Source organism: Pteropus vampyrus, unplaced genomic scaffold (assembly GCF_000151845.1).
Source record: "Pteropus vampyrus isolate Shadow unplaced genomic scaffold, Pvam_2.0 Scaffold236, whole genome shotgun sequence".
NCBI classification, from domain to species: domain Eukaryota; kingdom Metazoa; phylum Chordata; class Mammalia; order Chiroptera; family Pteropodidae; genus Pteropus; species Pteropus vampyrus.
Window position 1 is genome coordinate 2419597 of NW_011889017.1, and position 53092 is coordinate 2472688.

At 38.2% G+C, this 53092-nt stretch overlaps 1 protein-coding gene and 2 pseudogenes across 2 annotated transcripts; 1 reads left to right on the plus strand and 2 right to left on the minus strand.

Moving 5' to 3' along the window:
- Nucleotides 1-18193: 18193 nt before the first annotated feature.
- ANKRD10 (ankyrin repeat domain 10) lies at nucleotides 18194-50287 on the minus strand. Of its 2 annotated transcripts, none has more exons than XM_011373938.2 (6): nucleotides 49934-50287; nucleotides 45797-45949; nucleotides 41816-41907; nucleotides 31474-31709; nucleotides 23130-23225; nucleotides 18194-19831 (listed from the first exon to the last, which is right to left on the minus strand). In XM_011373938.2, exons 1-6 carry the CDS (start codon nucleotides 50141-50143, stop codon nucleotides 19338-19340), a joined length of 1281 nt encoding a protein of 426 aa, XP_011372240.1. In that variant the 5' UTR covers nucleotides 50144-50287; the 3' UTR covers nucleotides 18194-19337. The 2 variants fall into 2 exon arrangements, with proteins under 2 accessions (XP_011372240.1, XP_011372241.1); XM_011373939.2 differs by having other exon boundaries at nucleotides 18194-19813; nucleotides 49934-50285.
- Nucleotides 24428-24546, minus strand: LOC111728899 (annotated as a pseudogene).
- LOC111728905 lies at nucleotides 24950-25068 on the plus strand (annotated as a pseudogene).
- Nucleotides 50288-53092: the final 2805 nt, after the last annotated feature.

Here is a 53092-nt window from a genome sequence, read left to right on the forward strand (position 1 = left end):
TTTTCATTGAATTATAACACATATACAGTAAAGTGCACAAGTCAATATTGTATAGCTTGAAGAACAATCACAAAATGAACATACCATCATTCTTCTCTAGTAATAGAACATGACCCCCAAAACACGCATGTGCTCCCTCCTAATCACTCAGATTAGATTAAAAAGAAAAAAATAAAACTGAAGTATAATATTTTTATGAGACAGACAAAAAAATTTTAAACATGAAAAAAAGAGCAGGCAAATGCAAAATAATAGAAAAGCTGGCAAAGTGGAATTTTGGGCCCAAAGGAGAGAGAACAAGAAATAGATGGCACCTTCCAATTTGGATAGATGGAGAAGGGTTCAGGGACAGGACTGTTTACAAAGATGGAGCAGTGTCTTGAGCACCCACAGGTGGCAGGACTGCTCTTTCTCCAAGGTTTGAAAAAGTGGAGGATGTAGAGTTACCAGCGCCCAGAGGGAGAGAGTCAGTGGAAAAGGTTACTGTGAGAAGAGTCGACCAGCGGCAAACCCAGAGGAAAGGAGCTGGGAGTAAGGCGGGGCCTCCACCCTCCAAGCTGCTGGGCCTTCCACACATCGAGACCAACCCTCGGCCAGGGCACAGGAGTCTGAGGAGGCGGTCCACAATAGGCCAGCCTTCTAGGGCAGGGAGCAGGGCACAGGGTCTGGAGGGACCCATGTAGTATCCAGGCTTTGGCTGGACAAAGGGATTTGGTACAAAGTTAAAAAGGATAGTCCACTGAAAAAGATAAGTACCAAACCACATACATAAGGCAAAAACCTCAAATACAAGGATAATTTGTTAAAATCCTAGTCCAGCGAAAAGCTTTAATACTCCTCTCTCATAATCTGACAGTCAAAAGGGAAATGAGTAAGTATTCAGGATTCAAATAAGAATTAATGTGTGTGTGTGTGTGTGTGTTGTGTGTAAGAGAGATACAATCTTTCTTATGACAGTAGAAATTTCCCCAAATTTCATCATGTTCTTGATACCAAAGAAATTGTTTATTAGTTGTGAAGAAGGACACTTCTTAGAGAACATATTGATCTAGAAATTGGTAATAAGAAGCCAATACATTTATCTACTTGAAAATTTGAAAAATCCTTTTAAAAATGATTCTCAAGTCAAAAAGCAAATAACTTATAAGTGGCTAGTTATATAGAAATCTATAAAATGACTGTATTTCATCTTAAAACCTTTGCAATTAAGTTAAAAGTCATAATCAGAGGAAAATTTATAGCTTTACCCATAACTACGTTTATTGTCAAGCAAGAAAGTTTGACATGAACAAGTTAAACATTCAATATAAGAAACCAGAAAAAGCACAAGCAAAAGAGAATAAGGATAAAATTAAGAGTGATACAATTAATAAAGTAGAAGAAACAAAAAATTGAACTAATAAACAATACCAAAAGCTGGTTATTTAAAAATTTTATTTAGGAAAGACAAGCTCCTGGCAAGCCTGACTTTTAGGAGAAATGAGAATGAATATAGACAATTGAATTTTGGAACAAGAAAGGAAATGCAAAGACAGACATGAAGGAGACGAAAAGAATTGTAAAAATTATCTACACAACTTTTTGCCAATACATTTGAAAATTTAAATGAAATTAATGGCTTTGCAGGTAAATTCACCCGCAAAATGAGAGTCTGAACAGACTTACAACCACATAATCCTGTGAAGAGAATAGCAGACTCTCCACTAAAAAAAGGTAAAAAGCTACTAAGCCAGAGGATTTTTAAAGTGATTTTACCAAATATCCAGGGAACATGTCATTCCTGTTTATACAAACTGTTCTAAAACAGAGAAAAATATAAACAAACTACCGATCATTTTATAAAACCTTCATAAAAAACCTAGTAAAGATGCCCCTCCCCATGTACACACGGTTACAGACATTCCTTCCTTATAAGTATAGATGCAAACATACCAAGTAAAAATCTTAACACACTGAACCATGCGATATGTTAAAATAAACACTGTATTCAAGTGGGGTTTATTCTAAGAATGTGGGGAAGCTTCATCATTAAGAAATTCAACAACACAACTCATTATATCCAACACACAAAAGAAGAAAAATCATATGATTCTATCATGTGATAGGACAAAACGCACCTGATAAAATTCAACAGATTTCCTAACCACAGACTTGGTATGAATAGAAATACAAAAGAATTTTAAAAGTATAATGAAAAGTATTTTCCAGAAACCAACAACAAATATGATCTTAAATGATGAAATACTAAAGGCGTTAGAGGCAGAAACAATTTCAAAATGTCCATTATATAATATTGCTTCAGACATTTCAAAGCAATAAAGCAAGAAACTTAAGTATATAATAAATATTGCCAAAGAAAAGCTAAATGAGCATTTTATTTTTTCTTCAAATGGCTCACATTAAACTTCATTTTTTACATCTTTATTGGGGTATAATTGGTATGTAAAAAACTGCACATAATTAATGTATACAATTTGGTAAGTTTGGACATATGTATACATTAGTGTTACCATCATCACAATCAATTGGATAAAGATGTGGTATGCATATACAATGGAATATTACTCAGCTATAGGAAGAGAGGAAACACTGCCATTTGCAACAACATGAATAGATCTTTAGATAATAATGCTAAGCAAAATAAGCCAGACAGAAAAAGTTGAAAACCACTTGATATCACTTATATGTGGGATATGTACCTAAAAGCAACAGACAAACAGAGACTCATGGACATGGACAGTGGACTAGTGGTTACCAGAGGGAAAGGAGGGAGAGGAGAGGTAGATAAGGGGACAAAGGGTCAAATATGTGGTGACGGAAAGAAATCTAACCATGGACGGTGAACACACAATGCAATATATTTATGACATAGTGTCAAGAAAAAAAATTAACCTCACTATACCTCTTTTTCTGAGATTTTTTTTTCAATCACCCAAGCTTGCAGTTATTTGTATTTTTAGACATTATCAAATTATATTATGATCATGGATCTCTCCCACCTGATTGTGAAATGTGAGCAGGAACTGAGCACAAGGCTGTTTGTCACCTCAGAACGGTTCAGAGTAAGCATTTAGATGTTTAAGAATGAAAGCACTAAATGCATAAAAAAACCTTAAAATTTTTTAACTGAAGAATAAGCAGAGCATCTATTATCAATACTTTTACTAAATCAATAAATATGCTAAATGACTTGGGCTTAAAATAATAAAAATCTGAGATGGCAACATGGTTTTAATTTCAGTGTATACACACACACACACACACACACACACACACACACACACACACACACATCGTTTTTCAGACAAGTTGCTTTGGGGAAAATGAAACTGAGCTTTATGTAGCCTTATAGCACCAAATACTTTAGTGACCATGTTTGGTAAAATCTTTCCTACCTTATACAAATATTTCATGAACCAAATCTGTACTCCATTACCAATTAAATTAAGAGTTAGTAGGAACAGAAAAATAACTGCCTTTTTGAATAACAGGATTGCCTGAAATTCACATGCTCTCCCTTTGTGATCCCCACGATGTTTCCAGGTGCCATTTGGTTTCTGTGCTTCCACTGTGGAGTTCTGAGACTTCAGTGAACAGTGAAAGGTGGCCGTCTTGCAGGGCAGAAACAGCAAAAAGAAACTCCGAGGGTAGCATGTGGCTCTTAGGGACAATATGTGTGAACTGCCAATTGCAATTTCCCTCCTTCCCTACCTCCTGCCCCCTCACTTTCTCTTTCTTTCTAACACCAATTAGCAAACTCCTATCAACATTCCTGAATCTTCCAATCACTCGGTTTCTGCAGTGATGCATGCCCAGACTCTATCCTTTAAAAAAAAAAAAAAATTATGGTCAAACTGTTGTTTAAATTCAGTTGAAAATATTTTGTCCCATAAAAAAATATTGAAACTTTAAGAAATTGATTCTGGAAACTGTATGTGATGTCTTGGGGCAGCTGTAGCAGCCCATTTATCACTCTATGTTATCTAATCTCATTTTGATCAAATCTGGTAAGTATTAGTGACAGTTCTTTCCTTTTTTAAAAAAATTGCATATCTTTATTCGGTATGCAGATTGATCAATTGAGTTTTCTTATCACTTTAAGGATACAGTCCTCATTTTGGCAGAAACACATTCTGTCAATTCCATAAATAAAATAAGCTCCAGAGAAAATTTTCCATTCTTTATAAGGTACAGAAATGAAAAGAAGGGTAGGAGGAGCATAGCTGATGACTTCTTATATGACAACGTATGTAACTTCAGCAAATCTGATGGTTCAATTTTAATTGCATTTAAAATTCTTTTAAAATGCAATTCAACTTCTTTTCCATGAGCTGTCTTTCTCAAGGTGAAATGAATTATTCTCTTTCCGGTTACAAAAACAGCCACTAATACTTTAAGTATCGCCGTTTCAACTTTAAATATCCATACACATTCAAAGAGGCAACTTAATTAAAGCTGGTTTCCAAGATTGATAGCTGAAGCAGTTTGAATGAAATGATGAAATTAAAGGCAAACTGGATCATGGTGGGCATTTGGGGTAAATCAGAGAATGCAGTGTCCCCAAGGCTTTCTTGGTACCATCATTAATCATGAGAGCGACACCCCCACTGGTGGGTCTTGTCTTTGACTCTACTCCTGGAGGCAAAATTACTCTTGGTTCCATCTGGTCCTGAACTTCCTATGTAATGTTAATTTTTCTGTCATCTTGTTTCCCCTCTCTCTGTGCCAGTTTTCATCTCTTTGAAAGAGATTTCTTTTATGACTTGGCTATATGTTTTTTTCATTAGACAGATGAGCTCTTATTGTGTTTGGGTAAGAATGAGAAAATCGTAGCTTCTTTTAAGAATTAAATATTGGTGATATACACATTATCTGTGTCACTTAATTTTCAACAACAAACATCAACCAAGTGCATGATAGGACACTGCGCTACAGGTATCTAAGAAAGAAGAATTAATAATCGCCCTCGTAGAGAATCTACAAGCACAAAACTAGCCTTTGCTTACCACAGTCTTCTATAATTTTCACCAAAATTACCTCCCCCACCTCTGTTCCCAGCCCCTCCCACACACACCTGCATTTTAAAAAAGTGAGTGTGCCAGAATTTAAATGCCGTCTTCCTTTGGGAGATGTGGGGAACCAGAGCTTGCCACCCCCAAATATGCTTTTTGGAATATTATGTTAAGCTAGTTTTTTTTAAAGAAACAAAAGACGCAGAAAGAAACTGTGAACTCCCCCTTAACGGCCTAAAAGAATTTAGTTAGAGGACCTGCTCCAGGGAGGGAGCTATCATCACAGATAACTATAGTTTAATATGAACTAGTGTGATAGACAGGGAGGAACCTAGCAAGGCCCATCTGATCAAAGTCCTCTGTGTCCCATTGTTCGAGATGGCCCAGCAAACATTTATTTGCCAAACATTTGCTTTTCCATCTTTATGTGAATTGTCCTCTTGCCCTTTGAAGTTCCAAAGTGCAACTGGTCCCCACCTCCAACCCCACTTTCTCCGTAGGTGGCATGTAAGCCTCAACTGCCCCATCTGTCCTCAGGTCTTATATTCTTATGAAACCCCTCCATGTACATACATAATAAATTTGGTCACTTTCTCCTGTTAATCTGTCTCATGATAATTTGATTTTTAGTTCAGCCAGAAGAATTTATAAGGTAGGAGGAAGATTATTTTTTTTCCCACCCCACAGGAAATAATACCAAATATGGAAAAAGCCATAAACTCAAAGATATAAATAGCTTTATTTATTTATGCAGTACAATGGGATTATCTGTCCTCCTTCCCTTTCTGAGGCAGGGCACATACCCACCCCTCTTTACTAAGGATCCAAATCATACTAAAAAAGTATAATAAAATGGGGTATTTTGAAAAAAGAGAAAAGCAACAGAGACTTCCTAGCATAACATCACACTGGAGATGATATAATGGTTTTGAGAACATCTCACCCTGGTGGAAAGTATGTTTTCCTTCTCTCCTTCCTATACAGGGATTTGAAGCCTCATTTTTCGGGAGGAAAGAAAAGGGTGGAATGAGAGTCTCAGTTAGGAATGAGGCGGACAGGGAAAGACCCTCTGCCTCCCACCTTGTATCTCACCAGCAGCTCAGGCTGGGGCTGCCTGGCCTGAGGCAACCCAACAACAGTTCTGGCAAGGCACTTTTTGTCAGAGCTGATCTCTGGGGGACTTGGGTTACCACCTACACCCAAGGCAGTGAGAGACTTCTTTTTAACTTGGTAGGATTTGGACTTGCTTTGGAACAATGGAACTATTATTAGAGTCACCTGTGACAAAAAATAGGGGTTACCTAGAGAATGCCAAAGCCAGCCAGCATTTGTGTTGAGTTTCCTCCAATGACGTGTTTGAACCATGCTTTCTCTCCTTATCCTATCAGGGGACCTACCATTTCTGTGTATCTCATTGAGTGTTTTTCTATCTATCTATCTATCTATCTATCTATCTATCTATCTATCTATCATCTATCTTCATCATCATCATCATCATCTATCTATCACTGTTTTTGAGGCAGTACAACTTTCCAGCCCCCGTCGCCCTGCAGAGAGTGTCTATTTTCCACACCTGACAATGCCACATATTAGGAAACTTCCAAACAAGTACCTAATAAATTTGGATGTTTAACAAATTCACGCATGCACCTGGTAACCAGGTAAAGCACACAGACCCTCCCAACCTTAGTTCCACTTTCCAGAAAACGACTTATAATCATTGCTGCTTTTCACTTCCATAAAAATTATGGTTTGCTTTTATCTCTATCTCTTGATCTGTCAATGTCAGACATTCTCTCTTGACTTTTAGCGATAACAGATGAGGATTTTCTTCATTCCTATTACTCTACTGTTCCTTCTTCTGCCAGACGTAGATAATTATACTATTAAGTTTTCTTCTTCTATTAATCATTTGTGGTAGAAACCATTAGTGGTTTCTCAATATCCATTCTCCATCTCCTTCTTAGAAGAAACCAGCGTGTAGCTGTCACCTGGCTGGAGCTCTGGATGCCACCTGGCTGGGAGGATGGCACATGGCCAGGCAATGAGGTAGACTGGGGGCCTGGGTCCAGTGACACCATGGAGCAGTCATGCTCAGCCTGGGCCATCTACTCTCAGATTCGTTTTACATGAGAGAGAAACAAAAGTCTATTTTAAATCACTCTTATTTGGGAGTTTTCCGTTGCATGCACCCAAATCTAATCCTAAATAACGTATTGTTATTATAACTTTGAACAATATGCTTAGGGTTCTATTACTCTCTGCTGTGTTCCTCATTCCGAAGAGGATATCGTCACTCTTCACACACTGTCCTCTGCTCTTCCTCTCAGTCACCCACAGCCCGCTCTCTGCAGCTCCATCCCCTTCCCCGGTCATACTAACATGCCTTTCTTCTTTACAACTGCTGTTAAGTATTTTAGGCTTTGTCTGAAAGCTGAGTCCAAAAATATGCAAACTCTGTGGCCCCCACCAGGTAAGAAACTCAGTGTTTCTTCTCACTGTACCCCACACCCAACACTCATTATGAGATAATCTGAGATTTTGGTTGCACACACACACACACCAATACATCATATTTATACAAACAAGAATGATATGGACCACGTTGGGTGTTACTTGTTTCTTCACTCTTACTGTTGCTATTATGGATTTTAAGTTACGGTGACCAACTCACTCCAGTTTGTCCAGGAATTTCCTCATTTTAGCATTAAAAGTCCTGTGTCCTGGGACCCCCTCAAACCAAGCAAAGCTGGACGGTTGATCAGCCCAGCAAAACACATGCTACAGGAATTCTTTCAGAAACCATGAGCGGGTAACAAACATTCCTAGTCGTGACCCCTTTTTTTTCAAAATTAGCTTGGTTGGTAATAGGATTCTAAGTTAAACAGCACTTTTCTTTCAATACCTCAGAGTAATTCTTCATTAGTGTGAGTGCTCTTTACCCTACTGGAGAGTGTCCCTGGCTGCCTGTGGAGTGACAGGATTCCCGAGGCGGATTCCCACACCTCTCACTCCTCTACCTGAGGGTGACTTCCGCGCCTGGGGTAAGTCCTGCAAATGTTGCCCATTTTTACAGAATCCATTTAAAATCATTATTTAGAATAATTATTTACCTTCACAGAAAAGTTACAAAAATAGTATAGAGTTCTCACATAACACCCTTATCGTTAACTTCTTACGGCATGGCACAGCTGTGATAATTAAGGACCCAATATTGATATATGTCATAATGAAGTCTATACTTTATTTAGATTTCCTTAATTTTTAGCTAATGTCCTTTTCCCGTTCTAGGTACCCTGTTACATTACTCACCATGTCTGCCTAGGCTCTTGGCTGTAAGTTTTTCAGACTATCATTGTTTTGACAACCTCGATGACCCCATTCCCATTAGTGCATCTGCTGCTGCTTGGTAACCTGGCACTTCCTCCTATTAGTCCAATGATATCGTGACCCTTTTGTGTCACCTAAACCACAAAATCTGAGCGAAAACTGCGAAGATCCTTAGCAAGCTTGGCAGCCGCCAGACTTAGGTAAATCTTAGGTAGAAAATGTTTTCCCTGGATCATGATGAAGTAAAACACCCTTGTTCTTGTCTATCTCCACCACATATTCCTCTGCCTCTCCTCCTGTGAGTAGAGACCCTGTTGGGAGCTAATGCTGATACAACCCCTCCGGCTCTAAGACCATGCAGTTTTGTGTTGCTCAGATGGTTCTACTTTCTCCTTCCTTTTTCTTTCTTCTTCCTGCTGCTGCTCTTGGCTGGAGCTTCAGGGAGTGATGGCTGCACATCTCCCTGTGGGCCCCTGAGAGCAGTCATTAATCCAGGTTCATGAGCCCCTGACCCAGGACAGATCAGAAAGGTTGTCCTCCAACAGAGAGGCCTCCCAGGCCCTCATCAAATGCTACAGAGTGGTTTTTACACAAACATTATACTTGGCAGATGTCGCCTCAACAAATCTGCATCTTGGTTCAAATCGAAATTCCATCTGAAACTAAAAGCCCCTTGTTTGAGCCTGACGGGCTGGAAGGCTCTGAGGGGATTTCACATTTCTAGACAGTCAGCTTCTAACCTAGGTGAGAATGACCTCGCTCAGTGTGTGGGTCAGGACCCACCAGGAGACAGAAATCACGCCAATTACTTGAACAGAAAAAGTTAACACAAAGAATGTTCACTAGGTAGGAGCTGTCAGCAAGATCGACCGGCAGCACTCTGATGAAGGTGCTGGTCAGGTCTCCCTCGGGTGGTCATCAACCTGGTGTTTTTCCTTCCTTTATATCGCTGCTGCAAGGGTTTGCTGCTGCTTGGGTGGCTAATGTTTATTTGCCTCATACTCTAAAATGAGAGTCTTATTTGAATGTGTCCGTGCAATTTCCACTCTATTTGGCTGACCCCGAGCTTTGCCACTTTTGCCCCTTACGAGGATTTTCCCTCTACGTGGAAAATGCTACATCAATTCCCTTTGCTCTAAGATCTTGCCATTGTTGTACCCAGATGCTCACAGGGGGTAGAGATTGCAAATGGGTGTCATTACTGGCATGTAGATTAACATTTTTGTTCTTTTTATGTAACCTACCGGAGCATACTTCAATAGATGTAATTTTAATCCTGTGTTCCCTGCCTCTGGGCAGAGGATTCCATCCTGCCTGGAATGAAAACGGTCTTGTTCTGTCAGAGGCCTTTTGCACTTCCCCACGTCTATCTCTTCCGGAGAGAATTTCAAAACTATCGAAATAAGGAAATAATGTCATCGTTATGTATTGGAGACTTAATGTGCTATTTTATATAGTGGTTCATGTTGTTTTGCTTGCAAAATTGGCTTAGATTATCTTGAATTATTTGAACTGTCAGAAAACCGTACCAGCAAAATGATGGTAATGACATTTTTTTTTAGCAGAAAGGGGAATGGAACAGACTCACCGATGCATCTGAGTTGCAATTTTCGTAGCTGTTTCTAAAAACATTTTAATAGAATTCACTGGTGAAAGCATTGTGGCAGTCATAAACGGTAAAACAGAAAAACCTAAATTGTTTTCCAACTGCATCAGAATCCTAAAGTTCAGGGAGGTGCCAGAGGGCTGGGGTCGTAGAAAGCTGGGGCGGATGGAGATAAACCAAGTAGAGTTGTTCTAATCTAATCTTTCATATTTTGTCCTTAAAATGTTTTTATTTAACTGTATTTGTTTCAAATCTTCCTTAAAAAAAAAAAGCAATAAAATGAAAAAAACGAATGTCTCCTTTGTGCCCTCCCCCCATCCACTCCCCTCCCTCCCTGAGATGACCTTTCCTGAAGGTAGTGGACATCTGGAGGGGAGAGGGGATTTTTTCCTTTCTTCCCTTCTAGATTCTTTGGTTGGCCTAATAATTAAATTGACACAAGACAGATTTATAGGAGAAAAATTAATTTAATTTTGTACATACAGAACTCATAGAAATATGAAACTAAAAGAAGTGACCAAAGCAGGCAGCTTCTACACCTTTTAAACAAAGAAACAATTATTTTTGAGGAATTGACAAAGGGGTTTGGGCTTGGGGTAGGAAATCACTGAAGAAGTGACAAAGCTTGTTTAAACAGCCTTTTCGGTCCTAAATTCCCTATCTCTGGTGATAAAGGTGTCTTTTACCCTCTAGGTGCAGGGGGTGGGAGAGGGGGACCCTTCAGATGGGGAATTTCCTGCTTTCAGGGAGATGAAGTTGAGTCAGAATGTCCTTATACTTGGCTGTTTCTTAAGTAACTTTAATTCAAAATATGCCAAAGTGGCTGGAATATTTTGGGGTGGCCTGTCCCAAACCCTATCACATCACAATCCCATTCACGTGGTTCTAGACTTTTACTACATCTGTAAATATATCCAAGCAATAGTGTTGTTATATATTTTTTAATTCGCATACAAAGATTTGTGCTGTCATACCATTCTGTAACTTGGTTCTTTTACTCAACATCATGTTTGGATGGCCATCCCTAATAATTCTTGAAGACCTAGTTCCTGTCTATTAACTGCTATATAGCATTACATGTCATGATCACATAATAATTTATGAATCCAGCCCCCACTGGTTGGACATTTACTTTGAATGTGATTCTTTGCTGCTACGAAGGTCCTGGTATGTGCCTGTGGTGGGCAGTCTCTGGGACGGCCCAGTGATCCAACTCCTTATGTTCGTGCTCTTGCATCATTCCTCCCACTTCAACATGGGCTCGATTTATCGACTCACTTCTAGTGATCAGAAGGCAGCAGAGGTGATGAGATGTCACTTCCGAGACTAGGTTACGCAGACTGGCTTCTGATGTGGGTGTCCCCTCTCATGTTCTCATGTGCCTGTTTAGAGGAAAGCCAGCTGCCATAGTATGAGGTGCCCTATGGAGAGGCACACATGGCAAGGAACTGAGGGAGGCCCTGGCCAACAGCCAGTAAAGAACTGAGACCATCGGTCCAACAACCCTCGAGGAACTGAATCCCAACTGTGTGGTACCAACTGTGAGAGTGAGCTTGGAGACGAAGCCCCCACCCCCAGTAGTACTCGTGGATGAGGCTGCAGCCTCAGTAGACAGCTAGGCTGCACTGACATTCCTGATGTACAGAAACTGAGAGATAATGAATATTGTTTCAAGGCTCTAAGTTTGGGGACAATTTGTTACAAGCAATCGATAACCAACACGACGTCACAGTGTAAATTGCGAGCATCTCTCCAAAGCACTACCAGAAGTACTGTTATGCATGTCTTCTGTTTTATTATAAGTGTCAAGAAGCTACATGTGAACATATTGGATTAGAAACAAACCAAGTAGTTGACTCAATTATAACTCATACCAGTAATTTTTTGTTTGTGTTTGGCGTAAGTTAATATAACTAATATCACTCCCAGCATTCTTCTATACCCCTTCTTGTTTTATTATTTTGTACATGGTTGCTGGACTCAGGCTCTACACTTTGATTAAATAATCGAGTACTGGCAGTGGTTATGCTCTATAGAGTTGCTGTCAGCCCATAACCAAATGCTGAGCTATTGCTTCCAGGGGAGGTACAGGGTGGGGTTCCTGCAAACCTCTGGTCACATCTTCACCAAGAGAACAACTCATAACTTTGTTTTATGTGTGTTTCTGTTTAAAGACATCTGATTTAATATATATTATTGATTCGTTAACATTTGACTCAGGGTAAGCAGCACTATAACTCATGGTTGAATGAGCTCTACAAGGCACCTCGCAGCCATCCTGCACGTAGGAATCCCAGACATTAATTCAGCACCATACTGTGGGCCATTTAAACAGCGAAATCACCAATAAAAAGCACAAAAAATGTGACACTAAATATACCATTAAAAGGACACTCGTTGAAGGAAGAGAGTTGGAACAAGAAGGCAGAGCATCACCTTGTTCACCCTCAGCTGGGGATGAGTGGGGGGAGATCAAACTTTTCACCACTCAGCACATGTCTATGAATAACCGCAAAAAATGCCATGAGTGTAGATTTTAGAGTTACAAATAAGTTTCGTGAGTAAATAAACTCACAAATATGAAATCTGCAGATAATGAGGATCAATTGTACACATATCTACATGATTCTATGTTCTATATAAGACTGTGCCTCAATGAAGTCCCTTTCCAACTTGTTTTAACATTTTTTCTTTCCGGCATGTCCTCCAGAGTGGATACTGTACCATTTGTCGACTTATGGTTTCTCAGATCAAAAGTTACCCTTCAGCATTGCTCTGTGATAACGGAGCATCAAGCATTTCTCCCTCACTGTGGACGTGACAGCAAGCTTTGGCAGTGGAGGGTGCTGGGGACACTCAGCAGGAGGGAGTCTCCTGGTTAGGAGGCACTGTTCTGCACTTTTTTGTCCCTGTTGCACATTCATTAGCGGTGTGTGGGGGTGCATGAGGGGGTGAGATATCAGAGCTGCTCTGACCCATAGTCAGCCCCTCAGTGACATTGCGGCCCTTGCCAGGATCTGGTGCCATCTTGCTGTGACCTTCCCATACCGACTCCAGGTCCTTCAGGCCGCACTGGCGGCAGTGCCCTGAGCACTCTGTGTGTCCCCACCAGACTCAGCTTGCCTTTATTGTGGGAACTTCCTTCCTGCTTGCCGGGTCTGTGGAGCCGCCCTGGTCCAGGCACTCAGTGGGCTGTGACCACAGCACCCCCTCGAACTGCAGCCTAGGCAAGTGACCCCTTTCCAAAATCATGCTGATTCCTCTTCCTCAGTCCCGGCTATCCTATTGTAATTATCCTATCATAGTTTAGAATTTATATATATATATACACATACACACACATATATATGTATGTGTGTATGTGTGTGTGTGTGTGTGTGTGTGTATATATATATATATATAATGTGTGTGTGTATATATATATATATGTGTGTGTGCGTGTGTATGTGTATATATATATAATGCATGTGTGCGTGCTCACACACATACACACACACACACGTTAAACTGCCCTCTAAATTACTGTGTGGTTTCTGTCTGCCAATGGGTCCCAGAGGGAAACAGAAGTCTCAAGGATGCCATTTCTCCTTTCTCTGCCTGAGCCTGTGCCCTCCCAGCCACCTTCAAGCCTCTTTACCCATTTCAGCCTCAGCAGCTTCTCTTTCTTAATCTCATTCTCACCTCTAAAACCACCATTTAAATCTTGAATTCCTAACTTCAGGATTAGCTACCAAACAGCTATTCTAAGTTTTTAAGACCCATATTTTTAAGAACTAATTAAATCTTAGTTCTCCACCCTATAAAACCAGAGAGATTTGTGCAGAGATGCTCACTCCTGCATTGTAAGAGAAAAAAATAAGACACCCTAAACATCCCACTTGTCTGAGTCGAATTCATTTGTGTGAATTTGAGGGAAAGCAGTATGCAACCCCAAAACACATTTTTGGGATATTAATTATTTTAAGTTGGTTATTTTTAAGAAACAAAGGACTCAGGAAGAACTTTTGACCTCTCGGCTCACTGCCTAAAAGAATTTAGATGGAGGACCTGCTCCAGGAAGGGAGCTATCATCACAGATAACTGGTTTAATATGAACTAGTGTGATAGGGAGGAACCTAGCAAAGCCCATTTGATCAAAGTTCTCTGTGTCCCATTGTTCGAGATGGCCCAGCAAACATTTATTTACCAAATATTTGCTTTCATGTGAATTGCCTTCCCCCCCTTTGAAATTCCTACCCCACCCCCCACCCCCACACCCCTGCCCTTCTCTTTGGCTCAGGATGGCATGTAAGCCTTAATTGCCGTATTGGTTCTGGGGTCCCATATTCTTATGGAATCCTCAGATGTACATAGTAATAGATTTGGTTATTTTCTCTGATTAATCTGTCTCAAGTCAATTTGATTATTAGATCAAACGATAGAACTCAGAAGAGTAGAAGGAAAATTACTTTTCCTTCCCCAACACATCATTCTGTTGCTTAATCGACTGGTCATTTTGGTGCATCATTAAGAGGAAGTCTGGCAAACACGCATCTTTAAGACTTAATTTTTTCCACTTCTTCTCAATGACTGTCCCTCCCCGTCAGACCCCAATTCCAATGTCATTCACCTCTGCATGCCCCTTTCTGCCCTCGCCTCCACTGGGCCCTCTAGAACCCTGACCAGGCATTAGCAAAATGGCTTGTCCACTCCAGTTCTCCTCATGCTTCGTCCTTCCTCTCTCCGAGGCCACTCTCCCTAGGGTGGGATCTCTCAAGTTTTCAGAGGTACCAGGGTTCTTTCATACCAGCCTGGAGGGGTAGTGGTGCCCTCTTGGCCCCGTACTTCTTCTAGATCATTCTTGCTCCCTTAACACCCTGGGCCCTTCCCCTCCTCTCTTGAGAGTTTGTGTTCTTGGCTCACTCTCACTCTGTATGTTACCAGGCTCATAACTTGGGGCTGTTGCTGTTCATGAAGTGATTCAGTTCCTTGAGTCCCTCCACTCTATTGTCTGTCTCCTCATTCCCCTGGCCACATTGCCTTGACTAGCCACACACCCCTCATGACCCTCACTACAAACACGTCCCAGCCTTCGCCCCCCGCTTCTCAGCCCACTCACTCTCCCACCAACATTCAACACCCAGAAACACTGTCTGCAGAACCCGCCAGGCTTCTGTTCCCTCCAATCCCCCTTGCATTCCCCTCGAGCCAGCTTAAATCTATGCCCTATCCCAGTCACTCTAACAATCCCCTGGGCTTGGTTGGATTAAGTCCAACTGCGTGTTATCAAGGCTTCTGTTGAGTACCACTTTAGTTGCAGTTACTAATGTTAAGTGATGCTGGCACCTCCCAGAAATCACGCTACTTGTTTAGTCCATTTACTCTCACTCTCCAAAACAGCTCTCTCCCCTTTCCACTGCCTCTCACACACCAACTCTTCTCCCATATGCCCGCTGAGCTGGTGGCTTACTATTCCCCTGGGGAAATAGAAGTGATCTAGAGAGAACTTCCACATGCTCAAACCCTCACCCTCCGCACCAGCACTCTGTCCCTCTAATGGAGGCGAGAGCTGCTCCTTCCCCGTCCTCAGGGAGCCCACCTCTCACCTGCATGCCCTTCTCCCTTCTTTCTATCTTCCCATCTTCAAACTCTCTTGATGACATGTTCCCCTTTCTTTCTATCGCTTATGTCTTGGCTCTCCTTTTCAGGAAAACATTTCAAAATGTTTTTGTTTCTGTCTCCAATTAGTCTCCTCCTATTTGCTGTTGTCTTCATTAAAAAAAAAAAATAATAATAATCTAGAGAAAATCTGATACTCAACAAACACACTTCTAGAGTTCCAGAATTTATCACTTAGTTGCTGAGAAGGGATTGTTGCAAACATTCAAGCAGTTCTTAACTGTGATGTGCACACCCCTGGGGGCCTCGGGGACATTTCAGGGGATGCAAGTTACAACTGTATTACCAAGATGTGATTTGCCTTCCTCTTGTGATGACACTTGCACTGATGGTTCAAAAGCAGTGGTCTAAGTCTTACAATTGTCCTGGTTACCATTCTATTCCTCACTGCTGTACACTCGGTTTAAAAAAAAGCCAATTTTATTTAATAATGTCCTTGAGTACATATTCTGTGTGATGAGGTGGAAAGTATGCATAAAGGGTTTCTGTTGCATACATCAAAGTACAATGGTTGTCTCCAGGAAAAGCACTTGTCTGGCCACTTGTCTTATGACATAACTAGTTTTCTGGAAACATTTTTATTTCAAAGAATGATTGACAAACTATGGTTAAGACTTGGGTGTTTGGCAGACATGATTTAAAAAAATTAACCAAGTGAGCCACTTCGAGGAAAACTGATAGTACTCGTGGCCATTGATAGAACTGGAGCTTTCAAGCAAAAATTAGAATGTTGTGAAACTTGCATTCACTACTATGTGCTTGGCAGCTTCTGATTTTCATGAGATTGTTAGTGATGCGTGATTTTTTAATATTAAATAATGAAATGTTTCAACATTTGGAATATCTGCAGAGCTCACTTAAAGAATATTTTCCAAACAGCCAATGCATGATGTTAGAAAATCATGCATGGGATAGAGGTCCATTCACAGTGTAAGATAAACAGATTTAATGTAACTTAGTAAAAAAAAAAAAACAAACTGATGCTGGTTTCTGATTCAATATTGCAATTAATCTTTAAGAAACTACCACTGTAGTTTTGGTGTTATATCAAATATCCACAATTAACTGCAAAGGCTATTAAAATATTCCTCCCTTTCTCAATTACATTATCTGTATGAAGCCAGATTTTCTTTACGTACCTCAAAACACTTATTTAGGCCTTCTTTCAGGAATGTTTTAGCTTTCAGTGTAGTGGTCCTGAACACCTTATAAGATATATTCTTAAGTATTTTATGGTTTGGGTGTTACTTTAAATAGACTTTTTACTTCATTTTCCAACTGTCTGCCACTAGTATTTAAGAATAGAAGCAACTAATAAGGTCTTCAGACCAAAAAAGTTAAGAATCAGTGAACTACTGTAATAGTTGAACATGAGCTTAATTTTGGTGAATTAAGCCTAACAAAATATAAGCTTATTCTTAATCAACATTAAAATGTCCACAATGTTGTAAAGAACATTCTTTTTCTTAGTAAAGTCCTAGTTTTTCCCCCAAAGTTGACAAAATAATGAATCTTCATGTACCTCACATCATTAGCTCACACCCAATCTTGTTGGAGCTTTGTCTCCACTAACTTTCCTTTATTATTTTGATACAAATTCCAAGCATGATATAATTCCATCATAACAAGTTCCTTATATATCTCTAAATAAGTACTAGTGTCCATGACTCTGAACAACAGGAAGACACTGTATCAATCACCCACTGAAGTGTGGATGGTGCCCTATTATAGATTCTACCAATGTTTTTTACCTCCAAAAGCAGTCATATTCTGTCCAATTCTCAAGACTCACCAAATATTCTGATATTTATAGTATTTTAATAGTCACTTAATGTTTTTCAGTAATATTAATTCACTACGAAGTCTCTGAAATACCTTAAAAAACAGCCCAAGCAGGGAATAAATGGCATTAGGTTTCATCTCTTTTGCAAATTCAGAAATCTGAGGGGGTTTCTTGGATGTATGTTAAAAAAGTTCCCAAGGCCATCTAGGTTTGGAGCTTGATTTACTGATGCCTGCTATGGGCGCGGGATGAGGTGGTGGTGATGCAAACAGATTCTTCTGTTCTCATGAGAGTCATTTTTGTGACACTTTCAAAGCTTAATGCTCCCTCATTTTGGACTATTAAGTTTTACAATAATAAACTAATGAGCATTTTAAAGAATATATATCGGCATGCCAGAATGGCCACTTACTAATTACAATTTATATTTTTAAAAGGCTTATATTCATTAATATCTGCTGACTCAATCAAGTTCAATAAATTATGGTTGTTGCCATTTATGAAAATAGGCACACAGGGACAATACCGTTAGCTGACAGCAATTATTACCAGCCCCGCCCTGCCAGATCCAGTGAGACAAAGTGTCCATAAAGCTAGAGTATATGAACAAATCGAAAAGGTTAAAAAAAGCCAACAACACATGGGGAGAATCAGAAGAGTAAAGTAAAATCTTACAAGCAAAATGAAAGGCAATACTAAACTCTTACCGCCCTTCCAGTTCCTTCCACGGACAACCCCAACACTCTGCCGGCCCCGCCTCCCACCACAATACAGCCTGGAAAGAAACCACACCGGAGGAACAAATCAAGTGTGAGTCTTTTTTATTCAATTTGTAAAGGACAGTTTAAAAACAAAATGTTAGTAACACTCTTGGAACATTGGTTTGTTCATTTGACATTTTCTCTGTCTTCACCAATTTTTATTACAAAAATCAGAAAAGTAAAAATTCATTACAATATTTGCAGTGTAACCACTAGTCATTGAAACAAAAGCTAATTTCTATAAAACCATAAACTTAATGCAGTTTTATTAAGAGAGATTCAAAATTCTCTCAGTTAACTGGATATACATAGTGGTATATATTTTAAAGCAGAAAATCCCCGAAAAACAAAACAAGGAAAAAAGAAAATACGTCAGAGTAGTCAATTAAATATTTTGACCTGACAGTTTCTACAAATAGTGAATTCTACTACATATAAAGGAAACCGTTATAGGTGGTAAAAATTCTAGAGACAAAGTAGGAAATGCGTAATAAAAACACAATCAGAAGTCAGTTTCAGGCTGCGTGAGTTTTCAATGAAATCCAGAGGGTGAGTTACACCATTAAAGGAGACCGCTGACGACGCCCCAAAGCCACTATGTGTGCCTACAAGATAAACCTTCACCACATGGCAAGCTGCAAAGTTTCAATGAAAAGACTTTGAAAAAGACAAACGTTCATTTCTTCATACAAATCACTGCAAGTAATCTTTATAAGGCTGGACCTTGCATAGGGAAATAGCTGTCTTCTGTCAAAAATTCTACAGGAATGGGTAAAAGCAAGCTTTTCAAAATGATGCCCATGTGCAAAGAGTTAAATTACCAGGCACCTCATTTACTACCTCCACTTTATCTCAATCAGATGTAATTTGACAAAGGGAAAAATGGCAATTTATGGTGACAGGATTAAAAACATGGAGACTGACAGCGGAAAAATTAAATTCCAAAAGTGCATCATGTGAGAGGCCCACTATCCCATGGAAGAAACGCCTATGCACTAAATAAGCCCTACTCGTGCATTCACTAGGACTCACGAGGAACTTGTCAGATACAAGCTTACTTTTTCAGAAAACTAACGTATAAAAAAATAGGACAAGTTGTGGCATTCCTTCAGGTTGATGCTACATTAGTATTCTGAGTTGGCTACTAGAAGGATTAATGCGCCCAGACAGAGCCAGGCCACTCATCTTTAAGATCCATGGTAAAGGTGCATGGTACCCAGGATGGCACTGTCGTATCTTTCCTCCACCTTCACAGAATCGGAATGCTCTATTACACTATTAAGCTCAGGGATGCTTTCAGCTGTGTCCCCAAACCCATGGTAATGTCCATAGTGCAAATTTTCCCCAATATCTTCTACCCAGGATGGTCTATTAGCTATGCAGCTACTTGGACTCCCATTCAGGTGCAGAGAACCGCACATCTCAGGGTTAACACTCATGGTCTTTTCTGGCTCCTCAGTCCCATTAACACACAGAGAACCCTGGCTACTCGGAAATGGTGGTCCTGGAACTAATCCATTGCTAATTCCATTAGATCCTGTTAAGCACTGGTCATTCTTGCTTTCCATCCCATTGAGCTGTGTCGTGGAAGGGAAGTCCAAATGTCCATTGATGACACATCCATTTGTCAATGTGTTCGATACGGAGCTACTGTTTTTCATATCTGCATTAAGAAATACACCTGTCACCAAAATTCAGAATCAGAGGGGAAGAGAAACTATAAAATGCTTCATTGCTGCTACAATTTTAAAGGACTTTTAATTAGTTTTTCTTTTGCGTTTTCTTTTAAATGAATCATTTCTTTTCCAATGTGAAAACTGTACATAGATATATTTAAAAACAAAATACAATAGCATTTGCCTGGTAAGAAAGGAAACATTTATAAATTTCAGTAGTACTGAAAAGCCAAATTAAAAAACTTAAGCTGACAAATATACTGCATGAAAAATACTAATAGTACTGAAAAGCCATAAAAAAACCCCTTCTCATTTTAAGACTATTATCAGAGAGCAGTTTTTAAAATCATTCCTGAAAAAGTCCATCAGAACTGTGTATAAGGATTCCCACAAAGGGTTAAAATAAAATACAAACTTCTCTAGCTCTTAAGAATAAAGGGAAGTTGTTGATGAAACAGGTGAATTAAGGCAGTTCCTCAGACTAGGTGACACAGTGTCACACCTTATAAGTCAGGGAAGCATACACAAGAACACCCAAAGGAACTGTTTTCTTTTCTTAGCAACAGTCACATGTACACAGTACTGCAAAAGGCCACACACCAGCACTGCAGAGCACAGCAACTACAGGAAGGAGCTATAGATACTAACAGCTCTCATGCATACAGTCTTGGGCTAAGGGCAGTTCTGAAGTTTCTTCTGAGTTCAGTGATTAAAGTGATTATGATATCAACGGTTCCACTTTATTGGGCTATTTTCAAAAACCACTTACGTTGGAAAAATGTTGATAGTTTAATATGCATATACAGACATCCATTAAGAGGAGGATATCTTACAAAAAAAAATGTCAATCACAAAACGTTTGGGCACATGGGAACAGGCAATTACAAGGTATTTCTCTGCATAATGAAACTAGAGTTAATATTCATGTCCACAGTAATTCACAGAACAGTATAGAGAATGACCTAAATTACGTTTTGCTTGATAATATTAAATTCTATCCCAATGTTCCGCATAATATTAAATTCTATCCCAATGTTCCGCACTATTAAAGCAAGGTATGATATTAAATACAAAAGAGCTAAATTCTATAATAGATGAGGACCCGTTTTGTACACTGATTACTCTAACACATCTCTTATAGTGTGACTTTCCCCATGAAGGGTCTACTTTCTGGTTCACCATCTACAGACCTCTGATTTGCACTTGGGCAGAGGTTTCTGTGTGTCTGCAAACCTCCCTGACAATGGCTTGTTCAATGAACAAAAACATGTTCTAAACATTCCATTAATCATCAATTTTCTGGCAATTTAAGTGATAATTACAGTTTAATAACTTTTATAAATTCTTCAGAGGATTATGAATTATTTTTTTGATAAAATGACAGCTTTTCTATTTAGTTAAAACTCAAGGTTGAGAACAAGTGTTTCAAGAACTGAACATGAAGTAAAATAAAAAGAAATAAAACAAGTTGTGCCCAGGAAGGTATTTATATTAATTTTCTTGTTTTCAAAAATCAACTATAAACAATTTATCCTGGGTGATAAAACTCATGAATATGATGGCAACCTGAATAGCTATTAAGACAAATATGATATACTACTAACAAATAAGACAATTATATTTTAGGTGATTGGGCCTACCAAAGTAAACAAACATTGCCTCAGAAATCTGAGTTAACAAGGCTCATTTTTTTCACTTAATGTTCAGTGTGTGTGTATTGTTTTTCTTTAGTTAAAGCAAATTAGTTCCATTATACAATCTTAAAACTAAAGTCAGTTGATAATCTCAAATCATTATTGAAAACCTAATACAACTGAGCATCAAAGTAGCAGACACGTTAGAGACTGGCTCAGACAACTCAACTTGGCTGGGGCTCGCACTGCGCTGGCTGTGTCCCGTACTGTCCTTTACTCTGTTCCAAGCTGCCTTTCAGGACTCATACTTCCCTCTCACCTATTTGTCTATCTACTGCAAGGAATCTCTAGTGATTTAAAAATTTTTGTTTATTCAGTTAGATAGTGTTATAAATGAAATGATGGAAAATATGGGGAACGCTTACTTGGCACCTGTTAAATGAGATGAGTTGGGCTTGAAAAAAAGTATGGCCTTCTCAATGTTATGTTCAAGCCTGGCATTAAATTTAACTAGAAAACCCAGGGAATTCATGTTTGAAGATTAAAGAGTGATGACTTCTGCCTTCTTAAAAGCATGTAGCAATGTCATTTTTAAAAAAAGTTTTGTTATTTATCTTTAGCCAAGGTCTTTAAGTTTATTATCTAACAAGAATTTCCCTTGGAAAATTTACTCATTTAATTATTTAGCAAAAAGGTGACTCCACCCATTACAATTCTGTAGCCTCTAGAAAGATGTACACATTTTCTTTTCGTTAACAGAAATTATTTTTCCATGCAAGTCTAGGAAACAAAATACGTAACCTTTTATCCTCAGTGAAGAATTTAGCATAAAGACATAAAACTTTTAAAAAACCAGTACCAATTTCTAATATATCAGCATAGTAAGAGAATGGCTAAAATGTTTTCATGCTCATCTAAGTAAAAAAATAAAAGAACAGTAGAAAAAAGCATTAACTAAATGGATCTTTTTTCTAAATGCTAAAAGAAACCAAGCCTTTGCCTTTTATAAACTAAAAACGACTATTAATACTAAACTTTTAATATACTAAAAATTTTAGCATATAAAATATTTTGTGAGACACGGTGTTCAGCATTTTACTAGACCTAGCGTGAATGCCACAGAAACCAGAGCAACCAAGAGTGTCAAGTGAAAGATTCCATATTGGTATGACTGGTTACAAGTCAAAACCACATTTACTAGTTTTCAATGTTTATAGTGAGTGATCCTGCTTGCTGTTTATTGCTTTAAAATTACTAGCAATACATGTTCAGCTGGTATATTCACCCCGAAATTAAAAATGCAAAACTTCATTAAAATTAAACAAGGCACATTAAGCAAAAGCTTAAAATCAAAATAGGAAGATTGCACTTATATTTTTCATATCCATAGAATGCACCAAAAACACTTATCTTTGTATCTACAAACTTGCCCAAGATATGTAAATTATAACATTCTTTAAAATGCCAGACAACAAAGTGCGAAACTCATTTGAGAGAAATTTATGTTAGAAATAATATGCATACTGATTCTTGCAACGACAAGGGGTCTGCATTGCTGAAACAGTATATATTTCTATTTCTTTTGGTCCAACAGAACCACCCTCCTGCTGTTTGGTGTCTTCGACCATTGGACTGTTGTTGCAGCTAACGGGAAACTGTCCACTCCCACCTGTTACAACAGCAAACTCTCTATCGACGTGCATTTTGTCAGCATCGTCTTCTGTCTCGCCATTCACTAGTGGCATGCAGTATTCCGAGCATTGAGCTGCACAGAAAACAAAGGAAATTTTAGATGCCCTGTATATAAAGATTTTCAGACAAATGTTTCTCATTCCTTTTTGTCAGAGAATGCTCCGAAATTGTCAAATAATTTCATATTACTAATGAACACTACCAAGAAACTTTCCACAAAAAAAAAAAAAATTTCCTGAAGTGTGTATTTTAAATGTCACGAAATCTCAGATATCTATTCTAGATTTACTTCTCATTTAAGACTGTTATTTGGCCAACAAAAAGCATTTACAAAACCCAGAAACATTTATATATTTTTTAAAAATTCATCATGCTCTATATTATGCCCCAAAACATTCCTTCAGTTGTTTTTCATTAAAAAAATTACTGGCACAATTCTTGAAATAACATAAATGCCATTAAAATGATCCTTGAATTAAAAAAAAAATTCACTAATTTCAGTAACAGAGTATAAGGTAACAGCCAAGACTCAAGACATGCCTGTCAATACTCTCTCAGTATGGCACTAGCCCGTGCTTTGATACAATAAAATTGGAAACGAGTCTTAGTTTCAAGGTTTTGGAGCTGAAGCTATATGTGTACATTTCTTATAAAATTATCTTCGTATCTTGGAGAAAAGCTACTTTAATCACCTTCTTCCAAGTATTACATGGTCTGTGCAAAAACACTTCTCCTTGCAAACCCTGGTAGTCTCCACTTTTCAGGAGCAGCCACTCTCATTTCATTTGATGTATGGTTTTCTAGTCTTGAGAAGCATATATTTTTTCAAAACCTTTATGCCTTCCTTTGATTCACTGACCATGGCATGAATGCATTCCATCAAATTTAAAAAAATCTTTAGAGTTAACTAATAATCCACTGTATGACTGTATTATAATTCACCCACCACCAAATTCCCTATTGTCTGGATTGCTTCAGTTTTCTTTCCTATCATAAATACCATAACTAACATCCTTATAAAGGCATCTTTGTACACATTTTTTGGTCCTTTACTCAGATAAATACTTAGAATTATTCCTGGGTCAAAAGATATATACAATAACAACTTTCAGTACTAAATATTTCTTTCAAATAAACATTTAAAAAGAGACTTGAACTTTACAGCTTTGATGACTTCTATTATTTTTTTAGGCGAGGCAACCCTTGGTTGACCTCACAGATTGCAAGGACCTTGTCAGCTTACGATTTTTTTTTTTAATTTAATTTTATTTTTTATGCCTACAGCATCTGGTCTTCTTAGGTGGTCTCCCATCCAAGTACTAACCAGGCCCAATCCTGCTTAGCTTCCAAGATCAGATGGGATTGGGTTTGTTCAGGGTAGCAGGGCCATAGACGATTATTTTTAGAGGAAGCGATTTTCAATATAGAGTCATTTTCCTTCTAATTTTAGAGAAAGCAATTTTCAATATAGAAAGTCATTTTCAATAAATGAACATACCAGATTATTTCAACTATTGAAACCAAAGATAACAATCTCAGTCTTAATGATAAACACAAATTCTAAATGATTAGTATATGGGAGAAACAGAAAAAGAACGTGATTTGTGTAGTTGGGAAAAAAACAGAAGCCCGCACAGATATGAGGCCAAAATCATTCTACACAGGTGCTTTGAAAACAGAGGAACTAAACTGTTCGTTTCAGTCTTCTCCACAGAACCAAAATCGCTGATAAGCAAGGTTCTATCTTCACTATGAAACAAGGTTAATTTCAAAAAAAAAAAAAAAAAAATCAGTGGTGTCTACAGTCATGCCATCCTGAACAAATATGATCCCATCTGATCTTGGAAGCTAAGCAGGGTCGGGCCTGGTTAGTACTTGGATGGGACACCACCCAGGAAGACCAGGTGCTGTAGGTGTAAAAAATAAAAAAATAAGGGATTGTAAGCTGACCAGGTCCTTGCAATCTGTGGGGTCAAAAAGGGTTGCCTCGCCTAAAAAAAAAAAGAAATCAGTGGTAAACAGGACATCTTAAAAAGTGTGGGAAGGGGGTTACTAGGGAGGGGCATTCCAGGTACCAGTTGACAAAATCCTCACAACCTTCAGGGAGTTTTTAGCCAGTGTTTTGAGATGAGGAATCTGCAGTCAGCATGGGGGTCTGATTTTTCCCCTTTTACACTCTCCAATGCCTAATAAACTGAGAAGTGGCACAGATTATGATGGCAAAACCACATACACTCTCCTAAAAAAGAAAGCGAATTCACTGGGTACACAACACAGCTTTAAGTACCCATTCCCTTAACGTCTGGTTTTGTTTTGGAATTTGGGTGCCAGAGTGCCTTGGGGAAAGTGGCAAGTAGGTTGTATCTATAACTTTTGATCTCTGAAAAGCAGGTTAAAAAAATCAGACAAATAAGCCAAGAGGATAACCCCTACACACCCCAAAGAAAATCTTCATAAAAGTGGGGATATTCGTAGATTCATTCCAAGCCCGATGCCTAGAATAGTGCCCCTATCAACTAATGAAATCCACTTTCTAGCCAGAAAAGGCACAAACACAAAAAAGCAGCAAAAACCATTAAGAATAATGAGAGTAACCAGTGATAAAACTGAATCACAACCATCTTAGGTCATGTCTGTAAAGTGGAAGTGGGACATGAAGCCAGACCTGCCACAAGGGGGCCGGAAGTCAGTGGCAAGAGGAGTTTGGGAATATTCAAAATAAAAATGGATATAGAGGAGCTGGGCTCACCACCATTTTAAAGCAAAAATCATTCCCTTAACTAGAGACCTATGCAGTGCACTAGAAATTCTATTCTGAAATATTCTATTTAGCAGGGTCTTTTGTTAATGCAGTTTCTGATTAATACAGCACGACAAAAATGAAAGACCAAAGGCTTTCATATTTTGGTAGTCAAACTCTTTTTAATGTGGGAAGCAAATGCTAACACAGACAGCCTAGAATGAAATGATTTCTCTGGAAATAGAATCTTTATAGTGAGATGTTCTCATACAATATTTAACTTGGCTGGTAATCTAGCTGGCTCAGAACCTTGGGTAATATATTTTATATTCATGTCTTCACTTCTTTATTCCTAACACCTGTAAAAATAGAAGGTGCTCAATTAGCTGGATGGAGGCATGAGGTTGCACTTGCTTTTTAAAATTGTTTTAAGCCATGAAACTGAAATTGGCTTCTCAGAATTTTAAGAATATTGGATCTAGGCCCAACTTCTTTCTCCCACAACCAGAGATCGTGTCACCTGTGGCATTTTCTCTCCCATGGACCTATCATCATTGTCAAAGGAACTATTTAAAACATTCAGCATTGCATTTGAGAAAGGTAGCCTGTAGGAATTTCAGAATTCTTCCAAAAAATTGTAAATTTCGATTGTTTTGGGAAAGAAATATCTTCCCTTCCTGTTTTCCAATTGACTTAGTTAAAAATTCCTGAACATTTTGTAGTCTCTTCCTTTTGACTGCCAAAGCAGGTATTTGAGAAGATTTTAGTACACATTAGACATTTGTGTACTAAATACACATTTGATGGAAAACCACCTAGGACTGGTTCAAAATAAACCCTACCAGCCTCCTTCTCCCATGAGCAGTCACGACCAAGTGTGACCACTGCCCAAGATGCCCTCATCCTTGACCTCAGGGGCTAGGAGAGCAACTTCACTGGGGAAGGTGCCCAGGATAACACCAAAGTCTGCACTTGCATTTTCATCTAAAACTCAACAGCTGCATAACTACCCTATAGCCAGGTTTCAGGGAGTTTCTAAAACTACAAACTGATAAAGCAGTTTGAAACATAGGAAAGGCCTTACTCCCTAGACACACTCCATACAGAAGACACCATCTGATATGTTCAAAAATTGGCTAGTTCCACTTAGTGGGTTTAAGTGAAACTTGGGGTCACAAGACAAATGTGATTTACCCTTTTGTGCATCTTAAGGTGACAATGAGAAGTGCCCCCCAGGTGCTGACCCACGACAGCTAGAAGCAGTGGCCAGGGGGCCCAGAACACCTCCCACGCCTTTAGTCTTTCCACTGAACTGAGAACTCTGACCTCAGTTCCCCTTAAAAGGAGCCAGGAAGGAAACGCTTCCTTGGTGGTATTCCACCAGCCATAACCAATTCTGTCCTATTATAGAGCATGTTTTACCCAAATAACTGCCTTTTTAAAAGGTCCTGTTAAAATCAAAATAGTATCTAAGGCCAGTGAGAGGGCAGTTCTACAAGGTGACCTTTTGCGGGGCTTAAATTCCTGCCCAGCCCCAACTGCAGACCTGTGGGTTGGGAAATTTAAGAGGGCAGAGCAGTGGAGATGCCAAGGACATGGAGCTGCAGTGACAGTTCTGGAAAACACTAAGAAAGGACTTGGATTTTTTCTTAAAGAACACAAAATGGAAGGTGCATGTGAAAGACCGTCCTGGAGTGTCTGGAACGAGCCCTGGCTGATTCCACTGTAGCCGTACACTAGAAACCAATGAGGCACGTGAGGTTTGCTAAACTCAAGATTACAGCAGTTAACAAAGTCACAGAAATCGCTGGGTTCTTAAGTGTAATTCATTCATGTTTTTTAAAATGCTGTCTCTAGAAGTTAAGACAAAACTATCATTTGTTATCCAAACACAATTAGTATTCTGCTCAAATTAAAATAGTCACTGCACATTTGAGACCACTAAGGACACCAAAAATTAGTATGTATATATACATATGTATATATGACTTTAATATGACTGATTTTTGGTGTCCTTAGTGTTTTCACATATCATATGGCATTAGAATGAATTACATTAAAAACCTGATTTCTTGAACCTCATGTTTAAATTGGCTAACATTGATCATTTAACATGTGAAGTTATATTCACCCTCAATTTCTTCTAGTCATTAAAATGGCTGGTCAATGTGAACAATTAAGAACGGAAAGTAAAAATCCTTTAGTCATCCTAGGGAAAGTGTGCTGAGAAACTTCTGCTAATTTTAAACTATCATAGGTTGAAGATATTTTTCCTAAAAAGTGTTTTTATATTAAACACCTACATGTTTATGTATAGGATGCTAAGATCAATATACTTGATTAAAATAAAACAGTGAAGTCAACATCTGAGACCTGGGATCACCATAGCCTACTTATGGCAATTCGTTTCCCCAAAATAAAACTGTAGTTTATTGGGTCAGTTTGTAACACACTGAACACTCTGGACTTGTACCCGGAGTGCTGGCTAAAAACAAGATGAGCATTTCTCTCATGGCTGGAACTAGCATTATTTTCTAACCAGGATCACTGATAATTTGTACAACAGTTTTCAGTACATATATGAATAATTAGCACTGAGTGTTATTCCCGAAGACTAAGAATGCTAATAAAATGAAACCAAGTTTTACAAAGCTGCAGCTGAAGTCCTTAAGTCCATCTGTCACTCTACCTTGACCAAAATGGTATGAATTTTTATAGTACACCTTGCTTCCAAAGAAGTTTATATTCGAGCAGTACAAAAAGGCCAAGGCATTACTATTCTTTTAAGTTCTCTGATGTCAACATAGTTTTCAAGGGAAAATCACTCCATTACCTTAAAATATGTGAAAATAGTTTATTGAAAGCAGAAAGATACTACTTTCCGTGAAGAGCAGATAACTTTCAGACTCATAATTCCAAAGTAAAAAAGAATAAAATTAAAGAGTGAACTTCACAGGGTACATCATTAAGAGGTGATCTAAAAGAATTTAAACTTTTAAGTGCTTTTTCATGTAAAGTTATTCTAAGTATTCTATATGCATTTGTTACATGAGGGAAAAAAATACCTTTACTTTGGCATGAAAACCAAAAACTTATCTACAAAATGAGTAATTCAGAATAAGCAAATACTTAAGCTCACACATTTTAATAGCAAATCAAAACAAGATGCCAGAAATTAAGTGAAAATGAACTAAGGCAACCTACCTTGAATTGCACGCTAAAATACTAGTCAAAGAACAGAAATAGCTATATAGACAATGAAGCCAAGAAGGACTTCGTTTAGAACATTCAGGAAGTTGGGGGAGGAGGGAATCTTGTTTTAGTAATTGAGAATTACTGCCTCAATACCCCACTTGTAGTGAGCATATATAATGGTAAAATGAAAGAAGAAAAATCACCTCTTCCTTTCCCAGAGGAAAGAGTGGTAGCAGGTCTGGGGGTGTGATGAAGACACCCATCTATGCTTACAAATATAAACTTATACACAGACTCTGAAGTGACACACGAGACAATCTTAGGATTACCACTACACCTTGAGGACTGGAGTATTACAAAGTTTAGAGAGTAAATAATTAAAATAACCCTCAGCAGACAAATGAACACTGGAAGAAGAGCTGCGAAGGTGCATCTGGTGTCAAGTAAAGATTTCTCCTGTGATGGTGACGTGATATTATCACTTCATGTACATGTGGAACAGTGCTCAACTTTAGACTTGTATGATTACTACCTGCAAACTTAAATGGAGGCCAGGCTTCAACCACATTCTGAACTGGCATCCTCAGGCTGAGCATTAGGAATGGAAACTGCACAGTGAGTTTATGTAAAATGTGAATCTCTAACCCTGGTCAACCAAAATGAACCCTTTCTGGAGGAGGAAAATAAAATCCCTTAAAAATCTGCATGATGCTTCAAATCAAATTTGTATAATAACAGGGTTAGGAAAAAATTCAAGTTTCAGGAATCCTTGGAAAGGCTTTTCAGGACACTTAATATAATGAGATAGTGGCCAATTCAGCTGACCGTGAAATCTTCAGAAACTAGTTTTAAAAACTCTTTAGGTACATTTCTCAGTCTTAGTAGAATGCTAAGTGGCAATCCTTTAAAAAACAAAACAAAACACAGATTTAAGATTTACCCTACAAACCTATATACATGGACACAGATGTATCCTTGCATGAGGGCACACAAAGCTAACACTTAATACCATTCCCAAATATTAACCGGACATTAAATAAACAAAAAAGACTATTTGTAAAAGGTGGATGCCCTTAAAGGGCTTTTAAAATACATTAGGAAAAAAACACATTCAAATATGTTACAAATAAATGGCAATGCTGAGCAATACTTCACCATTTAAAAACACCATTTTGGAAGGTTAGACAAACCCCCTATGTTGAGCTTATGATTATTATTACATCTGTCTAGGTTATTAGGCCTCTAACTTATAAAAGCTATGAATTTGGTAAAGTATTACATTTAAGTTTGGACATTCATTTCTATAAAAAGTCATATAATCAAAAGTTTTTATGGTGACCAAGATTTTTAAAGCTGTGATAATACAATTTTTATTAACATCATAGAAAAAAACCTTTTCATTTGCATATACTATCATTAAAAGTAGACAACGTACTAGAAAGAAAGTAATGTTGACCTATACTAAATTTAAGGTCAACTAAAACCTCTATCCAGTCAGGGTTTTCTCATGCTATACTTACATGGTTGATTTTTCTTTTTAAGCCAAAGGGTACAACTTTTTAATTTCAGCAAATCTTATCCAAGTGCATAATTTCAGTGATTACTTTTCACTGTCATTTCTACACTTCTCTAAATTCACTAAATATTTCTGCCAAGCTATTAATATGTCTTCTGACTAAGATATTTTATATGGACATGTAATTTTTCCCTCTAGATTAAAGGGGGTTTTTCAACTTAAAGAGTGACTAGCTGATTCTGATTATTTCCAAACTCCAAAACTAAAGATAAAAATGTGCAAGAACGCTTAAAACTTAAGTAACTTACCTTAGAGACTTAAGTCCTCAATGTCAAACTGACACCAGATCTCGTGACAAACTCACATATTACACTGTGGGGTACAGAGACCAGCTGAGACCAAATCACAGTGCAAGTGGAATAGCACAGCAAACATCTACGTTCTCGAATTTGAAACTGTTTTACCACCAGACCAACAATTGTTGTAAGCTCAGAAAAATTTATAGGAAACAAAAAAAATCAGGCACAGTGGCAGATTTTTTTTTAATAGTTGTATTTCGAACAGGTACAATAAACAAGAAAAATCTTTCAAATTCATGGCAGGTAAACCTGGGTGTGCAGAAAAGTTATATATACACATTAACATTTGAGCTGTCAACACTGCCCTCTTATATCCTCCCCTTTTGTTAAATGGCCAATCTTCAAAGTGGCAACACAGGAAAAACTCCACCATCACTGCACCAGAATCCTCCGGGCACAGTAACACCTTAAGTGAAGGTCTCATCTTGAAGGTGCTTTTCAGCCATAAAAAAGAAAACACGTTAAAGGAGGGAAACAAGTCTGCTCTTTCCCGCCCACAATGTGGTCTCACCTTCGGTTCTAGCTTTCTTCACGCCAAAGGGTTCCGAATCTTCCAAGCATCTCTTGCGATTTGTTCCCACACTAACATGATTAGGAAATATATTCTGATGGCCACCATTTAAGGTGCCATTATTATAGAAACGATTCAGATGACAATTCTGGAGGTTCAAGAGAAACTGGGTACATTCTTGGAAACCCTGGGTTTGAGCAATGTCTGCTGCTGTCAGGCCACTGGCATTTCTCAGGCTGTACGACACAAAAACACTGAATTACATCTCATTAGCATTTTCATCTGGTCTCTGCTCCTGCTGAACTGACTAGCTATCTGAAGGTGTTATGAAAGAGTATACAGGTTTACAGCAAGTCTTCATTAAAGAAGGAGTTACTCATCCTAGCTCTGTAACTAACTTCTTATGCACATTTGATTACTAAGCAAGATTTGGGAGATAGTAATTTAAAAATCAATATACTAAACTTTAAAAAAGGCATCTTCCTATTTAACTTCTGAAAATCATTTTTTGTTAGTCTGAAGAACCTAAATTTATGCTAACTTCAGACTTAATCTGAATTCTATAATATCTGCACTTAATTTTAATAATTCATTCCTTTAGCTTGAGTAAAATCATTAACAAACAAACATGTACTGAAATTGTCCATGGCATTCAGAACAATTGGCTTCCTAAAAACAAAGGTAACTGGCTTACTGACAAGCCAGATTTTATGCTAACATGTGACACTATAAGTGGAAGTTCAGAAGGATGTCCTGACATTAAAATTTATCATCAGACTGGAGATCTGAAAAGTTGAGGGTTTTTTTGGTTTGATTTTTTGGCCTTACCTAGGAAAACTTGCAGGAATATTACATTTTGGCCTTCTAGAGTATTTGAGTGGATGTTTCCTGTAAAAACCTTCTAATACTGTCCTAGGAACTCATGCCCTAGGCCTACCACTGAAAAGAATCAACATTTCACATGGCTAGTAACACTAACAAGTCAAGATCTGATGTCTTCTACAGTAGCTGAGATTCAGATTAAAGGAGGAAGTGGTGGCAGAATATAAGTGAAAGATCTGAATAAGATGAATATAACAACCAGTTAAGCTTATAAACCTTAATTAGGAAACAACAATTTAGAGAAAAGCAACTCCATGTTGAAGTTTCCCTGGAAGAAAATACACTGCTCTGTGAAATAAATCTATAAAAAAGGCAAAACGGGTTGTTAGCTACAGGTTGATAAACTGAAATTGGAGAAGTACTAAACAAAGACACCTCCCATACCTACTCAGCAAGCTATGCTGCGGACAGAGTAAAGGTATGATCAAATACAAGCCTTATTTTGTGTCAGTGAAATGACCAATACAGAACCTTTGATACTTGTTTCCCTAGGTTAATGTGAATGGGAAAAAAGAAAGACATTTCAGAATGGAAACTATGGAAGCAGGGACAAAAGGGTTTTTCATTTTAAAGATAACAATAAGCCTGGAATTCATATTTCCAGCCATCACACTCATAAAGCTCTAATCTCAGAAATGAATAACCTACGTATTTTTGGACAATCACTAAACATGACTTCACGTCTTAAAAGCATGAGATAAATGTATTATACATTTCGAAGAAAGCCCAAACTCAATTTGATCAGATATAGGAGAGACAAGACTTGAGAATCTCAAAACCAATATTTCCTTAAACATATAAGGCAGCTGGATGCATGACTACTAGGGGTTGAAGTTGACATTTTTCTTTTACCTTATGGCTGTGAATTCTGATAAATATTATTCTAGAATTTCTTAACATTTTTTATAAATTAAATGGAAAGGAAACACCAAAGTTTCGATAGAGCAAATTATATGTATACGAAATGATCATATTCTTAATTTTTAATATCAACATGTTGTGCAAATGTAAGATTCAAGTGAAATGTATAGCTGGATGATTTTTAAATGGTATATTTCATTTTCAGAAGATATCACAAGTGAAAATGGTCCAAAAAGGTCTACTCTATCAAGAATGTGGAAGTTGCCACATAAAAATTAAATCTAACTCTTCTAAATCTGAAAAGATGAAGACTCAGAACATAAGTATAGACATAAGATAATAATACTGCCAATGTCTCCTTGCCCTGCCTCCCCCTCTACCAAAAGCAGGCAAACACTTGCACATCACTAAACTTACAAAGAAGTGCCCAGGTTTTGCAAGGCATTACTTCAAAACTCAAAAGAACTATAGTCAACTCAAGCTATGTACTCCCCATGTATGGACCAAGCAAGTAAGAGCAAACAATCACAAGTCAAACCAAATTTCTACTGGTTCCTCACATAATTTGGGGGGACTAGAACTCAGAATCTAGGACATAGTACGACTGTTGAAGAATTACTCTTACTTACCTACATTCATTACTCCATTCTCTACCTCTGTGAGATGTTTAACTTCTAATTCTGTTCCGCTCACATTTAAAAATGTACAAGTGGCTGCTCAATCACAGAGTGCACATTACAGAAACTGGTCAGAAAGGAATGTTAGGGATCATCTAATCCAAGGGTAGGCATCTTTTCTGTAAAGGGCTAGAAAGTAAATCTTTTAGGCCTTACAGGCCAGCCTCAATAACAACTACTCCACTCCATCACCGTAGCCTGAAAGCAGCCTCAGATAATATGTAAACAATTAAGCCTGGCTACTAACAAACCTTTTTTATGAGCACTGAAATTAGAATCTCATACAATTTTATGTCATGAACTATTCTTTTGATTTTTGTTCAACCATTTAAAAATGTAAAAATCATTCTTAGTTTACGGGTCGTTCAAAAACAAGCAGCAAGCTGGATCTGCTGAGTAACATTCAACCAATGGACAATATTGGTAACTAGTCCTCTACTCTTAATAATATATCTATGGGTTGCTGAAAACAATCTTTCTAATTAGTAATTTTATGCACTATTCAATACAAACAAAAAAATAATAATTTTTAAAAAGCTGACAATCTGTTAAATTGCAAAATGTTAAATACCAAGAAAAATATCTAAGGGTAAACTTTAGAAGAATGTAAAATAAAAGACCTCAAGAGAACATGAAGAATGCAATGATTCCTATTCCATTTAAGTGTTTTCTGTTAAAAGTTCTAAGTGTCTTACAACTGAATAAGGCAATGTGTTAATATGAATATACTGAAAACAGTCCTTAAGGTGTTAATTCCTTAAACCACTTTTTAATATTTAATAAGTAGAGAGGATTTTCGAATGTACTATATATAGAGGCTGAAAATCACATGGGGTTCCAAGTAAAATCCAGAATAATTATTAAATGGTACCATTCTCAAAACACTAATTTTTAACAAGAGACTGGGGTCTTTAAATTCTTTTTCCATATAAGCATGTTAAGCATGTTCCAATTTTGATTTTAATTTTGTTTTAACTAAGTTGAAACAGTAGTTCTAGTTAAAATGTACATCGATTTATAACTTTCAAAATCTATCTGGTGTTCCAAGTTTAAGTAGATATTAAACCTAAGCTACCCTCCGTTTTTTTCCTAAAATTCAATAGGCGTCTGGCACGTAAGTGTGACAGGATTTACAGGTTCTATGGTAACTTCACATTCAAATGTGGTAGTTTGTTCTGTTATAGTACTTTTTAAATAGTTAAGCCTTCACCCTTTGATCAATAGCTATTCATTTACTGTGTGTGTGACATGGCCACAGTGCACTAACTGCTGGCCTCTTCTATCGACCTCAAGCAAGGTGCTGGTAAAGACAAAAGTTACTCTGAACTAGTCATTATACACACTAGTCCAAAGGGAAATTTACAGTATCTGGAAGAAAATGTTCAAAATTACTCTCAAAAACTATATTTTGCGTGAAAATTGGAGTAGTAATCAAAGTGTGGATATTATTTTTAGACTAAATATTTTAAAAACATATGCTTTCGAATTTAGTGTCTTCAGTTTGATGCACTTGGGCAATCATAAACCATGCCTGATGTAAAATTTTCCTTTGTCCATTTCTGAAAACTCCCCATGTATGGACCAAGAGAGGTCCCATATTAGGCCATTTCTGAAAACTCCCCATGTATGGACCAAGAGAGGTCCCATATTAGGCCATTCTAAAGCTTTAGTTTACCCTCTCTGGTCCCAATATCCACTTTAAAAATCTTTGAAAATGGGCAGAGGTTTTAAAAAATTAGACATCAGTCAACTTGGGTGTTCAAATGGGGTCTAGTTTGCTTAAGTTTTAGAACTGATTTTCTTTAAAAGAAAGTTGACATGACTGGTAATATTAATTTGCTACAATTCATTATGGAAGCTATGACTGTGTTTATTTCTGTAGGTTCTAGGTCCTGTAAAAGTCAACGACATGAAAAGTCATCTTTGAACAGACCACCCATTTTCTCTCAATAGTTCCTACTATTCTTTCAAAATTGGAATATGAAAACATGGAAGGCTTATAAGTCTTTACGATGAATTATCTGTTCTGCTGAACAACTGGCAAAATAAATCAAACTGGTATTTTTTAAACTTTACTAAAGTTAAAATATAAATGCTTATGTACTTTACTTTCTGTAATAAAATTCTGAATAGATTTTTTTCTGTAGTGAAATTCTGAATATTAAAATTTATTATTCCTAAGAATGTCTCCCCAAAGAACTTTAATACTCCATTCTTCTGTCAGCCAATCCCCATCTATTTTCCACTTATAGGGTCACAGCATTCAAATATATGAAAAGCCATTCTAATAAGAACGAATTTTTTTTTAATTTGAAAAACCACGGATCAGGAAATACCTGAAATATAATTTTTAGAATCTGAGTTGTCACATCACCTTCAGGATGTTTTTTCTTTTTGTTAATGCCATGTGACAATAAAAGATAATCACAATTTTAATATAAATAATATCTCTGTTAAAATTCTGATCTCAACTTAACTATTGTTAGTTTACAAATAAAAGGTAGATATCATAAATTAGGGTAAACAAAGCATGCAAATCTAAAGAATCTATATCTGAATTCCTAGATTAGCATTAAAACCAATCACCGCAACAAATACCTCAACAGTATGCCTCGTGTGAAGAAAGGAAGCCATACTGAACATTCAATGCCACAACTGTAAGGTTTTCGGAGAAGCACCTGTGGCAGTTTCAGCAGTTTCTATATGGAATGCTCCCCCTTTCTAGGATTACTTGAAAAAATCAAGTCAATTCGAATTACGTAGCTGTAAAACATTGACATGTGTAGTTTTTACAGATTCAGAATCTTCTGTGTGATTTAAAACGGGCAATGGTTCATAAAACAGGAAACTTAAATAATAAGGGATCACATATTTGCAGGCAACATTTGGATTAAAAATACATATACATACATGAGGTGCAGAAGCACATTTATTGAGCATAAGCCATTGTCATGTGACCTCCTTGACCAAGAGCTATTGCTCTAAAACACTGCCTTAATTTTTAGCATGAAGCCAATTTAATTATGTCAATATTTCAACAAAATTTAACAGTATGGACTAAAAACCATTAACTCACGATTCTGGTTACTTTAAAATTTGGTATGCTGAACATTAGTAACTATTCCTAGATGGGAATAAGCAAATACATGGAATCATTAAAAAAAAAAAAAAAAAAAAAAAAAAAAAACATTACTAAATGTCCATTTGTACAAACAAAACATTAGCAAACATCTAAAATTTCTTCAGTAAAAGAAAAACGTGTATTTTTAACCCTTTGGTATCCAAACTCTTAAATAATTATGAAGGCTTTCTTAAATATATTCATTAGGTAACAATAGGAAGAAACTATTTTTTAAAGTTTCTACCTGAATAAATTTGGTGCCAAGTTTTCATTTCAAGTTCAACATCAGTGAGGATAGTTTTACACTGCGACTGAACCCCAATTATGTTTGTATACATTAAAATATAAAAGCATCATTCAAATAGTCTGATGAAATACTTAACAGGTTCCCACTAAATCTGGATTTAGAAATCACAGATTTTATTTGAAAGCACTATTTACCAAAAAAAAAAAAAAAAGAGGCAGTGGTTAAACAAATATTAAAATCTGTATGTTATTCAAGCATGAAAAATAATCAAATTCTAAATTAAATCTATCAACAACTCTAGAATATCATCAGTCCACCATCTGCTCCTGCCCAGCAGCAGAACTTTAATAGCTATCTCAGGAAGTAATTCCTCCATCTTGCTTTAACACTCTAATAAAAGAATAAAAGAAAAGAGTCAGGAAATAGCAGGATCAGACAAGTTTGCCACAGTGACAATTAGGTAAGGGAGGCAACGCTGGGAGGTAATAAGGATGACTGGAATGCACAGGTTACAAGATCAGAAACTACTAATTCAATTATAATTCTAATAAATTTTATAGTTGGACTATTATTCTGAAGGGTAAAAAAGTGAACAAATGAAAAGAAACCACGAATTTCAAACATGAATGAATGGCTAAGAAAGTAAATCTGAGTTACATTTTGTCAAGGGCAAAGGTTGCAACAAACTTCCTGCACTAATATTAAAAATATACTCATTACATGATTTGCCCTAATGAAATTTTGCTTCGACACGGCTCTATGGGTAAACGAATAAAGATGGGTCATAAAATATGGCCACCAGTTATGAACCAAACTAAACCAACTCCATTTCAATGAAAAATTCCTAAAAATTCCTAAAAGCAATCAATATATTTTTGCAACATTAAAACATCTATTAAGATCACATTTAGACTTTTGTTATTATAGCCAAGTGTGCCTGTTTTCTAAATTAGGCAAGAAAGATTATTTTAGAGTGAGTCATTGAACTTGTTTATATAAGGCTATAGATGCTTCTCCAGCTTGCTGGTTATCATAATTAAGTTCCTCTTGGGATAAAAACAATTAAGTTAAAATATATGTAGCCCATTAGAAGATCTGGTTACCACAGAATTAATGACTTCTACAGAAATGCTCTCCTATAGAAAGCTATGAGACTTTGTTGTAATCTAAACACTGGTACCTGTATGTGATTATTAAAATGGACTAGCAAATTTGTCTCAGGTGCAAGTAATTCTGGTTTCACTCTAAATCCCTTGACTTTAACTCCAAGGCATAAAAAAAGCTACCTTAATTTCTGATTGATATGGAAACATGCTCCACTTTAATCTCTCTCAAAAAAACCAAAAAACAAAAAACAAAGTAACCAAAATTAATTGGTGCTAAAATATCCCCAAATACTCAAAAGTAAAGATAATCCAAGGCTTGAAATCTGCACTTTACGATGTTAGTAGTAAAAATGTCTTAATTACAAGCAGATAGCAAGTCTTCAAGAGGCTTTTCCCCAAAATCACATTAAGACAATCGTACATTGGTACTAATTTGACCAAGCAAAAAAAAAGAGGCAATTTTTCCATGTTAGTATATGCCCTTCTTCCAATCAAAAATCCTAAGTGTGAAACAAACAGCAAGTGTTTGCTACAATGAAAAACTGAATTGCCATACAAGCAAAATTGATGATGACAATTTAACTTAATGAAAGCTCTACACCTGACATATTTGAGAAAAAATGAGAATGAGAAGCAACTATAGAGGTTTAGGTAATTTAAAGTATACAAACACTTAAAGTATAAAGTAAAGGTCACAAAACTGACATTTAATCCTGTGTACTTTTATTTTTAGATGTAAACAATGGTATATAATATAATAATGATCATCATATAAGTAGAAACAAAACTTCACATGGAAAAGAAAACTTGGCACCAAAACTTAAGATGTAAAGTAAGAAAAGAAAAAGAAACTCCATTAATATACTCACGTGTGGTGCTAGAAAATGTAATACGATGCACAGCAGTTGACATGCGTTATCTTACAGATGCAGCCTACATTGACAAGTTAGTTATATAACAAACCATTCTATCCACAGATGTGTGGTGCACTTGCCTTCACCATTATCTACCCAATGACCAAAAAGCAGCAACTTAAGACTTTGGCCACTTTATGCAGAGGATATACAAAAGGCAAAGTAGGAATTAATAACAAAATTATTCAATACCGCCAAGTGTGATAAAATACTGGTTTGAGACAGTTTTTAATCTATTCACAGGAAAAGAAAATTCATATTATCTCCTAAGTATTATAACATGTAATATGAAGAATGAATAATCTGGCCCATTTTGAACCGGAAAAAAAATAAGTAACTTTAAATTAATTATATGCTCCTTGATCTTCTTAAAGAAAAAAGCATTTTATTTGCTAGGACTACACTTTACCATATGAGCAGCATTATCGCAAACAGTAAAATAGATCTAAGTATCATAATTTGGGGGAATTGAACTATTTGTTGGTAGTCCAAAACTGTTAAACTATAAAAATGTGCAGAACAGATATCAAAAGCAATTTACAATTTAGCTTACTGGCAAAACTGACATTTTATCTAGATGTTAAATCTAAATAACCCCATTTACAATTGCAATAAATAACGATCACTTGTGCTCTGACTCCAGGCCAAAGACATAATTTTAAGAGTCGCTTTTGGCGAGGTGGCTCAGGCTATTTCTTCTAAAAATATCTGAGAGTTCAGTCAAGGGAAATCACCATAATGCAGGGTCTCGAGGGAGTGGCTCTACACTGAGAAGGAAAAACAAACTGGCACTCGAGGCCATGCTCAGTCACACTTGGTGGAAAAGAGACACTCGAGGGTCCTGTAACCAAGGACAGAATTGTAAATAAAATGATCTCATTTTAATAAGACACCTATTAAAAGGACATAGCAATAGATATTTATTGGCTTTAGAGGATTAAGCTATCCATTAAAATGAATAAAACTAACATCTTAGTAATAAAATGTTCAGGACCAATTAAGAGTATTGTTTAGAAAAATAAGTCATTAAAAAAGATCAACTTCTAATTATTATTTCAATAAATGACAATTAAGCAATTTAATCATTTTATATGACTCTGTATTTTATAATCAGCTTATTAAAAATTTGAGTTTTTAATCTAAATACAGCTAAGAAAACTGCATATATATCTTTGCTTTAAAGCAATTCATTGAGAATCATCTCGATGTTTTTTAACACTGTATAATATACATTCAATTGTTTTTACATTACCTTAAGTCACAACTACAATGAAGTCACAAGGTTCCCTGCAATGTAACAGTTAATACAGATATTTATAATACTAAATCACTATATAAGTAAATGATCCAAGCCCAAACTACTGACTAATCCTAACAATAATATTTAATGAAATAGCTCTGATACTAAGAGCCTAATGACAGCCCCAGGTATTAGACAGGCCTTGTATTAATCTATATGGTTTTGCTGTCCAGGACCTATTTGCAATATTTATTATAATACAGAGTCAAAACAATGAAGTGGAAACCAAAGGGTTAAACTAAGTTAGTTTTGTGGGTTTTATTTCTCCCAAAGTCTAAAATTTCACATTTCCAATTAGAATAAAGTGGTCTGAAATTAATTTTTATGAAATAATCAAGATACCCAAGGTAAAACAAAAAAGCTAATATTATAGTTATTTTGGTTATTACAGCTCTATAGCTTACACTCAACATTTAAGGGTGATAACCGCATCCATTTTGTTAATGCTGTGAACTGCAGAAGAAAAATTTTTATAATATAAATCTTTAACAGAAAGTTAATACAAATGAATTTAATACCTAAAACAAATGTATAATGTCATGGCTAGCTAATGATTTACATACAAAATGACACTGTAAAATTAAAACACTTAAGTATTAATATTATTCTAGCAAATCACAAATAAGCTAGTTGATATATTGGGCTAAAACAAGGACATGCTAAAATAATGCCAATAGTATCAAAAGCTCAGAGAGAGTTTGAAGTCTTTAATGTATATAGTTATATTTTATAGAGAGCTACAATAAATCATTAAAAGTCATAACAGGCTTTAAAAATTAATGTTCTCATATCTGCTAAAAGATGAGATAAAAATTTAGAAAAGCTAATTGTCTGCAAGAATTTTTTGAGCCAGAGAGGCCTGAAAAATATTCTAATCCAAGGCCCTCGTTTTAAAATTACAATTTGGCAAAGAAAAGTAAAGACTTGTCCAAGGTGATAAACTAGTTAAGTGGCAAAGTCAACACTGCAAGCCTCCAAATTTAATTAGTTAAATGTTCTTTCCATGCTCTCTCTCATGGCAAGAATTCTGACAGCGCTATGAAATTAAAGCCCTTTCTGCTAGTGGTCAATTTAACTCATAATTTTGCTCACTACCACCACCTGATCTAAAAAGCAAAATTACATTACTAATACTAAAAACACAATTCAAGACTTTTGCTTGCTCTAAATACTGTCTCTAAACACAACGCCCTTGACGACATTTTGGTTGGGAAAAATAAACAAAGACACTTACTCGATGTGAGCCCCATTAGCCACCAGGGCACTGATGCAGTCTAGGCTCCCAGAGCGAGCTGCCTTGTGAATGGGAGTCTCGCCCTCACAGTCCTGAAACGACAAAAAGCGACACGCACAAATATTCAGATCCAATAAGACTTCCACATTTTAAAGTAACATAATTAACACAGACCATGCACCACGGCATTCATCTTTGAAATAAAACAATGTGGTGAACCAAATTTGAAGTAGAATATGAAGAAATGTGACATGAAGAGAAAATAAAAACAGACCAGGGAAGGGGTACATTCTCTTGAATTCTTAGGTCAAGAACAAAAAATCATGAGGCCTCTACAGTAGTGATAGCATGTACATTCCAGATGGCTAGGAGGCAGAGGAAGTCAGCAGACTCAAGGAAACGACTATGAAGACTAATGCAATCATCCAAAAAAAAAAAAAAAGAGATGAATTAGCTTACACTTCTATGAATAGAGAAAAATCTGAAATACAATTTCATTCATAGGCTCTCAGGTAAGTAAGAGGTAAAGAAAGATAGAGCAATCAAGAGAAGGAAGTCATTTCTGCTAGAAAATTGATTTAAGACTTTCTGCCTGGGAAATTCCAAGTGGCTAAGCAGCAACAGTTCCTGAATCAATCGTCACTGAAGCTGAAATTGGCAGAAGACTACGACATAATTAAGGGATAAAGATATAAAGCAGGAGTGAGGTAACAGCGCAAAGTGTGTGGTACTTAGAAAACAATTCGTTCATATATTTAGTCTATATTTGAGCTTCACTAATGCATATTTACTCACATGGGGAAAAACTGAAGTGAGGACTAAAGTAAAAAGAGTGATAGATCACCTTACAGAAAAAATATAATATTAAAGACCTGACTGCTTAATGGAGGAAAAAGTGTGTACATTTAAAAGTGCTCTAAAGTGATGTAAAGCTCTAAACAGAATAATCCTATTTGTAAAGAAAGAAACACAGAAAATCATGTGGCTATTCAGGGAACTAACTAGTGAACTCTGATTTAAAAAACAAACAAACAAAAAAAACCAACAAAAACCTATCCTCTGAGCCTCCCCCAAAATGGGGGAGAGGACAGAGGAGGTACATAGTAAGGACAAATAAAAATTACATATAATTTTCTACAGGAAAAGTAGAAGAACTGAGATTTCAATGAGGTTTTGCAAAACAAAAAACAAACCCAAAAAACAAAAAGCTATCTTTGGAATAAGAAAAAAGGTTTTTGCTGATTTAAGCTGGGAAAGGCAGAATAAATGCTATTTGAAGAAAACTGCAGCCAAGAGAATAAGAGTAAAGAGCCATTTTAAGGTTACTGACATCTCAAGACCAGTAACATTTCAAAAATACCAAATAGTTTGTAGTATGATTCTAGAACTATTGTTGGCAAACTGAGGAATAAAAGAAAGTGGGGAGAGATTACCAGAAATCCAAAGACAGACAAATCATCTTGAATTTTAAGAAAAATCTTATTTCTAATGTAGTTATAAGAAACTAAAAAGGCAACATCAAATGCCAGCAAAATTCTATAAGGGGTTAAAGAGATGACTTGCAAAAACAAAGAAGTGATACTCATGGGTAGTCACTATAGACTTATAAGTCACTTGAAAACTAACTTCACTTCCTCTTTGTGTAAACTAAGAACATTGAGCTTCTAGACAGTACATCTAAGTTTCAGAAACCCCTTATGCCAACCGTAGAGATGGCAGAGAAAGTGTCTATTAAACTTGACGAGAACTTAGAATAGTTAGTAATTAACATGCCCCAAAACTAGAAGATGGGTTAAAACTAACAAAATGGTATTAAGAAATGCTATGCTAGGTTCAAAAAAATTACATGCACACAAAAAAAGAATAAGAAAAACCTGGATCTGGCTTTATAACAATTCATCTGGGAAATGAGAAAAACTGTCTATGTAAAGATGTGTCAGCAGTGTGTTGAGGGAGCCAACAAAAGGGTTACTGGGACCTCTGGGGTCAATGGATGCCTGTCACAGCAGTCTGATCATTTTATCCAATAGAGCAAGACCACATCTGAGATTTGGACTGAAGCTCAGTACATGAGACCACAGCCAACTGAGATCTATTCAGGAGCAATGCCAGGATGCTTAAGAAACCAAGTAACACCCTTGTACAAGAGAGTACTTCGGGATATTGAGCCAGGTGAGCAGCTAAAATACAGGGAGGGCTGTGAGAACAGAGTGGGATCTGTGGACTCTTGCCCTGGTAGCAGAGTTCAAAAGATATTTCCACACAGTGCTATCCAGAGCAGTTCAGGGGAAAGGGAGGAGGACCCAGGAGGAGGGGTGGGGCGGGGCTTGGTGGTGGAGCCCAACCTTTCATCTGTGGAAAATAGAGCTGCTAAAAACATATGAAAAAGGGACTTCGAGATTTTGAAAGGTCTGAAAAGAAGCGTTAAACAATTTCTTTAGCTGTAAAATTAGATGCTATGTAACAATTTAATGAAAATTAACATACAGAATATTCTGTACTTAAATTCCATATTAATACTAAATATTAAATACTGCCATTCATGGATTATCCCTATTTTATTGATAAGGAGATTGAGCCAGAGACCAAGTAAATGACTTGCCCAAGGCCAGAGAGATGAAGTAGAGTATAAAAATCAAGCCCCAGTGCCCTTACTACTAGAAGAAAGGGAGAAAAAGGAGAATGCAGGACCAAGAATGAGACAAATAGACAGACAACACCTATGTAATAATGGTAAACAGATGCCGATTTATGACTCCTGAATAGGTGGATAAAAGTAACAAAGTTGCAGAGAAGTCTGTATACATAAAGGTATCCATGGACACAAGAGAAAGGAATAGCATGGTAAGCCTAAATATTGTTATCACCTCCTGAGTTCCAGTTTAGTTAATAGAAACAGGCCTAAAATCCAGGACTCTCCCTTTACCATCCTCTCTACTAAAAGCCTATTATAGAGAACAAATTACCCTTCTATCCCTCGCTTCCCTTTCCCACTGATCCCTGTGTTAAATCACTGCGAAAACACCTTTCACCAATTACTTGCTTTGTAGGTGGAGTAGCTGAGTTACCTTTAGGAGAGGGGCTCCCAATGGTTATCATCAAGGAATGAATCTTAGGAAAGACAAAAGGAGAAAATAAAGTTCCTTTACACACAATAGGTCCTTGATGATTATTAGTAGAAAAAGCATATAAAAACAGGAAGAAGGACAAAGAGAAAAGAAGAAACCCATAAAGAAGAGCTACAAAGCTCACTGCACAGGTGCCTTAGATGAATCAATCCTGGGGCAGGGTGCTAAGTCTAGTGACGATGCTCAGGTCAGATTATCTATAGAGTGTCTTAAAACCAAATGCCTGTCCATGCAAGTGAATTCCCTAAGCGCTCTTCTTGTGGGTGAAAAGAATACTGAAAACACACCATGAAAAAAACTGGCACTCTCTTGTTCATGTTTGTATGCTTAAATACAAAATCCTTGCATTTTGTGTCCAGTAGTCACTTCCTACATGACACTTGGCTACTTATCTGCATCTAGTCATCACTCCCAACTAGTACCTGAAGCAATATTACCTCACGTTGGTCAATCTGCTAAGGCTAACTTAACTAGAGATGATTTAATAGCCATTCTTCTGCTAGCATAGATATGTTTTCACAATTGGTATAAATGAAGCTAAGGTGGCTGTGAGCACAGTAGTCATGAAATCTGGGCTCAAGGCCAGACTCCTTTGGTTACCGGCTGTAACCTTGGGCAAATCACCCTGGGTCACTATGGATCACAGTTAAGTCACAAAACAGGTGAGAATACAGAAAGCATTGCTATATAGAAGGGCCTATTATCCGCAAGTTAATTCAATAAACATAAATTCCAGTTAGCCCACAGGTAAAAATACCAAACTCTAAGGCCTCAACTTAAAACTCAACACCATGTAATTATAACTGGAAAAAGAAAACAAAACAAACCAAGTCAATCACTGGCACTCCCTTACCAGTTTGTTAATGCTGGCTCCTGCTTGAATCAACCAGATGAGGCACTGAGGATGTCCCCCAAAAGCAGCGATGTGGGCTGGGGTCTGTGCATATCGCGTAGTGGAGACATCAAGTGTGGCTCCAGCTCTCACCAACTGTATTAAGCACTCCAACTTTGAAAACAACAGGAAGGGGTATTGAAACATGCATAAATATTGCTATGCTATTAAATATCACACACATTCTAAATTCTATAGTGGAGATGTGGCATTTTTTACTAATTTTTTTTTTGTTTAAAGGAACAAAGTAAGTCATTCCTTCCCAATACCATACGAATTTTAAAAGGCATTTAAATGAATATTTTTCCTTATAAAAAGTTGGCACATAGGAATATAAAGTCAGAATAACACTACACAAATGTAAATATTTTCTTTTCCTACAGTTGAAAAAAACAAAATCAAAAGATTAGATTGCATTATTCAGACTTCTATCAAAACTAGGTTCACCCACCTTCACATACTATTCTAAAGAATAAAAATGTTCAAGTGATTGGTAAGTTAAAAAAGTTTGTGTAGCCATAGTAAACTCTTCATAGTCAAAGATTGTTTTCTGTGGTCTGCACAACTGTACCCTACACCTTTATATAATGCAGCATTAGATGAATACTTAATCGAGGCCCACCTTCCAGATTATTTTCTTAGGGAAAAGACGTCTTGAAAGGGCAGGACTTAAGACTTTTCAAACCGTTTGTATAGGGGGAAAAACACAGTGCAAAAAAAGGCCTAGAGCATAGCTGAGCTCTGCACCTCTCTCTATGGCTCCTTCTACATCTAAGACAGGTGAGTCAAAACATGACTGCAGCCAGGTATCGACATCATACTAGCCTCTAGGTAAAAGAATTCAGCACAGGCAACAAACATTTATCAAGTGCCTACCATATATGCCAAGCACTGTCCAAGAAGGCACGCTGTTCTCAAAAATTTATACTGTTCCACCTGGTGGATCCTGGACCTCAGACTGCCCTGTTTTCTCCACGAAACACAGTGCTGTTAGTGAAAGAGCTCTGACTGCAAACAATCCTCCTCTTCCAGAAGGAAGACCTCAAAAGAAGAACAAATAGCTCTATTCCCATCTCACTCCCCGGTCTGGTCTTTTATCCTCTTTCAATTTAAGCCAGTCCTTGCAAAGGCCAGATCACTGCAATCAACATTTTTGAGAGGATCTCTCACAGCTGGAAGTATACGGATTTAAAACATGATCTGTCTTCAAGGAACTCGAATCTGGACTGACAGCTAATAAACATCTTTGGTGTATTTTTATAAAGTATCAATGCATTGAATATACGACGAAAGTGCCAATACTAGTGTTAAGATGAACAGGTGTTAAATCCAACAAAAATAAAACAAGGATGAAAATCACTTGGCATGCCAAAAACAATCTTAAAATCAACTGAGAGCTCCCAGGACTTAAATCTTTACCTATTGGCTCAATTTAGGATATTGGGTTTGGAAATCTGGAAAGATATTCCATAAAACAGCTTGTATAAGAAAGGTGTAATTAAAGATTTTAAATCATGTTTAGTCCTCCGGGAACAAATAACCCTTGTAAAAAGTTAGGTAACTTGCGCACAACTGGCACATTTTTAGGAACACAAGCTTGAAAGCTGGTAATAGCTCATAAATACGCTTAATGCTAGTTGGCTCTTGCACAGACAAGAACAATATAGGCTTAAAAGTATATAAAAGGAGGGAAGCTGTTTGCAAGGGGCGGGGGTAGGGGTGCCTGCATTGGGAACCTGTAGCCCTTAATCCTTGGCCTAATTTCTGCCTTAACAACTTTTTCTCAGACTGAACGGATGAATTCTATGGCCTCTTTTGTATCTAAAACTATACAGGCGTAACGATTGACAGCTTAAAAGTAATTGCTACTAGTTACATTTGAACTCCGAAGTTAATCTACTACTCAGGTTCTATAAAAGTAGAGACTTACAAAAAGTCAGTTTTATTCTTACTGTCATAAAACACATAACATGAAACTTACCACATTAAACATTTTAAATTAGTTATGACCATTATTAATCCCTATAGACACCTGAAGGCATCCTTGGGTTGGTAAATAATTATTATAAATGACCACTTGTAATAAGGTTTAAGCATTTTACAGAGTGTACTGGATTGTCATACAATACTGTGCCATTCTCAATCAGGGTAGAGAGGATGAGAATCAACAGGGAAGCCATTTCAAAAAAGCCGTCCTAGCCTGTTACAAAGGGTCTTTCCCCAAAACACACAGGGACAAAAAATGTTGAGAACCAATGCTTTGAGTTACCTAGTTTAGTGTAAAACTAAACCAGAGCAAGATGCACTCAGGAGGGAGATAATGCCTCAGATTACTGACTGCTTTGGGAACTCTACATTCAAGGCTAGTGGAAGAAGGGCACGAAAGAGGGTTCTTTTACTTTTGTTTGTTAAGAGACTGATTTCCCATGGGGGCTCATTTTCAGCGACCTGTACTATAGTGGCACACCTTTAGACTGGTGCCACGGGTTTTCAAAGCCCATGGCTGATTAACTTACTTGCTCCACCCCCAATGTCATAGCTCCCTTTCATTTCTTTCGACAAAATACACCTCTGATTTTTCCATTTTATGAAGAGAATCAGTATCTGTTTCCTAAAAGATACAACTGTATTGTGAATGCAGCACCAAGAAGAGCAAAGTAAAGCAACTTCATCAGCTGGTGATAAAAACATTAAGATGCTCAGATCTTCTTGAAATGAAATGATTTCATGTTATCCTGCATATATTTCTGCAAAAACATTTATTCTAACCTAATCTCAACATTTCGGAGGGAAAACATTTTTAAACGCTCCTGAATTTTAGGTATATAAATCTTAATCGTTAGTCACTTTTGAAATGCGTGTGAATCCCACTTCTTCCTAGATCAAATAACCTCATTTACTGCACAGATGAAGAAACTGTTATCTAATTCTTTAAAAACTTAAAGTAGCACTGTTCTTCTCAAGTTTTTTTTTTTTTAAGTGATAAGGGAAGGGGGCTATAATGGCTCCACAAAGACAGAGTTCTACCTAATTTAACATCTTTACAATAATGTAGATCCAAGACAGTACAACCATCACTGATTTTACTAAATCTGGGCAAGCTGAGAGTCTTAGAAGCATACAGACAACATTCTACACAAAATCCCCTAAGAGCATTTTAAAAAGTGTCACTATTCATCTTACACAACGGTCTAGTGCTTTACAATTCAGTTTATGCCACCACCGAAATCATCTGAAATACATCATTCATCTAACAGTGAGGCTATCCCTGGACAATTCGTGTACACGCTCGTTCAAGCGGGACCGGGGCGTACCCCAGCGCCGCGGAGCAGGGGAGAGAGAAAGAAGGGTCCCTCGGTAGAGGCACGGAGGGAGGGGTTTCCACGGCCGCAGACGCGCAGATACCCTGCGGCCCCCACGGGTGCGGTTGTGGGCCTGCGACCCTCTGCCCTTAGGGAAGTTAACGGGGCCAACCAAGCTTCACTGAGCGCGGCTTCGCTCCCGGCGCCTGTAATCCTCCCCTGGGTGTCGGCCGTCAGAGGGAGCGCGAGGCCTCCGAGGCCCCGCAGCTACACAGGGCCCGGGCGCCGCCGCCCCGCGGCCTTCCCCCGAGGCATTGGTGGTACTCGGGCAGCCCGTGCGCCACCCTGAGGGCCTCGTCTCTTCACCACGACTGAAGACCGCCGGCCGCGGGAGGCCAGGGCTCTCAGCACAGGCGACCGGATGGACCCCAAACCTCCTGCCCGGCCGCAGGCGCTAATCCTCACTCGGCCAAGGGCGGCGCCTAAGGGAAGCCGGCGCCTCCGGGAGGCCACCCCCGTTTGAAACTTGCGCCGCTGCACATGCGCCCCAGGCCCTTTGGGGCGCCGCCGGGCCCGCTTCCGCCCCGCGTTCCCGTGACACTCCAGGCCCACCTCGGGGCCCCGACCGCCCCCATCGCTGCACTTGTGCCCCAAAGCCTCTGGGCATGTCGCTAACGACCTGGCATCCGCCCCGTGCTTCCGGCAAGCTCCGCACCCCCTACTCCTCATCCCCCATCTTCCCCGACCCCCCAAAGGAAAGCCGTGGAAAATGGCGCCTTAAAGTGCCCGTGCCCACCTTGCCGAAGTGCGCGGCCCAGTGCACGGGCGTCCAGCCATAGAAGGAGTCCTCGGCGGCCAGGTGGGCGCGCGGCGTCTGCTGCAGCAGCGAGCACAGCGCAGCCAGGTCCCCGTCGCGGCAGGCGCGGTGCAGCGGGAAGCGGAGTGACAACAGCTCCTCGCTAGAGAAGCCCGCTTCCACGCCTGGGCCCGCCCCCGCCGCCGACATGGTCCGTCACCGAAGAGTGGGAGCTGACGAGCCGAGGGGACACGCCGTTGAGGACCCGCGAGGCCGCCACTGCCGAAACACAAAGAAGCTAGAGCAGCGCTGCCGCCGCCGCGTCCCGCCGGCTACCCAGCGGAGCGCGCGCTGGGGGCGGGGCTGGAGGCGGGGCCTGCGGCGGCCTGTCAAAGCCGGGATGGGGCGGGGCGGGGCCTGCAGCGGCCGGTCCTGAGGCCCGCGCCTGGAGACGCTGCGTCTGGATCCGGGACTGGAGCCGTGGAGGCGGGGCCTGGCGGGCGGGAGCTGCGGCAAATGGCTGAGGGCAGGCAGGGCGCAGGGGTTGGAGCCAGGAGCTGGAGGCAGTGCCGAGGCGGCCGGGGTGGAGCCGGCCGCAGGGGATGGAGCCAGGAGCAGGACCTGGCCCTGCGGGCCTGGGGATCCGGCGGACGCCCGGGGAGGCGGAGCCCGAAGCCTGGGCCTGGAGCCGGGGGCGGGGCCGAGGCGTCCCTTTGGCCCCGTGGGTCAGGTGGACTCTCAGCCGCTCCCCATGCCCAGACTCCAGGCCTAGCAGTGTCCTGACCATTTGGTGGGGGCAGCCCAGCGGCAGGGACCCCAGGGGAGAAGCCCATCTCCGTTAATTAAAAGTCCCGGAACCTCAGGTTTGGGGTTTGTGACCTCCCCATATGCGGGATGCCCCGTACTCCGTTAAGGCCGCGCGCCTGTAATTCGCCCAGTTACTAATATCTGGAAGACGGCTGCTCCCTAAGATGTGAGACCCTAGCGCTTTGCTGAACCGAGGATCTGTTCCCCCGGTTTCTACCTTAGGGCGCCTGCGGGTTGGGGAGGTGGGCTGCAAGTTTTTGAGAACAGCAAAAATACTGAGAGATATCGCTGCATGCAAGGAAATACTAAATTCTCCATCAAAGACTGAGAATCATTACTTTTTTTAAATAATTTTTTTCTGATTATGAATAATACGTGAAAATAATAAATTTCACTCTCGAGGGATAACCACTATTAACCTTTGTGGAAGTAATGAACATCCAAACCTGTGGAGAATTTTTTATAAGAGCTTGAGCCAAACTGATACATACCAGGGAGCAAATATCTCAAATGCTCTGCAGAATAAGTTTTGCAGCTTCCCGTGTGCAGTTGAAATTAAGACGAGAACAGAAGGGAGATTACATGGAGGTGGGAAAAAAGCGAAGTGGGGACTGGATTGCAGGATAGTTAAGGTTATGTGCTCTCCTGAGAGTTAATACCCACATCGAAGGGTATTCTGATATTTCAAAGGTGTGTTAACCTAGATGCAAAAGAACAATGGACAGGGCTTGCTTAAAATCTTTCACTAAAGAAGTTATAGGCTTGGTGTGTGACCACCCACCCAGTTAGGAATTTATGATCAGATCACTCTATGAGGTTACCTTCCATAGAATTCACCCCCCCCCCTTTTTTTATCATCCACTTGTTTATGGATATTAATCTACAGTGCTTTTCTAACCATATAGTTTGATTTGTATATGTCTTTTTCCTGGCGTATATTGTGTTGCCTCCCCCCCCACACACAAAATTCTAAATCACAGTAAATCAATGTAAATGGATAACCAGATGTCTGGGAAAATATTGATGCATAAGATCGCACATCGCAGCATTAGTTAATAAAATAAGAAATTAGAAACCTAACACCTAACAAAGGGAGATTGTTAACTTACGGAATAGACGAATAACAGTCATCTAGTCATACAACGAATGTGTTGAGTACAATGGTGAAGGAAACACATTGGGAAATGCTCTAGATATAGTGAGGAAAAGTAGCAAGTATTTCTATTCAGTGAGCAATTAACAGTGAATGGGAAACGAATGATATTTAGAATCTGTCTTCTCTCAAGGGGTTTATAAATCCACTAGATGAAGCAAGAAAGAATTTTTCAGTAGTTCAAGCAATACTTTTTTGTTTGGACCAAAAAAAGTAGAAATATTCTGTAAACTCATTTCAAGCTTGGTCCACTCTACAATTCAATCATTTTTCTTTTTATATACCATGCTGCTTTTAATCTAATATCTATTTAAAATACACACTCTAGTAATGACTTCTACCTGTCCTGGGAAAGAGGCAATTCCTTTTTGCCAAAGGACCAAATCATGCCTTCTGATCCATAATAATGAGAGGGAGGGATTTTCCTTACCCTGCATTCTGCAAATGATGAAATCAAGACACAGATAGGCTAAGGAAACTTGCCCAAGGACAAACTGCATGCTTGGCAGAGCTTAGAATAATATCCAGACCTAGTTTCCAACCCATCGTTAAATTTTTTTTTAACCTTGGAATTTATTTTGCATAAAGAGTCTTAAGACCTAGGAAAATAAAATAGGTTATATGACAGGATTCTAAGAGTGCATCTTTCCTCAATTAATATGACTTTCTGTTTTGGGGGGTTTATTTTTAGGGTTACTTGGATTATATACATATTTAGGTAGCTGTACAGAAATAGACCAACGTATATATGATGATGGATCCCTAAGATATGTCTCATGATAATTGTGGATATGAAAATATCTATTATGTGCTTCCAAATGCCAACGTTCCAATTGGTTGGTCTCAAGTTTTGTCCAACTCATTACCAATTTCAGATTTTCTTTAGGACTCTTGTTTCTAAAAAGCTCTAGGGAAAGTGAAAAAAATTAGATTCATAATTCATATCCTTTGATTTTGTTTGACAAAGCAACCATAAATAAGTGACAAAGATTCTCTCCTTGACCAAACTCTATTCTGACTTCCCTGAATTTCAACTAGGTCTCGATTTTTGGACTTGTGCATTCATCTCCGCATTGTCCAGTTTTAGCAAGAATCCTGCTAGATTGGTTTAGCTCATATTCCCCTGCTCTCATATCTAATCATCCTTGATATCTAATCAGATTCCTCATTCCCTACAACCTTCAGGTGATATCTGCCCG

What these genes read in the sequence shown, in the direction of transcription:
- ANKRD10 (XM_011373938.2), bottom strand. Translation starts at nt 50,143, where the DNA reads ATGTCGGCGGCGGGGGCGGGCCCAGGCGTGGAAGCGGGCTTCTCTAGC. An exon ending in GCTAATGGGGCTCACATCGA is followed by an intron (nt 31,710 to 41,815) that starts GTAAGTGTCTTT and finishes TGTGTCGTACAG; the next exon opens with CCTGAGAAATGCCAGTGGCC. An exon ending in AGAGTTTGCTGTTGTAACAG is followed by an intron (nt 19,832 to 23,129) that starts GTGGGAGTGGAC and finishes TTTTGGTGACAG; the next exon opens with GTGTATTTCTTAATGCAGAT.